The sequence below is a fragment of the Triticum aestivum genome, chromosome 4D, assembly GCF_018294505.1.
Source record: "Triticum aestivum cultivar Chinese Spring chromosome 4D, IWGSC CS RefSeq v2.1, whole genome shotgun sequence".
Classification (NCBI taxonomy): Eukaryota; Viridiplantae; Streptophyta; class Magnoliopsida; order Poales; family Poaceae; genus Triticum; species Triticum aestivum.
Genome location: NC_057805.1, coordinates 12,801,499 through 12,872,022, shown reverse-complemented (window position 1 = coordinate 12,872,022; position 70,524 = coordinate 12,801,499). Strand labels below are relative to the sequence as shown.

Here is a 70,524-nt window from a genome sequence, read left to right as displayed (position 1 = left end):
CGGCCAGGGGGAATACTTGCCCCCCAAGGCAAGTGGGGCGCCCCCCCACCCTAGGGTTTCCAACCCTAGGCGCAGGGGGAAGGCCCATGGGGGCGCCCCAGCCCACTAATGGCTGGTTCCCTTCCCACTTCAACCCATGGGGCCCTCCGGGATAGGTGGCCCCACCCGGTGGACCCCCGGGACCCTTCCGGTGGTCCCGGTACAATACCGGTGACCCCCGAAACTTTCCCGGTGGCCGAAACTTGACTTCCTATATATAATTCTTCACCTCCGGACCATTCCGGAACTCCTCGTGACGTCCGATATCTCATCCGGGACTCCGAACAACTTTCGGGTTTCCGCATACTCATATCTCTACAACCCTAGCGTCACCGAACCTTAAGTGTGTAGACCCTACGGGTTCGGGAGACATGCAGACATGACCGAGACGCCTCTCCGGTCAATAACCAACAGCGGGATCTGGATACCCATGTTGGCTCCCACATGTTCCACGATGATCTCATCGGATGAACCACGATGTCGAGGTATACAATTCCCTTTGTCAATCGGTATGTTACTTGCCCGAGATTCGATCGTCGGTATCCCAATACCTTGTTCAATCTCGTTACCGGCAAGTCTCTTTACTCGTACCGCAATGCATGATCCCGTGACTAACGCCTTAGTCACATTGAGCTCATTATGATGATGCATTACCGAGTGGGCCCAGAGATACCTCTCCGTCATACGGAGTGACAAATCCCAGTCTCGATCCGTGCCAACCCAACAGACACTTTCGGAGATACCCGTAGTGTACCTTTATAGTCACCCAGTTACGTTGTGACGTTTGGCACACCCAAAGCACTCCTACGGTATCCGGGAGTTGCACGATCTCATGGTCTAAGGAGAAGATACTTGACATTGGAAAATCTCTAGCAAACGAACTACACGATCTTTGAGCTATGCTTAGGATTGGGTCTTGTCCATCACATCATTCTCCTAATGATGTGATCCCGTTATCAATGACATCCAATGTCCATAGTCAGGAAACCATGACTATCTGTTGATCAACGAGCTAGTCAACTAGAGGCTTACTAGGGACACGTTGTGGTCTATGTATTCACACATGTATTACGATTTCCGGATAACACAATTATAGCATGAACAATAGACAATTATCATGAACAAAGAAATATAATAATAACCATTTATTATTGCCTCTAGGGCATATTTCCAACAGATTTGACGCAGGAAGTAACGCCCAAACGATTAGATACGTCCGTACATGTGATCCGACGGCCGAGGAGATCAACTCCCTGAGAGGGCTCGTAGGTGGCTCTGTTATACTGTTTTTTAATAATAACAAACAAAAGTACACCAATCCTAGGCTAAGCCTTTTAAAGGAATCATCGCACATGCGTCGATGGTGACTAGTCTAACCATATCTAGACTTGGATTTTCATCCCAAAAGCCAAGTTTCGATCTACCACCTTCAGCAAGGACATGATGTAGACGCGCGTTGACATAGCCTGATCAGAGATATTGGTTTCCATCGGAGTGCAAATACTCGTCATTGACCTCGCCTCTACCATCACCCCTTGTCCCGGTACCAATGCCTCAATAATTGGATACCTATGGAGGAGATTCCGGAAGACAAAGACGTCCCATACCACCTCACTTCCATTCACTGGCGCACCATCTTTGATCCGACAGCACCAGGCATGACTAGTCGCCTTCAATAGGAGCCACTTTGCATAGCAATTGCCGGCAGCAGGCATGACTTGGTGCCTCCGCATGAGTCATTGTGCGTAGCACCTGCTAGCGGCGGGCATGACATGGTGCATCCGCAAGAGTCGTTGTGCGTAGCACATTCGGAGCCAGATCGGACCCAATCCGAAGATGGAGGCGCCTTACCATATGCACCAGCCTCAGAGAAGGCCATCACCATTTTGAGATCCGACTGTTGTGTCGTCCACACAGTCGTGGTCTCGCCGTCGTCGGAGAATCAGGGCTGCCGCCCTACCCCCAAACTCATGCAACGCCATCCGGTCGCCATGCAGCTCATACGATAAAGACACACACCCGTCACCACTAGGGCACCGCAGCGAGACTGCCGCCAAAGACACCAATAGATTTGGGAGCACCCATTATCCACTGCAATCAATCCCCTTCCTCGTCTCCACCCATGGCCACGGGGGGGGGGGGGGGGTCATCACCCCTGACCGATTCGCCGCCACGGGAGTAGAAAGGGCACCCACATCCCTGCCCTCTTGCATCACCGCCCCCCATCGCGCCTTCCACAACAATCCAACTTCGGGAGATCAGGGCTGCCACCCTAACTCGCCGCATTGCAACCACCAATGAAGACACGAAGAAGATCCCCTGTCAATGGCCATGAGACCATTGGGGACCAGATCCCCGCCGCCCCCATCACAGGCGCCATGCGACCTTGTAGGCAGCGCCCTTCGGGAGCGCGAGGAGAGAGGAGGGTGGAAGTGGCGGTCGTCTAGGGTTCGCCCCCTTCTTTCTTTTCCGCCTCTAGAGGACAATATCATTTGCGATTTATGTACGTATGGTTGTTGTTCCAGCCGCATGTTGGCAAAAAAAATTGGGGTTGGGGGAGGGGGGTTGGGGGACCAGCACACTTTTTTGAACACAGTACAATTGCAAATGTTCACATACATGTGCGTACACTTACTCGTATGAAGGCATGAACGCACACCCTACTCGTATGAGCACCTTCGGGATACTGAGCTGTTGGGGAACGTAGTAATTTCAAAAAAATTCCTATGCACACGCAAGATCATGGTGATGCATAGCAACGAGAGGGGAGAGTGTTGTCCACGTACCCTCGTAGACCGACAGCGGAAGCGTTATCACAACGCGGTTGATGTAGTCATACGTCTTCACGATCCGACCGATCAAGTACCAAACGCACGGCACCTCCGAGTTCTACACACGTTCAGCTCGATGACGTCCCTCGAACTCCGATCCAGCCGAGTGTTGAGGGAGAGTTTCGTCAGCACGACGGCGTGGTGACGATGATGATGTTCTACCGATGCAGGGCTTCGCCTAAGCTCCGCAACGGTATTATCGAGGTGTAATATGGTGGAGGGGGGCACCGCACACGGCTAAGAGATCTCAAGGATCAATTGTTGTGTCCATGGGGTGCCCCCTGCCCCCGTATATAAAGGAGCAAGGGAGGAGGAGGCCGGCCCTAGGAGGGGACGCACCAAGTGTGGAGTCCTACTAGGACTCCCTAGTCCTAGTAGGATTCCACCTCCCATATGGAATAGGAAAAGAGGAAGGGAAAAAGAGAAGGAAGGAAGGGGGCGCCCCCCTTCCCTAGTCCAATTCGGACCAGACCAAGGGGAGGGGTGCGGCCACCCTTGAGGCCCTTTTCCTTCTTTCCCGTATGGCCCAATAAGGCTCAATACGTATTCCCGTAACTCTCCGGTACTCCGAAAAATACCCGAATCACTCGGAACCTTTCCGAAGTCCGAATATAGTCGTCCAATATATCGATCTTTACGTCTCGGCCATTTCGAGACTCCTCGTCATGTCCCCGATCTCATCCGGGACTCCGAACTCCTTCGGTACATCAACATACATAAACTCATAATAAAACTGTCATCGTAACGTTAAGCGTGCGGACCCTACGGGTTCGAGAACTATGTAGACATGACCGAGACACGTCTCCGGTCAATAACCAATAGCGGGACCTGGATGCCCATATTGGCTCCCACATATTCTACGAAGATCTTTATCGGTCAGACCGCATAACAACATACGTTGTTCCCTTTGTCACCGGTATGTTACTTGCCCGAGATTTGATCGTCGGTATCTCGATACCTAGTTCAATCTCGTTACCGGCAAGTCTCTTTACTCGTTCCGTAACACATCATCCCGCAACTAACTCATTAGTCACAATGCTTGCAAGGCTTATAGTGATGTGCATTACCGAGTGGGCCCAGAGATACCTCTCCGACAATTGGAGTGACAAATCCTAATCTCGAAATACGCCAACCCAACAAGTACCTTTGGAGACACCTGTAGAGCACCTTTATAATCACCCATTTACGTTGTGACGTTTGGTAGCACACAAAGTGTTCCTCCGGTAAACGGGAGTTGCATAATCTCATAGTCATAGGAACATGTATAAGTCATGAAGAAAGCAATAGCAACATACTAAACGATCGAGTGCTAAGCTAACGGAATGGGTCAAGTCAATCACGTCATTCTCCTAATGAGGTGATCTCGTTAATCAAATGACAACTTATGTCTATGGCTAGGAAACATAACCATCTTTGATTAACGAGCTAGTCAAGTAGAGGCATACTAGTGACACTCTGTTTGTCTATATATTCACACATGTATTATGTTTCCGGTTAATACAATTCTAGCATGAATAATAAACATTTATCATGATATAAGGAAATAAATAATAACTTTATTATTGCCTCTAGGGCATATTTCCTTCATGAGCCAGCACAACATCTTGAGGCATCTTGTAGTCGGCGAGAACGTCTCCTCCCACTGATGAACATCGCCAAAAATCCTGAAATAAATCCATGCAAATGTGAGAACTAATGGCAAATCCATGAATTGAACCCTGGTAGTCTTCCTGTTTGCTGCCTGTTTGTGATGTTGGTCCGAGTCGGGCTCTACGGGCGCTGCTGGGTTGTCCCTCTGATTCAGCGCCGATGACACGAACATGGTAGCGTTCGAGCATGCTCGGCGGTGGCCATCGATAGTCACTGTGTTATACCCGCCAGGTCCATCGGGACTGACGAGGGACGCAGGTGTAGGCACCGACCCATACTTGGTGGCCGATGCCGGGTTAGGAGTGAAATGAGGTGCCTTTCAGTCCTCCTACTGTGGCTGGGTAGCCGTGACGTTGATGGTCGACGATGCCTAGGGGTATGTGTTGGAAATATGCCCTAGAGGCAATAATAAATTGGTTATTATCATATTTTCCTTATTCATGATAAAGGTTTATTATTTATGCTAGAATTGTATTGACCGGAAACTTAAATACAAGTGTGAATACATAAACAAATACTATGTCTCTAGTGAGCCTCTACTAGACTAGCTCGTTGATCAAATATGGTTAAGGTTTCCTAACCATACACATGAGTTGTCATTTAATAACAGGATCATATCATTAGGAGAATGATGTGATGGACAAGACCCAACCGTAAGCTTAGCATTCGATCGTATCAGTTGAGTTTATTGCTGTAGCTTTCTTCATGTCAAGTATCTATTCCTAAGACCATGAGATCATGCAACTCCCGGATACCGGAGGAATACCTTTTGTGCTATCAAACGTCAGTTCGTAACTGGGTGATCATAAAGATGCTCTGTAGGTATCTCCGATGGTGTCTCTTGGGTTGGCATCGATCGAGACTGGGATTTGTCACTTCGTGTGACGGAGAGATATCTCTGGGCCCTCTCGGTAATACAACATCGTAAAGAGCTTGCAAGCAATGTGGCTAATGAGTTAGTCACGAGATATTTTATTACGGAACGAGTAAAGAGACTTGTCCCCAACGAGATTGAAATAGGTATGGAGATACCGACGATCGAATCTCGGGCAAGTAACATATCGCCAAACAAAGGAAATTACATACGGGATTAACCGAATCCTTGACACCGTGGTTCAACCGACAAAAGATCTTCGTGGAATATGTAGTAACCAATATGGGCATCTAGGTTCTGCAATTGGTTATTGACTGGAGAGGTGTCTCAGTCATGTCTACATGATTCTCGAACTCGTAGGGTACGCATGCTTAATGTTCGGTGATGCTAGAGTAATATTGGGACATGCATGTTGGTGACCGGATGTTGTTCGGAGTGCCGGATGAGATCCCGGATGTCACGAGGAGATCCGGAATGGTCTGGAGGTAAAGATTTATATATGGAAATTTGTTTTCAGAAACTTTTTTCGGTATTGTACTGGGAAGCTTCTAGAGGAGTCCGGAAGTCCACCAAGGGTTCCACCATGTCCCAAGGCCAGCATGGGCCGAGGGGAGGCGCCCTGGCCTTATTCGGCCAGGCGCACAAGTCCCACAAGGCCCATGAGGCTTGGGAGAGGTGGAAAGTCCACCTATGTATGGAAAAGGAGGGAATTGGACTAGGAGTCCAACTCCTCTCCCTTGGTGCGCCCCTAGGGCTTGGAGGGCTGACCACCATGCCCCTCCACCTATATATAGAGGGGAGGGGCGCCCCCAAGAGGACACACAAGCCCTTGGCCCCCCTCTCTCTCCTGTTATCGTAACTCCTCCGTTTTTGTTGTTTCAGGAGCGCTTGGCGTAGCCCTGCCGGAATCACTCCACCACCATCACCGTCACGCCGTCATGCTATCGGTGACCCCATATACTTCTCCTCCCTCGCTTGCTGGATCAAAGAGGAGGAGACGTCATTGAGCCGTACGTGTGCTGAACGCGGAGGTGTCGTCCGTTCGACACTTCATCGGTTTGGATCGCGATTGGATCGTAACGAGTATGACTACATGAATCACGTGATATACGCTTCCGCTTAACGGTCTATGAGGGTACGTAGACACACTCTCCCCTCTCGTTGCTATGCTTCTCCTAGATAGATCTTGGGTGTTCGTAGGATTTTTTTGATTTTCATGCAACATTCTCCAACAGTGGCATTATGAGCTAGGTCTATGCGTAGATGTATATGCACGAGTAGAACACAAAGAGGTGTGGGCGTTGATGCTCAAATTGCTTACCTCGGCAGCGACATCGCGCCACCGCCTCCGACGCCGTACGGGACAAGGGACATGGCCGCCGGCAGGATCTTCTCGAAGCTTTGTTGCCAAATGTTGGTGCTAGACCCTAAACCCTAGCTAGCCCTAGCTCGCCCTCTGTGTGTGTGTGTGTGTGTGTGTGCACCTCTCTTGTCTTATTTGGATTCAACGATATTGTGGGATGAAGCGGCTCGCACCAACTTTACATGTCCTCGACATGAGACTGGTTCCATCGACTAGCATGCAACTTGTTTTGCATAAGGTGGCTAGCGGGTGTCTGTCTCTCCTACTTTAATTGAATCTAATTTGACAAAGGCAGTTGAAAGATCGAGGATGTCGCCTAGAGGGGGGGGTGAATAGGCGCTTTAAAATAATTATGGTTTAGGCTTGAACAAATGCGGAATAAACCTAGCGGTTAATTTGCCAAGCACAAAACCTACAACAACTAGGCTCACCTATGTGCACCAACAACTTATGCTAAGCAAGATAAACAACTAATTGATAGCAAGATATATGACAAGAAACAATATGGCTATCACAAAGTAAAGTGCATAAGTAAAGGGCTCAGGTAAGAGATAACCGAGGCACGCGGAGACGGTGATGTATCCCGAAGTTCACACCCTTGTAGATGCTAATCTCCGTTTGGAGCGGTGTGGAGGCACAATGCTCCCTAAGAAGCCACTAGGGCCACTGTAATCTCCTCACGCCCTCGCACAATGCAAGATGTCGTGATTCGACTAAGGGACCCTTGAGGGCGGTCACCGAACCCGTACAAATGGCAACCCTTGGGGCGGTCACCGAACCCGTACACTTTGGCAACCCTTGGGGGCGGTCACCAGAACCCGTCAAATTGCTCGGGGCGATCTCCACAACCTAATTGCAGACCCCGATGCTTGCCCGGAGCTTTACACCACAATGATTGAGCTGCGCCCAAGCACCCAAGAGGAACAAGCTCAAGGGTACCAAGCACCCAAGAGTAATAAGATTCTCAACTTGTAACTTCCACGTATCACCGTGGATAACTCAAACTGATGCACCAAATGCAATGGCAAGGGCACACGGAGTGCCCAAGTCCTTCTCTCTCAAATCCCACCAAAGCAACTAATGCTAGGGAAGAAAATGAGAGGAAGAACGAAGAAGAGAACACGAAGAACTCCAAGATCTAGATCCAAAGGGTTCCCCTCACAAAGAGGAGAAAGTGATTGGTGGAAATGTGGATCTAGATCTCCTCTCTCTTTTCCCTCAAAAACTAACAAGAATCCATGGAGGGATTGAGAGTTAGCAAGCTCGAAGAAGGTCAACAATGGGGGAAGAACACGAGCTCAAAGGATAAGGCTCAATGGGAAAGAAGAACCCCTTTTATAGGTGGGGAAAAAATCCAACCGTTATCCCACATCTCAGCCTGCACAGAGCGGTACTACCGCTAGGCCCAGCGGTAGTACCGCTGGAGCTTTGCACAGAGGCTGGAAAGAAGGGGCAAGGAGGAGGAGGCCCCCGAGTGGTACTAGTAGCGGAGGTAGAGCGGTACTACCGCGCCTACTTCCGCTCCTACTACCGCCCAACCCACACGAGAGGCGACGCCCTCGAATTGAGGCGGTACCAGTGCAGAACATGAGCAGTACTACCACTAATGGCCACGAGCGGTACTACCGCTTGAGGCTGTCAGCGGTACTGCCGCTCCGGCCCGGCGGTACTGCCGCAGACTCCTCCCAAGTGCCACTTTCACGAAAACAAATATACTCCAAGGAAAACCAGAACTGCCACAACTTCTGCAAATGAGCTCCGAATTGAGCAAATTCAAGCTTGTTGGCTAGATGACGACGAGTAGCATCCAAACTCAAGCTTGTTGGAGGTATGCTTAACAAAAAGAGGAGTGAACCTCCAATAGAGAAGAACCGGCATAACCTCCAACATCGAAAACATCATAGAAGATGCATGTGAACTCCATTTTCGATGAACTCGAGCTTGTCATCAAAATGACCATAAGCTCTAAGACTCACAAAGAGAACCAAACAAGAACCAAGAAAGATGATGCAAGCATGCAATGGTTTGAGCTCTCTACGATGATATGATCAAGCTACCACATAGACAAACACTATGTCCCTAGTGAGCCTCTACTTGACTAGCTCGTTGATCAAAAGATGGTTAAGGTTTCCTAACCATGGACATGAGTTGTCATTTGATAACGGGATCACATAATTAGGAGAATGATGTGATGGACAAGACCCATCCATTAGCTTAGCATAACGATCGTTCAGTTTTATTGCTATTGCTTTCTTCATGTCAAATACATATTCCTTCGACTATGAGATTATGCAACTCCCGGATACCGGAGGAATGCCTTGTGTGCTATCAAACGTCACAACGTAACTGGGTGATTATAAAGATGCTCTACAGGTATCTCTGAAGGTGTCTGTTGAGTTGGCATAGATCGAGATTAGGATTTGTCACTCCGAGTATCGGAGAGGTATCTCTTGGCCCTCTCGGTAATACACATCATAAGAAGCCTTGCAAGCAAAGTGACTAATGAGTTAGTTCTAGGATGACATATTACGGAGCGAGTAAAGAGACTTGCCGATAACGAGATTGAACTAGGTATGAAGATACCGATGATCGAATCTCGGGCAAGTAACATACCAATAGACAAAGGGAATAACGTATGTTGTCATAATGGTTCGGCCGATAAATATCTTCGTAGAATATGTAGGATCCAATATGAGCATCCAGATTCCACTATTGATATTTGATCGAAGAGGTGTCTCGGACATGTCTACATAGTTCTCGAACCCGTAGGGTCCGCACGCTTAACGTTCGATGACGATTTAGTATTATATGAGCTATGTGATTTGGTGACCGAATGTTTTTAGGAGTCCCGATGAGATCACGGACATGACGAGGAGTCTCGAAATGGTTGAGAGGTAAAGATTGATATATAGGATGACAGTATTCGAACACTGGAAGTGTTCCGGAGTGTATCGGGTATTTATCGGAGTACCGGGGGGGTTACCGGAATCCCCGGGGGGGATATTGGGCCATATGGGCCATGAGAGGGGAGCACACCAGCCCACAAGGGGTGGCGCCCCCCCCCCCTATGGCAGGAGGCCGAATAGGAGAAGGAGAAGAGGGGGTTCGGCTCCCCTTCCTTCTCTTCTTCCCCCTTCCTTTCTTCTTCCGGCAATTATGGAAGGGGGAGGCCGAATTGGGGAAGACTCCAAGTAGGATTCCTCCTACTTGGGGCGCACCCTTGCTGCTCCCCTCCCCCTCCCACCTATATATATGTGGGGAGGGGCACCTAGAACACACAAGATCAATTGTTAGCCATGTGCGGTGCCCCCCCCCCCCCCCCTCCACGGTTTACATCTCTGGTCATATTTTCGTAGTCCTTAGGCGAAGCCCTGCGAGGATCACTTCGCCATCACCGTCACCACGCCGTCGTGCTGATGGAACTCATCTACTACCTCGACGCCTTGCTGGATCAAGAAGACGAGGGACGTCACCGAGCTGAACGTGTGCAGAACTCGAAGGTGTCGTACGTTCGATACTTGATCGGTCGGAGCTAGAAGAAGTTTGGCTACATCAACCGCGTTGTCAAACGCTTCCGCTTACGGTCTACAAAGGACTACCGCGATGCATCGACTGTTATGACTGTGGGGGGGGAGGGGGGGTCTGTCGGCTTACCTTCGGATTCTTCTTCAGTCTCACCCTTCTGCGTCGCTAACTTTGTGACTGCCGGGGGATGTTGAGTATAATGATTAGATTGAAAACATATGATAGACTAGAAATTATTCTAGTTTGTCTTGTACTCCAAGTAGATCATGTACTCCTGTATATATGCCCACGAAGCTCAAGCAATACAACAACGATTCCACAAAATCCTTCTCTATCCCTTCTAACACATCTCTCACTTTCTTCTTCGTTCGTTCCAAGATGAATGTGAACTTGCGAATATGGTGAGGTGGAGGAAACTTGAATCAAACATTTGAGGAATCGTCATCGAAACAATTTATGGCACAACTGATAGGTATTGTTATACTGTGGATATCTAAGCCTCTTGCATTCCAATATTTCTTCAGGATTTTCTCTTGCATTATCGATACATGTTGTTTTCAAATGCACGGGCACTTATTTTCTTCTCAAAATGGAGGTTAAAACCAATGTTGAGGATATCGCTTATCGTTATCGTCTCGGTCAGCTAGGAATTAGAGATTAATCGGAAATCGGCCGATTAATCGATTTTATCAATCGACTATTAATAGGTTTTTGTTGTTGCAAATATCAGGTTCCCAACACTAAAATATGCTATATTCAACACCAAAACAATATTTGACAGAAGTGTTACCTTAATTTCTAGCCTTTGAATCTTCGTATAATGGCAAACAAAATAGGACAATAGTACATATTCCGTAACAAGGTCCAAAAAACATAAATAAACATAGTTTTTGCAAACATCATGCTATGAATAGGTCTGATTTATCGATAGATTCCCGATAAATCGCTTGTTAGAACGATAAATCGGTCCAAAAGATAAACGACAAAGATAAGGCATGATCTTATTAATCACCCCTACGATTAGTGATAAATCGGAAGATTAATCGGTGAACCGGAAGATTTCTTAAACAGTGGTTAAAACCCCCAGTTGCAGAGGCAAGAGATAGGATAACTGTATTCCTTTACATGAAGCACAACGAACCAGCGACTGGAGAGCAACTGAGATGTAGTAACCGTTTTATTCCCACGATGTATCAGCAGTCAACTATATAAGAGGGGGCAAAAGCAACCTATCAAAAGTCTGTTATTCCTATGCAGCAAGGATATACTCTCTCTTCTACAGTAACATTAAGGATACTTGAACCTATCACACAGTGTAAGACTGCTGAATGGTGTCGATGTCGAGGCCCTTCAGCTTCACAACTGACTCCACATGCCCCTTGAGAGTGTGGAGCTCCCTGAGCCTGCCATGCACAATCAACAAGCACATAGTTAGATTCATACTCCCTCCACCCCATAATATAAGAGCGTTTTTTAAGCTAACATAGGGAGTAGTTGTCAAAAAATATGGAAGATGGGATTCTCTAATTTGCAAGTGCCTGCTGGGTATCTAGCCCTACATACCTTGCAATCTCGGCCCTCCGTTTCGCCTCCTCGGCCATCTGACAGAGCTCGTTGTAGCCCGCCTTCTCAGGGAACAGCTTGGCATTCGGTGGCTGCAGCCCATGGAGCGTCCTCTGTGCATGGGCCCACTTGAGCTCCCTCTCTTCCTTACCAAAGTGCTTCTTCCTTGTAAACGCGATCTATAAAGAAAATGGACAAATGAACCGTCATTTACAAGATGCATCGAATGTAGTGGGTTCTCAATAGCTAAAAAGAGAAGGAAAAATATGGTGGTGCAATTTGAATTACTCTTTGGTCAATGACAAGATCCCATGCTTTGCCGCTCAGAGCGTATCGGATGAAGAACTTGATGATGTCAAGCGGGAAGTAGAAGACGATGTTGTAGAGCCACACGATGCCAGCCCAGCCCCATCCGATGCCTTTGATCGAAGTGAATCCCCAGTCGGCGTATACAGCGATCAGTGTAGCTATCTGCATTTTTTGAAGGAGGTGGTGAAACTTGCTACTGGAACTTGACTTGTAAATTTACATACATGTAAAGCAAAGAGAGGAGGGCGAGGCCATGAGAAAAAAAAATACCAGCTGTGCGACCAAGAAAGCAAAGACCAGGAGAAAGCCGGGGCGCTCGATGAACGACCAGCTTCGAGACCTTGTAACGAAGATGAGAGCTTGGCTGATGGTGCTGACTTGAAGGTATACAGCAGAGGCAAGCATTTTGAAGTCATCTTGAGCGGTCTTCTCAAGACTTTTTACATGAAAGACCCTCTGAAAATTTATTGAACAACAAGTGTCAATGCATGTCTGAGGATCAGATCACAAACTAGTATAATGGTCCTAATAGTTGGTAGCTTGGTGAACAACATATCAAGCGATTTTCATTTAGGTACTCCTTACAGAAAAAAAAACAGAATTTAGTTTCATTTAGGTACTCCTTACAGGGAAAAAGTTAGTCTTGTATGCAGCCCAGAAGAAAATGACAGTCATCATTGCCAAGTATCCGCCAAGAACCACCCCAGTTGTAAAAATTTCAGCCAACTTCCAGCTGTCAGGTAGTGGAGAAGGCTTTACTCGATCCTTCGATATTGTCATTATGGTACCTGTTCATGCCACAAAATGGTTAAGGGTGAGCACTACAATATAATTTTGTACTTAATACGGTGATATTGTGAGGCGCGGGAAGCGCCGGAGGAATGGAAGGAAAAGAAAGTAATGTACCATCATTCAAAATTGCTATGATCAGGACCATAAATGGCGGGAAATCAAACTCCCATATGAGGGCAAGTAGCATAAATCCAAGCTGGTGGGGGGTAAAGAGGAATCAGATGCATAATCACAAAATAAAAAAAATGTTAGCTTCATGGACATAATTTCACAGATCAAGATGAAAACATCATATACTGGAACATCAGTGTTAAAAGAAAAAATTCATTAAACGAATAGTTATAATTGACACCTAAGAGAATCATCAACTATGTAAAACAGAGCATGAGCCAATGCACTTTGGCAAACTTATAGTGTCAATCAAACATACCACAATACGTATCGTAATTGAAACCGCATAGATCTGCAAGCATGAAGGTGGATTAGCATATGGGCTAAATGACACAAGCATAAATGTAGGAATAACTCTTCAAATAAATGGGGGCAAAGAAAATTCTCATCCACTGGGTTCAATCTGACATACAGTGTAGTTCTTCATCCGCTGGAAAATCGCTCGACTGGTAAGGACGGCACTAATGATCACACTTAGACCAGGTTCGGTGAGTACGATATCAGAAGCACTCCTCGCTGCATCTGTCGCATCGGCAACCGCTATACCAATATCAGCTTTCTTTAGGGCTGGTGCATCGTTTACGCCATCGCCAGTCATTCCACAAATGTGCTTCCGTGCTTGTAGGCGTTTCACAATCTCATATTTGTGTTCTGAGCAAAGAAAAAATGTTACCATTATATTATTATTGTTATGTTCCTTTTTCATTTCTTTGATTTTATTTTCTTCTAACTTGTTACAACACATACCTGGGAATACGCCAGCAAAACCATCGGCTTTCTCAATTAGATCATCGACTGGTAAATCAGCAATAGACTCATCCTTGTTCTGCCCCAGCAAAGCAGATGAAGGGTACATGTTTGTACCCATTCCTAGACGACGCCCTGTTTCCTTCCCAATCGCTAGCTGGTCGCCTAAGGAAAAACAAAACAAAAATGCACAATGAGATGTATTACCAAAATTATTGAAACTGAAATTATAAATAAAACAAGATAAGATACGGCATATGGTTCAACGTTCCAACTCTACTTATGGCACAGCTTTTTAAGGGATACTTACATGACATCACAAATCAAAAATAGTAAACATCAAAGACATGGTGCTCATAAAAATTGGGAGATTTAAGAATAGAGAGAAGAGAACAAAATAGAATTCAACCGGTAGTGCATTTACTTGTGATCATCTTCATCGAATTGAATATTTAAGAACAGAGCAGAAAGGTAGTAACAACCCAATTGGCAGTGTACCTGTGATCATCTTCACATTCACACCAAGGTTAAGTGCCCTTTGAATTGTTTCTGCGCTGTCGTGCCTCGGTGGATCAAAGAGTGGCAAGAGAGCAACAAAATGCCACGGGCTACCTGGGCTCTCTTTCCTTCCGTCTGGCACGTCCTACAAGGCAGAAAAGAATGGCCACCACTAAGTTCCTGCCTTGCAAGCTTCAACTGCATTGTGAAGGGGCACCCCAGAACCTTTCTCACCTGATATGCTACACCAAGTGACCGAAGTCCACGTTCCGCGAACTTGTCGATGACAGTGTGGACTTTTTGTGCGATCTCTGACTTGTTGTAGGCCAGGTTAAGAATCTGCAGGTCAATTTGTGAAATCAATTTACTCATTATGCAAATGTTTTTTAAGCTTTTTGCAGTAAAAAATATTATACCTGCTCTGGTGCACCTTTGCTAACTCGGTACATCTTTCCATCGCTATCAATGTATGTCAACGCAGTTCTTTTGTCGGTAGGATTGAACGGCAGAAAATGGATCTCTTGAATACCGGCCCGTGCCTATGGGAAGCGTTGATAGATGTCTATTTAGCAAATAAACATGACAGGTGTACATCTCACTATTCGACAAATCAATGTACCTCTTTTGGATCACCTAGCATGCCAACTATTGCCGTATCAATGGCATCTTGATTTTCTATCCGGGATGCTCTAGCAGCCATCAGAATCACCTGGTCCTGAGTCACTCCTTTTTCAAAAACCTGGACCAAAAAAAGTATGTAGGTGCTTTGAGGTAACATGTGGGATAATACAAAGCTAGTGTTCAAGTGAACCTCGATAAGGTTCTTGTCCACGCTGAGCTTATTTAGAGTCAGGGTTCCAGTCTTATCACTGCAAAGAACATCCATGCCGGCCATCTCTTCGATTGCAGTCATTCTCTTTGTTATAGCTCCCTGCAGGAAGAGAACTCAGGAATTGATTGCTTAGTGCAGAAGTTCAGGTCTAGTCACAATATGGTTAAGAGACACTGTCCCTGGAATGATGCATACCTGTTGAGACAAGCGATGAGACCCAATCGCCATGGTGACCGACAAGACTGTGGGCATCGCTATGGGAATGCCTCCAATGAGAAGCACCAAAAGGTTGTCGATCCCAGGGCGGTACGCCCTGTGCTGGATAGGATACATGACAATGATCTCTATGAACATCCCCACAGCAATCGAGCAAATGCAAAAGTTCCCGATGGCTGTCAACACCTGCATCAATCGCTTGATAATGAAAACATCAATGTAGCGATGATACAATTCGATAAAAGTATCCGAGGCTTGTCAAGCTTGCCTGTTGGAAATGGCCAACTTGGTTGGTGGAGTCGACGAGATGTGCAGCCTTTCCAAAGAAAGTGTGCACACCAGTTGCTATGACAACAGCCTCGATCTCGCCCTGCTTGACCGTCGAACCAGAGTAGACGCCGTCACCAGGACCTTTGGTGGCTGGCAGCGATTCTCCGGTCAGGGCAGACTATAAATAAGAGACCAAGTAGTGAGACGAGGAAATCTACATAAGTAAAAGCAAAGCTGAAGGTGACTTGAATGTGAAGGACAGAAAGAACCTGATCAATCTTCAAAGGATCGCCGTCTAGGAGGCGGGCGTCGGCAGGAATGATATCTCCAAGTTTGATACTGACGATGTCCCCAGGCACAAGGACGGCTGCCTCCTCCTCGGTCCAACGACCATCACGGAGGACCTACTTAGCAACATAAGAATTGAGTTTCACTGTTCAAATGGACTCCGACAAGGTGACACGTACATCCAGAAACAGGGGACAGAAAACCCCCACAAATTAAACTGAATATAGACCTTGGCTTTTGGTGCAAGACGGGCCATAAGCGCGGCGGCGGCATTTCCGGCATTGTTCTCCTCGATGAAACTGATGGTGGAGTTTATAAGCAGCAGCGTGATGATACCGACAAAGTCTTGCCAATCTGGTGGCTTCCCCTGATTACAGAACACACATCTTCTCACATGTTGAGAACAGAGCAAGACGTGCACTCCACTCAGCACCTAACTAAAACATCACCACAAATTCTGCTATATACGTGTTAGGTCTTACCCCTCCGTTCGCCAACGCGATGGCCATGATCGCCGCAGCCTCCATGACCCATGAGAGTGGATTCCACATGAACCCCAGAAACTTGAGGAACTTGCTCTCCTGCAGCCATCAAACGCTCCAACTTAATCAAGTGCATAACATCAATGAGAAGAACATTACTGCTCTCAAGAAGAGCAAGGACAAAATCTTCCCCGCAATCAAATGGGCCGAATGAACCTGACCTCCTTCTCCTCGAGCCTGTTCGGGCCGAAGATCTGCAGCCGCTGCTGCGCCTGCTCGGAAGTGAGCCCCTGGTGGCTGCACCGAAGGTTCTCGAACACTTCATCGATCGGGATGTGCTCCTGAAATTTTGTTGCGACGATCGCTTTTAGCAAACCAAACAAGTAGCATTACCATGAGCAAATCTGAACGTGCAAGCATGCTAGCTGCAGCCTACTACTCCAAGGAACCCAGAAGAGAGAACCAAGCTAAGAGGCCAAAAAACAATCAGAAGTTCTAGTGTGAGATTCTCAGGAACTAATGTGAGTAAACCAACGAGGCAGGGGATCCTCTGTTGGCAACAAAACAGAGCAGGCCTAGAAGATGGTGATCTAGAGTTGCGGGATTCGTAATAATTAGTAACAAAACAAAGGGCGATGCATGCCGAACAAGAATTGACCTAGACCTAGAAGAACACTGCTAAGCCCCGGTAAAAAAAGCCCAGCTGCGCGCAACGGCAACCCATCCACATCCAAGCACAGCGGCCACTAGAAACCACAGGAAGCGCCACCCCAAGAGCAGGGCGCTGGTTAATTACCAGGTCGACGGCCTCCTTGAGGACGGCGTCGAGGTTCCCCTCCTGCTTGCTGGCCATGGCCGTGGAGGCAGGCGGGCAGGCAGTGCGCAACCTCTGGATCTTCCCACCGCCAACTACCCTTCTGGACCCTCCTCCTCTGCTCTTCTTCTTCTTATTATACTTTTTAGGATTTAGTATTACTTATATGAATGTATGGTATTTGTTTTAGTGCGGGAGAGGGAGAGGAGAGGGCAGTGATGAATCGTCCGAACCTGAAATGGATAGAGAGGTGGTGGGGTGCAGGAGGGGGTGGCTTCCCACGTGTCGCGCAAGAGACAGCGGGAGGAGGGAAGGTGGTGGAAGAAACAAGAAACCAACAAGGAACGGAAACGGAAGGTTGAAGATGAGAGGAGTACGTAGCAATGAAAGAGTGTAGGTGGGTGGGTAAAAGGCCGGTGGCAGGCAGGGGATGAGCTTTTTACATTTTAGTACATGGTGAAAAGGAATAGCTAGATCCTCAAGGAAAAAAAAAAGGAATACCTGGGTCAGGGGGGGAAGTAAAGTGGATTATGTTGTGGCGTCAAGGTTCCGGCTCCAAACAATTTATTTTGGGGAAACTAGCACACGTTCTGCCATTCAATTAAAAAGAGCAGCAAAATGTACAAAAAGATTCAGATTATTTTGAAACCAGAATTTTTAATTTAAAATAAAAAAATCGGCCTCCATGGAGGCCAAGAGCCAAAACGCCGTTCTCGCCCAATTCCAGCTACTTTTCCTGCGTTGGAGCCCAAGCTCTATATTAATCAAACACCAGCATTACACGAAAACCCCTAAAAGAAAAGAAAAATCGATCCAAACTTGGAGGAATTTTCCACCCTTTCCATGTCGCACATGCTGAGAGCAGCCGCTGGTCTCAAATCCTTGGCTCTCCGCTGGTCGCCGATGCTGCCTCCATCACCGCCGGACCTGGACTGGCTTCATGATCGTCTATGCGGCTTCGGTTGTGTTTATTTATTCGGTTAGGGCTTGTTCAGCTGGTGCCCTCAGCAGAACCCATTTGTGTACCATGTTTTGTGTGCCTTGTTGTTTCGTGCGTTGTCTTGGACTTGTGTGTTGGTACTTTGATGTTTGTGGCGGTTTGCTTTATCTATAAAGCGGGGCGAAAACTATTTTTGGTATATCGCGCATGTTGATGGCGTGCCGATGTTGGTGTCGCTGGAACAAAAGAGTAGTATCCACACATTCGGTCGGGAAATACGAACGGCGTCAACTCCAAAGGATTCACGGCCCGACAAAGAAGATGATGCTTGGTTTATCATGCCTAGATATCTGTTTGACTCGATCGAATAACTAGATCAGTGATTTTTTCCCAAAGCAGCCCCTTCCCAACGAAGACACAAACCAAACCCCATGTTTCCACAGAGATTAAGGCAACCTTTTCCACCCGGCCAAGTTGCTAGATCCAATGGCGCATGCACTACTGAAGCGGAAGAAGGCCTTATTGAACACCACTGTCACCATCGCCGGAAGGGCCAAAGTTGTGGACAATGAAGGCCTACTTGTCGACCCCATCTCATCGATGGATCCGATGGCGCACACATACCACAGGGACGAGGACCCAATATTGAACACATCTGCCACCACCGTTGGAAGGGCTAGAGTGACGAACAAATGAAGGCATACGTAGTGCCCCAAGGTGGAGGAAACTACAACTCCCAATGGTAGATCGGGACCTCCTTGTCCACCGCCACCCGTGGAGCCGGCGGAGGAGAAGTGGGATGGCGATCTACCAGCGAAGGAGTGTGGCGGCGAAGGAGGAACCCTAGATCGCCCTTGGGGCTAGGGGACCAAGTCCTACTATAAATAACAAAGGGTGGTTGCCTCACTATTTGAAATGGACCTTCCTCACTTTAAGCTAAAGTAATCGTTGTCGTAATGTAACCGAGCAATTAGATTTTGAATTCATCTCATAATTTATTTTGAAATTTACTTTTACAATTAACAATGAAAAATCATAGTACTGCAACGATGTTGGTGGCGCCATAATTATCTTCTTAAAAAGGGAACACATCAGCGACGGGGGTACGTAGAGAATACAAATCATGTGAGGACTACCAACTTTTTCTAGTTGACATGAACCCATAGGCAACAGAAGGAGCACTACAATACTCTAGGTCACTGGACAGTGACAGCCATTTTGGCATGCTTTGTATGTTTGTAAGTACAGAATACTCTAGGCCGCATGATTGTGACGTCCATTTTGGCATAGATACAATATTGACCTACCAACCGGGAATGAGTTGCACTTTTGGTGTTTGGTCTAGACAACCATTTCATTTCATTTTGCTTTTGAAAATGAGACACCCCCTTCAAATCTAACCTCGTTCCGATATAAGAGTATGTTACCATAATTTAAACTTCTTGTTTGTTAGAAGTTGATCTCATGTATTGGAAAATATAATCCTACAAAGTGTTGCGCATATCACATCATGTTATGGAATGCAAATTTCGAAACGAATGGTGGGCAGCAATTCATATGGCTCCTAAGCTCGCGTGCTCCCGTATGGAAATAAAAATAGCATTTGCAAGTAAAAATAAAAATGAAAGGATGCGCGCATGTAAGTGTTTGGGTACTTTTTCCCGCAAAAGAAATATGTGTTTGGGTACTGTGTTTCTACGCGCATGTAAAACGTAGAAAAATAAATACTTAAACATTAGCACACATGATTTTATTTAAAACGTTTTTAAAAACTCAAGATCGTTTGCTTTCCGGTACACCTTTGAAATTATAGGCATGAGCATGAAGCAACAGTATGGCTCCAATCCAAAGCTCATATCAGTTCCACTCTTCCTTGGACAAGTGTAGCCTGGTTCTCCATTTTTCCTTTTGGTGCCATCACCGGAGAATCGCTTCTCTGCTCACGCTTGATCGACTGGTGGCCATACTAAAAGTTATACAGAAGCTTTCGGATTCGACTCTTGGTAGGAAGCGGCGAGCCTGGACACGTACGTGGTATTCGCACTGACCGAGTGGTCAAGATCATCGTTGGATTATGCGACACCCAAGCAAGTGATAAGCTCCAAAGATCCTCATGTAACAAAATGAACAAAATCATGTCTCCAAACAGAGAACACGGCAAATGCACGTACGTCTCAGGATTATGTGACACCCAAGCAAGCGACGCTGCAGTCTCTTTCTATCCATGGTTCAAACTTTTGTTTTATTTTATTTTGAAACCGAATCCATGGTTAAAACTAGACGCTCTAGTATTCTAGAAATGGGCTCTGGCCACCAAAATCGATGACGGTGTCGAGAACCAATTTGATGGTTAGCGGGATCAAACCCCTGGTTTCACACTTGTGTATGTTCACGTCAATAGTGAGTCGCTGCGGTAACTTGTCAACCTCAATATTTGCCGGCTCGGTCTTCTGAAGATGCTCATAGGGGTAGAGTGCACGCGCATGTGTTCATAGAGGTGAGAATGTGAATGTGTTATATAAGCGTCTGCGCCTGCGTTATGTCTCTGGAAAAAAAAAACAAAACAAGGTGAGAGGGCTTCGAGACCGCCCAGGTGGGCAAAGCGCACAAGGCTGCAGTAACTAGGCAATAAGTGAACGGTGAACATTCGCGCCATTGTGCACAAAACCAATTGAGTGTTAAAATGACGATTGCTCTGAGCAAGAGGGGCATGAAAGGCGCAGTTTGTTATTCTTGTTGAAAAGTCACAAAAAATAATAGTGCCCAAGATACACATAAGTCTATCACCATGAGAAGGCAGAAAGAGACCCCTTGCCCCGTGTGTCATTTTTTTTTTTTTGCGGGAACCTGTGCATCATATTTTATCTTGCTGGCCAAAAATACTCGGCATGAAGCACCAGATGCTTCCAGGCCAAAATGCAAGCAAGCAACTCCTGCTCTGCAACTTTAAGTGAAGTTGCCCTCCACTTCTCATACATATCCACTTTTTATGTTTAATTTTTAATTTCCAGAGAGCTGCTACGTGTGCAGACCACACATGTACTCTCTTGGTTCCTAAATGTAAGACATTTTAAAGATGTTAATGTTGGAAATATGAGCAATTTATCAAATGATTTTATTAACAGAAATACTAGATAAAGCATGACTAATATAGCCGCGATAAAGCAAGTAATGAAATCTGACGGAGAGAAAGTAAATAGCATCTGCATATATGAACTTGAACTAAACACATCTAGAACAGACACTAGATGAAGTTGCATATATGAAGTAGAACCTATCATATGTAGGGCAGAAACTAGAGCAAAGAACTGTGTCATGACATCTAACAGAAAGAGCAAGAACACGTACGGGACAGCAGCAGCAGAAGCACTGGACTTGGGGTCGACATCCTCTCCAGCCATGTCGTTGCTGAGGTAGTCGACGTCGGGGAAGTAGTCGTCGGAGTCCGTGATGAAGAAGCCAGTAGTCGCGCAGAGCGCTCCCCAAAAACCTTATCACCCTTCTCCCGTACAGGACTCAAAAGGTGCGGTTCCGGAGGCCTACTGTCCCGACCTGCGGTGCACGCTGCAAGCCGGGATGGGGAAGAACGTAGCAGCAGTGCAGTGCTCGGAACTTTGTGGCGAGAGGAAGAGGAGCTTCTGGTGTGTCTCTCTGGAGAGGAGCGACCTCTCCCTCTCTTATATAGGCACGGGAGAAGGACGCGCCCATGGAAGGCTCCGGCAATGAGGCGGACCCCATCAAGTGGGACACCTTGTTGTGCTAGGAGGAGGATAACGACGACCTCGCCCTCCGTGTCGCGCTCGAACGCTCGCATGTGGACTATAAATAAAGAGAAACAAAGTAAGTAGTGTTACCATTTGTTGAAAAGCATTGCAGACATCTCTTGCCATTTGTTTCTCCTTAGGGGTCAAAAGAACAGGGATAACATACCTGCAAATAATAACATACGAAAATAAAAGCAAAATAAGAAAATCAGTTGGAGAATAAAATTGGATTCATTTAAGAAGCTGAACAGAATGGGACACCAGGGTCCATTGGATGGAAGTAGATTATGTCAAAAAGGTCGGTTTTCGACAACCATGTGCATCTCCTGGTTTGTGTGCTGCTTAACAAATGTGATTTGTAGAACATAACCTCAGCACTATTAACCGATGTGCTGCTTAACAGATGGAGTGGACAGGGGACAGACGAGAGATCAGAATGGAACATCCACGGGAGAAAACAAACGATCGACGGCCGTCCATCTAGGATCGCACGTCACATCGTATAGGAGAATGAGAGGCCTCGGTCTTGGTTTCGGAGTAGCTACCCGGTGGACAGTTTGAACCAGAATGGTGAGCGTGAGTTTTGGCAACCTCCACACAAGCGCACCCTAAGATTCCTCAGACGTCTTAATCGCCCCAGGACCCCCCAAACAGTGAGCCATGTGAAACGTGACCGATCGTGAGCAATATCCGGACCAACAGCATAAGCGGGGTTGCCTCGATAGCAGTAAGCACATTACATGGCAGTGCTACAAGGCAACACGGCAAGCGCTATTTGATCGCAGCAGCACATCCACCATAAGGCAACAATTTTACGAAGCACCACTTCCCAAGGTTGGATACACGCAGGCACTTCCTAATCCAGCGAGTTTTGGCAACCTCCTCGCAAGCGCACACGAAGGTTCCCCAAACGAAGAAATCTTTTCGAGACCCCAAAAGGTAGTTAAGAGACCCGATCTTGCTGGCCAAAAATACTTGGCATGAAGCCCCAGATGCTTCCAGGCCAAAATGCAAACGTGCTTTCTCTTGCATATCCACCCTTTTTATTATACAAAAAAGGGGATAATATGTTACTTGAGAGAAAGCATCGTAGCACGTCAGCAATCAGGGCCTAAATACTTGTCCAAACTAGTTTGTAATGACAAGCAGAAAAAGAATTGAGCAGGTTTCACAAGTCACTATACCTTTGGCCCTCTTTTTACCACGTCAACTTTTTGTTTTTAAGATAAAATTGTTCTTTTATCAACGTTATACTTCATTCAGTTTGCATGTTCAAACAGCCAACTCTGCTATTAATGTTAGATTCCTCCTCTGAGAATTATCGCAATAGTATTACATTAGGAATGGTACTTTTTTTGGACGGGAAGCTTACTTCATGATCCTGGAAAGATGGCAGAAAACAAGATGCAAGTTCCTCATCATCACCTATCAGACAAATATCTTTGAAGATTTGCCTACAATCATGCTCAAGATAAAGATGCCCGGCAAAAGTACACATGAGATTCATCAGTTTCTAAAGACGTTACCAAAATTGCGCAAATGGTGTTGCCACCAAATGTTAACAAAGAGGAATGAATATTCACATGAAGTTATTTCTGGCAATTCGCAGCCTTTTCAGTTATTTTGCCGTTAGCTGCGCCCTTGTGAAAAGGCCAGAAACTAGCCAGCCGTTCAAGCACCCCAGCGCCCTTGGAGAAGTATCCTAAGGCTTGTGGAGTAGCCGGGGGAAAGTCCTCGGGGGGCATGGCGAATGGCCGCACCATCTTCTCAAACTTGTCCAGTGTCAGGCAAGAGCCAACTTCCTGCAGTCTCTCAGGCCCCATTATCGGCAGGGTGTGCTCCTGGAGCAATGAAGATGTTTCACTGGTTTTGTCCTGGACCAACCATACGCTCTGTTAGTAACCTCGAATGCGTGGAGTACGAAGCAAGCAGAGACTTCTGGATTGTGAATAGAGAGACGTGGGTGAGTACCTCGAGAGGGCTGAGATCAGCGCCACGACTGAATGTCATTTCGATTCGGAACCTTTTCTCATCTTCTAAAGGAACCTGTAAATAGTAGATTTGGTGAGCATCAGAAGTTTCAAAGTACACGGATAATACCAATATTGGCAAAGAGCACCTATATGGATATTCTGTGGAAATTACGACATAAAGTATGATGCACATATGTACATGCTACAAAATCCGATGAAAGTTACAACCAACTTTCCATGTATAGTAGTAACATTATGATAGGCATGCTGGACGTATAGCTAGAGGCAGTAGGGAAAAAAATACTCAAAAAGAAAGTGCACTTTTATTGCTTATCACTTTGTGAAGAATATAGTGAAACACTTGAGAGAACTGACACCAATACCATTTCAACTAACATTGATCTCCCTCACATCACACAATTCCATCCTTGCAGACACTACACATGACGTACAGGATAGGAATATTTGGATGGAAAGTAGGTTTGCCATCAATGCAAGATCAGATAAACAGCTGAGCTACCAGCAATCCTATTCTCAACTTCATTACACGAGCAATTGAATGGTTCTAGAGCGTCCATGCATCCATAAGTAGGCTAAGGCTTTTCCCGGCAAAAAGGGTCAGACTACAAGGATAGGCCACTGCTTAGTCACATACTCACATAACACCTTATTGATCGGAAATGACCCTATCATAAAGTATTATCAAATAACCATTTTCATGACATTTCAAAAATAACAAAATCCTAACTCATTTGGAAAAATGACTTGCCTACTATGCCATCCCTGGTAAATGGTAACCAGAAATACAGAAATACGAACAAAAACTAAGACACTTGGATACATACCCTGTAGAGAAGACAAACAAGTTCAAAGTACAAGATTCAGGAATCAGGACACACCAGTTCAGTGTGAGAAATAACAAATATTGAAGAGATTATGTCACTTGGCAAAATCAATAGATGATTTGATGCCCAATTTCATATAATGATGAAATACAGAGATCCCAACATAGCAAATGGAGATGGTATATTAGGTTGTAGTTTTTCCCATGACTGAGGAATGAAGAAATATCTAATTGCATTGGATGCTATATAAAATCACCCCTCAGTCCATCAGTGAAATGACACTGCACCAGACAATTGGCAAGCAACACTCCATACTGCATACATAACTAGCAATAGTGACAGCCCCCCCACACAACCGAGTTATTTTGACGGAAAGCAAAACAGCTAGTTTAGCACCAAAGTTCCCCTCAATTGTAATTAATACAGGTTTACATGAGTACTGCAAGTAGGGCATTTGAGCACTGAAGATAGCTTTCTGAAGAAAAAGGATCAACAATACTTCATTCCCACGAGAGTATTTGAGTAAGTAAGATAGCTTTTTCAAGAAAAGGATCAACAATACTTGATTCTAGTATAAGGTTAGCAAACTTTCAGCTCAAAATCTTTTGAAAATGCTAACAAATATAAATAGTAGAAATATGCAGGATTATTTATAATTATAATATAATAAAGGTGAAGACTGTTGATAGACATATTGAGAAATATCCTTACCTCTGTATTTTCGAACATTCTAAGCACGATATTGCTCATGTAATCAAGTTCCCTGGTTCTATGTAGTCGGTCCAAAGTACTTTGGCAGACAAGGCTATCCTCTCCATGTAGAGACTCATCCAAGTTGCAATACCGAAGGACATTCATCAATGAGTGTATATGGGATTCCTGGTGGAGAATTGCACATGTCAACACTTGGATTTCCAAAATGATGATAAGAACAAAGTACAGAAGTGCTCTGGTGTACCGATGTGAAATAAAGCCTTGTGCGGACATGTCGGTCTGGTGTCTTCACATTTGCATACCTGAAATGAAGTATATTGGAACAATAAAATTGTATGCAAATCAGTACAAACTTAATGTCGCAATAATCTGAAAAAACATGCACGCACTTAGGATCTAAGCGGTATTTAGTTTCTCTATCGTCTTCGTCTTCTTGGTCCATTGACTTTTCACTCGTGGTGCTAGATCTTCTTCCATCCTCATTTCTTACTTGAATCTTTTGCTGGTGCTCTACTTCTTTTGTTGGTAGGAACAAAGCTTCATCTTCAGTAAACTTCGGGTCAGCAACACAAATAGCTTCTTCACGAGTGTTCCGTAAATCAATTAGAACTTTTCCCATTAACCGGCGTGCTATCTAGGAAAGTCAATAAAAGTGAAGAACACATAAATAATTCATCAGCTGGAGATACCGCATGCATAGTATGCATACGATGTTCTACAACGACGAAAAAAGACAGTGCACGTCTAGCTTGACAACAAACCTTCGATCCAATTTTTAGTTTTTGCTTTGGGTTGATCCCGTACTCATTTGGAATAACACCATCAGCAAGTAGCTACAAAAATCAGTGTTAGATAAGGTTTGAAGAAAATGTAAAACACTTCAGAGAACTTATCAACGTCAATGAACTATCAGCAAGTTTGAAGCTACAATGGATCGTAGAGCCTGGGCAAATAATTAAGGCACTGAGCTAGCTTCCGTTTGCCCATTAAACTACCAACAAAATTTGCACGATTTGCTCAAATTCGTATGGAGCTTCCTTGGCTGAGCCCGGGCAGCTGCCCAGGGTCGCCGGGAGCTAGCTCCGCCACTGAAACTGAATGTCCTACAAAGGATCTAAGAAAGAGAAGGAATGTTAAAACACATATTTACGTAGTCTCCCTCACAGATCACTTCAACTTAAGAATTGTATAAAGGGCAGCCGGTGCATGTAGCTCCCGCTTGCGCTGGGTCCGGGGAAGGGTCCGACCACTTTGGGTCTATTGTACGCAGCCTTTCCCTACATTTCTGTAAAAGGCTGTTTCCAGGACTTGAACCCGTGACCTCATGGTCACAAGGCAGCAGCTTTTACCACTGCGCCAAGGCTCCCCTTCAACTTAAGAATTGTATAATCCGTTAAATTGAAATGAAATGGTCATAATAGTCCAATGATTATGGTTACTTTAAAGATTCAACATATGTGCCTCCAGTAAGCAGGCAAGGTTCTATCCAATACAATGATACAATAGGGTGCCTATCCAAACTTGTGGCTAAAAATCAATGAATTCACAGCTTTGGTGAAATGATATCCCCAAAGCTTTGCTTGTCATACGTACTCAGTTGCTTCCATCAAAATAATGTGGCTATATGAGGTAAATACAAAATATATGCTTAATCAATATAACTTCCATATAGAAACAAAAGAAATATCAAACAGAAGAGTACGAAATGTAAACTTGCTTACTTGAGCAACTTTGTAAAGCTCTTCCAAACCCTTAAGATTGAGATGAGCATTATGCACGAGGTCATATCTGCCATGGCATTCAGTAATTCAGTTGTAAGTCTTCGTGTTACGCCAATTACAGATTGTTGTATTACGATGATGGTGTAATTATTCTCAAGGTGAGCATATTATGTATAAGGTGAACAACTGCACACACATCAATTTCTAACTTTCTGAAGTTTGTTGAGCTAGTTTTGTTTCTATGTTTTGGAACTTTAAACCATGGATATCTTCATGTCATATTAAGCATTTATACACCGAAGGGGCATTGATTGTTTCAAATGGATGACAAGAATTAGGATGCAAGCTAGTATATGGGAAAAAGTTAATTTGCCCTCCTTCAATACGGAGATCACTTACTTGCACGAGTCATAGACATCTGGAATCTGTGTAATGTCAAATCGGCTGCACAGTGATTTAAAAAGCACCATGAGTGAAATAAGCTCAAAAGAAAACTCAAAAAATTGATTTACAACATCAAGAAAAATTCTGAAGGTGAAGCACTTTACTCACTCCTTTCTTTCATTATATAAATCTCTCTCAAGTTTTTTCCACCGAGCAAACATCAAGAGGAAGCTTTCACTACCACAAGGTAAACCAGCAGCAATACGAGCAGCGTCAATTGTTGTTTTCCCAAGAGCTTTTGCTTGGTCGTATCTAGAAAATGAGCTTGTCAGCGCAAGCTTCTCATCTTCGCCTTCAGCAAGCAGCTTGACTTGTGCAGTAACTTGTTTCGTCAACGTGGCCTAATCAATGTACAATAAGGAGACAGAATTATGTAGTCATTAGTTGCAACGTAAAATAAAAGTACGCAGCTTAGAAATTTTATCTAGGACTGACACCAAACATTTTTTGTACTGAAACCCTACAGGAATCGACTATAACAGACAAACACAAAGACAGGAACTAACAAATTTAATTATGTGCAAGAATTTTCGAAATAATTGTCTGATGTTGATGCAACTAAGGCAGAAGTTGTGTGTGCATCCCTAACTCCATATGACAGCACACCCTGCACTTAGGCAACAGACTCTGATAATAGACCTACATGCCAACTCACCAGCAGACAGCTGTTACATAGTGCACCGCCACAAATTCTCAACTTTCATTTGCTTAGCTTAGACTGGTTATCTTCATGATCCCACCAAAGAGTTGGCACATTGGGTGCGATGAATCTATAGTAGTGAGCTTTGGGTGTCACCAAACAAATTTTCTTAAAATTATTTGAATGGCAAAAGACCTACCCAGACTTCTTGATATCTTATTGAGGCAACTCATAAAAATATTGTTTGCATCATTATGACTTGAAGTACAATTAAAAAAGTGACAAAAATATTTTTCATCATGAATTATTCAAAACAGTAACTGCAAGTGCATCATTGATAAATATTGTGAATAATGCTAGATATGCTTAAAACAAAAGATTTATCTTAGATCCAATCAATATACTTTACCATCTTAGGAAGAAGTTCAGAAGCATTTGGAGGCAATCCTGCACCATCAACCATCCATGGAAACTCCACCGATCCATTGGTATTCTTTGCTTTAGCATTTGAAATGATGATTTCATGCAATCTAGCCTGAAAAGCAAATTAGTTTACTGAACACTAGCTAACAATAAACGATGAACTAAACTCACATGATATTTAAGACAAGTAAGAGGCAGCGGGAACTGGGAAGATGCTAGCTCTTCAAAGATATACGAGTTTAATATACAGTGGAATTTAGGATTTTCCTATAACTACTGACTGAATATCACATCACAAAGCTTCTGAAGATTGCCAAACGACAGTAAGAATTATTGAGGTAGTAGTTAGATTCAACATTCATGGGTGTGAAAATTTAACAGAACTGCTTGTGGACACAGCAGTTCATAGAAGCTACATACTTAAGAGGCAACATTATCATCTCCTATATGTTCCAAGGCCTAAACAATGTGGAAACTTTGGCATGGTGGGATCTGCCTTGAGCTAAAAACAAATAGTGACATAACTGTGCATGTGCTGCCTTTTCCCGGGAACTTTAGACACCCACTTGAACCCAAGTGAAAAATACAGTGTTTTTATCAAATTTTGAAAGCAAACCTTAGCTTCATCCATCTCAATGCTAGCATCTTCCAATCCATCTAGCATAGATGAGTCTTTACTTACTAGAGAGACCTGAAAAAGTTAATACAAAAGACAAATTTGTGAGAGAGGTGAAATTAAGGAACAAATGAATCTGCTAGAAAACAAGCAACAGACCAGTATGGGAGTTAGTTGTCCTTCCAAATCAAGAAGACCTTTCGCAAATGCTGCAGCAGACATCTGACATGTACACCATCAGAAACAAATGAATCAGGATTGACTATTAGCATATGAGAAAAAATTATGCATGCTGTATTTTGAAATGAGTTGCTCAAACCCCAGTCCTAGACAGAAGATACACTTAACATAAGCGAAAGAAAATAAGGACAAGATCGAAAGAGGAAAAGGAGCTGCTCGGCAGAAGGATCCATGACGGGATCTGCTCAGTCTTCCTCCTGCCCCGACACCCTAGCCTTCTTCACCAACATCGGCACCCCAAATAGCATAACATGCCTACTATTATCAGGGCATCTCATGCTGCCATGGATGTTACTGAAAATATCAGGAATAAGAAATAAAAAAATCAAGGTTTTCCCATGCTCTCTTCACTATTGTCACCAGTGAAAACATCAGCTTTGGCACACTCAACATTTTGCTCGAGGCAAACTTCCTCCAGGAGAGCAACCCAGGAGGCCCAAAGTTCCTTTTCTAGATACCTGACTGCTCAAGTCTCACCTTAAGATTTAAAACGAGACCACCCAGGGACCAGCCCCAAGTAGCATTTTATTACAGAACAAACTACAAAGACAACATCATGAACCCTGCTAAGGTCTCAACTGCGCGGGTGGACAGCAAGCGCACTCACACTGCTAGCCAGCCGAGCGATGCTCGGATCTCCATATTGTCCTACGCTTTTCGTAGTTTAAACATACACAGATATCGAGCTAGTTACCACAGCACAAAGTATTTGATTTCTCACTAATCACCATTACATAGCAAGAAGCATGAACTTTTGCAACCTAAGTTGAAAATATCTAAAAGGATTTCAAAGGTGTTATGGATTGAAAAGGACGACTAAAAGAATTACCTGAACACGTCCTTCATCTGAACTGTATATTTTCAAATCGTGTCTGTACGTGCTATGAAGGCGAAGCAAACCTGTTCCTTCCCCTGATTCAGGATTCCATGCTAGTCAGAATAACATTTTCAAGTGCAAGACAAAAGAAGTTTCATAAGTACTAAAACAAGTGGAAAATATAATAAGCCGAATGGAGTTTTATGATCGTTTATCCGTTTTACGTTCATTATAAGCTGCATGACATCTAATGACCCCAACAAAGCACTAACCACACTTAATTCCAAGTTCCCACCTTCGTCGCCTATATCTAACTTGCTTGGCATATTAGAATATTTTATAACTAAAATTGTTGGAGCTATAAAGGGGAGCCTTGGCGCAGCTGTAAAGCTGTTGCCTTATGACCATGAGGTCACGGGTTCGAGCCCTGGAAACAGCCTCTTGCAGAAATGCAGGGAAAGGCTGTGTACAAAAGACTGAAAGTGATCGGACCCTGCGCAAGCGGGAGCTACGTGCACTGAGCTGCCCTATTTAAAAAAAATGTTGGAGGCTTGGAGCTATCTAAGTGGCATGAAGTTAAAGGTTAGGGTTTGGTTGTTGATCCATTAATCAAATAAATTAGGTCGTAAGATCAAATCAAGAATTTCATTATATCCATTTCTTATACCTTCTATTTTATATGATATTTCATAAGAATAAACCATAGGGATAGGGTCTAGAATAGAAGTAATAAAGTGAATAAAAGGGGGGGGGATCTAAATATTGCTAATATATTAGGACCATCTTATTAATAATTCTAATGAGTTATCTTGGAATTTAGAATCAAATAAAAAAACCTATATTATATTATGCTCAAGGAAAGTAGATAGAGATGACCATCTTATGCCCTCAAAAACAATATTGCTAATATATTAGGACCATATTATGCCCTCAAAAACAATACACTAGTTTCTTAAATTTAAAATTAAAAAAAATCCTTACGTCGAGAAATATTTGTTTTTCAAGATAAACACATTATGGTGAATTGGTGATTTTTAAGTTTAGGGAGCAGACAGGAACACATTATTAGGAACACTCAGCTATCACCATCACTTCTCAAATTCCAGATCTTCAACGCAATTTTCTCTTGAGAACATCGTTAGAGATCACACAAAATTGAACCAAAATAAATATTTTCTCTCAAGAAATCCAATACTTTACTTTTTCATGAGATAATAGAAACAACAAGAATGTGAACAATAACCTGGATAAATGTTGTTTCTGAAAAATCTTCCGAGTTCTTCTGCCTGAACAAAAATCATTAAAAAAATGCCATTACAATAGATGTATGTTGATTACTAAATACTAATATAGATGCATGAAATTTGTTCTTCCATCATGTCAAAAATTGACAAGTAGCTTGCCTCACTGAACATAAGAATATTTGAAAATTGAAATGACAGAAATGGCGGTTGATAAGAGTAATATTATTTAAAGATCCTGGTCACATACACTATTGACTACTATAGTGATTGTGAAAGACAAAAAGTAGTCTTTGTGCTAGACTGGCAACAGTTTTTGCTGCCCTATCTACCAAACAAGAAGCTATGGACCAAAATGTACTACTACTTCAAGTAACAATGGAAAAGAACTTCTCTAACTCATAGATTACGTCAATCTACACAAAGATGATGACTATGCTTGCATATGCTAACATATGGCAGGTACTGAGAATGCTTTGAAGTTATTTCCTAGGCCCAGCATGCAGGAGGGCGTGGAACCATTACAATAGTTGCTCCTTTACTTTAAAGCAATCATGGATTTGCAGTTCTCAACACTAGAGCTTGTATTTACATAACGTGTATCCAAATATCATTGATTGTGGTTCTCTGCACTCTGCAGAGAAGAGACCCTGTGGTCAGTCACTTGGCTTGCATTGTGCCCAGGCTTTACAAAACATTTAGCTCTGCCACTGGTAACCGAGCATAGGAAAAGGCAAAAAAGTTGCCAATGTAGTATTCCTCTAAACATCTGCACTTCATGACTGGGTGTTACTATGCTAGTTATAATAAATTACATTTGGAAATGAATAGCTCGAACGAATTATCAGAAAAGGTTGACATAACAAAGTAAAAAATTAGAAGTACAAACCTGCTTTCTCCCAGCATGAGTGAGTACACCACCATATTTCAGAATCATCAGGGCTTCTATTGGCCGATCCTCTTCACCATCACCATTGTGCTCTGGAACTTTAATCCATTTAAGTGGCTTTAGCTGCACTTTCCGATAAATACCCGAGAAATGCCCACCCTAGAATTGCAAAAAATAGTACAAGTAATTAGTTCTGGCGTTCATTAAAAGATCAGTGCAACGTCTCAATGGCATATGTCAGCATCCATTAGAAGACTGAGTGGATACATATATATAGTACAAGCAGTTGTGTTCTTTTTCCAGTAAGCTTGTTATGGTACTAGATAAAGATATGCAAGACAATTTAAAAGGTTGTATTCATTCATTTACAACAGGGAAATAATAGGTGAACAGATTGGCACGTATAGTTCTTGCAACAGCATGCAAGTCATACGGAGAGACAGAAAGGAAGAAATGATCAAAACATTCGACAACTTTGTTGATTAAATGTTTAAAAGTAGCAGCAGTATACAGCATTCATGCCTGCCAGTATGAGTGAATATCCTGAATTGGCAGCAAAGACTACTAGTGCACTCCTGCAGTTAGCTAACAGGAAGCACACTGGATATATCCTGATATCCATTTGCTAATACCATAATAATGAAAACCGTCTAAAGGGGCATACCTAGTACAAAGCAACAGCTAGGAACAACAAACTACTTTGGATAAAAAAAATGTAACTTAAAACATAAGTTTGTCCAAGCACATAGGGAATTTGAACTTGAAACATTTTACTGATGTACTCCCTCCGTCCCAAAATTCTTGTCTTAGATTTGTCTACATACTGATGTATCTAATATTAAAACGTGACTTGATACATCCGTATCTAGACAAACCTAAGACAAGAATTTTGGGACGGAGGGAGTATATAAAATAAAGGGAATATCCTTTTATCAAATTTCCGGGTTTTTTTCTTATCTCATACCAAACTGAAGTGGTTTGTATGGTTGCACTAGCATAGATATCCAACATTTAACATGTCACATGACCATAGCAAATGTGATGGACAGGAAGATTTGAATAAACAGACATCACCTCCTCCAGTACTGCTTTGACTTGACGAAGCTTTTCAATATGCTCCAAATCTTCAGCATCACTATCACTCTCCTGACCTGACCTAAAAGATACACAAAACAATTCCAGATTTTGTCATGAAAGTGCAGTAGAACAAACAAAAAGATCGAACTTACGTTGGGAAGCATGTTAGATTTAAGTAATTTAGCCATTTAGTAAATACACAAATTATTTACTTCTTCCAGCACATGATACCTAGTTGGTGGAACAAGTTGTCTTGTGGCATCTAGCAAGTCTTGTAATTGTACTGCACTTTTCAGTTTTGTCTGCCAGGAAAGCACAAAACTGTCATACAATTTGAGCACCAACAGGTTAAGACTATTATTTTTCTAACATCACCAACAGGTTAAGATTTTTTTTTCTAACATCACCAACAGGTTAAATTAAAACTTGAGATTAAACAAAGAGGATACCTCAGCTCTTGGCTTTCCACCATTGTACTTCAACATCAAATTGAGAAGCTTTTCCTCTGTAACTTTCAGTTTCACCTTCTGCTTTGGTGTCCGATCACCACTAAACAGATATGTGATGTAAGGATATAGCACTAACTCGCTAACAGCAACCATTCATAACAGTAAAACAGCGGTAAAAGCCTTACTGGCGTATCACAACAACGACGCAGCGTAGTTCTTCTGACTGACCGAATGTACCAATGATCCCACTTCCCTGTCGTGTAAGGCCTTCTGGTGCTTTAGATTTCCAAGGAAGGGTTGGAGGAATGGTTGATGAAAGATGAGGAGCTTTTGCATCAAGAAATATTTTTCGCATGATGCATGCAGCATCGTCATAATACCTGAATCATAGAAAAGTTTGTCCAAACATTTCAGCGCACATTATCATACACATTCTTCAAAAGTAAAGAAAATGAGAATCAAGGAAATCACTTGTAAGAGTTTTTTACAAAGCTCCATCCATTAACATCACAAACGTATGATCTTCCATCGCACCTTAAGAGATCAAAACCACAAACCTATAGAAAACAACACAATAACTCAGCGGACAAATAATTAAGAACTAATATGACAATGAGAAACGGTTATCAGAAGAAGAAAACAGCATACATCATGCTTAGAAAACATCATCATATACTATATGAACATAATCTAATACTCCATATTGACTTTCCAAAAGATGGCATGTAAGGTTTGTATACGAGATTCAACCAACTTGCATCGCTATCTCAAAGTGTCGTATTTGGTTTGTTGTTTATTGTCAAAAGCTCCAAACATGAAACTGGTTATTTAGTTTAACCATGATTGCCTATTGCATAAGGGGAAAAGCCAAATTTCAATCATGAACTCTAGCAGAAGTTCACTTTTGAACCCTAAATCCTATAACTGTGTGAAAGCAACCATTAACTATTGAAACAGTCTATTTTTCAACCTCAAGTGGTTCCACAAGTGGTTTTCGCTGACGTGGATGCCGTGAGTCTACAAACTCATTGCCACATCACTGAAATGTCATGGCATTTTTTCTCAGTTTCCCCTTTTTCTTCCATCCCTGGTATTTTTTGTGAAAAGATTTTATCCTAATGCTGTAATTTTTTAGACTGCTTGTTCCATAGTGTTTGTTTTCATAACAACCGAGAAACCACAATCCCATGTTTCCAAGCACTCTCTCTCTCTCTCTCTCTCTCTCGGTCTCTCCCTATCAATGGCACTGACAAGGAGGACACGTGGCATCCACGTCACCAAAACTAGAACCACTTAAGGGTGAAAAGTGGACTACTTCAATAGTTCAAGGTTGCAGTTCAAACGGTTTTAGAGTTTAGGACTGATGAAAAGTGAACTTGTGCTAGAATTTAGGGGGAAGTAGATTTTTTCCTTTCCTAAATGGCCTACAGTTGACAAGATCAGTTGATCAGGAAAAAATATAGCCATTTTTGAAATAAGAGAGAACCACAAAAAAGATGAAACAAAATGCTTTCTGACAGTCCAATGCCCAGCAACATGTCAGGCAAAAAGGATAACAGATGATAAAATTAGTGGGAATAAGAAAGGAAATGCTAAAGGTACAACCAACAAGAATGAAAAATGAAAACAGGAGATAAGAGACACCTACTTAAGTAGGAAATGTATAGAATGGTATGAACAAGCATTAAAACTCTCAAAACAACGTACGGCACACATGTACATTTAAAAAACAGTACTCCCGCCGATCCAAAATAAGTGTCATGGTCTTAGTTCAAATTTAAACTAAAACCACGACACTTATTTTGGATTGGAGGGAGTATTAGATTAAGAGCACAATATTTGGCACCATTAATTAGTTGTTGAATTATTATAAAATTGAAGTATTATGAAACTGAAATCAAGTATAAGACTTTAGGTGGAGTAGATGGTTTTTCTTTTCTGTAGAAAGTGAAAAGTACAAGTCAAGTTATATAGCCATGTATTTTGATTGTCGAGTTATAAACAACTGGAGAAATATTGTACAAAAAATATTAGGAAACTAATAAGATTATAAGCCCATTACCGCATGATTTCAATAATTCACTATCAGACAAAATAAAATAATAATTGAGGTTAAACTATTCATTCCAGGGACAACTATAAATAAAGAGAAACAAAGTAAGCGGTGTTACCATCTGTCTAAAAGCATTGCAGACATCTCTTGCCATTTGTTTCTCCATAGGGGTTAAAAGAACAGGATAGCGTACCTTCAAATAATAACATAGGAAAATAAAAACAAAAAAGATCAGTTGGAAAGTGAAAATTGGATCATTTAAGAAGCTGTACGGAATGGGACCAGGGTCCATGGGATGGAAGAAGTAGATTATGTCAAAAAGGTCGACCTAATGGTTAAGAAATAGCATCCAATAAACACACACAAAAATACAGTTTTCAACAACCATGTGCCACAAAACGCAGGCCAGGCTGGATAATCTTTTTTTGGAAGATAACTGTAAGAGAAACCCTGACAGTGTAAATAGGACCTAAGTTCGCATCCGTGAGGACTTGAACCTGAGTTGTGGGATTGTACATCCACTCTCCCCATGCAGTGAGCTAGGCTTACTTCCTGACATATGTACATCTCAGCAAAGACCTATTAGTTTGAACTTTACATGTGTTATATTATCCACTGTTTGTAAAGCGTCACTTAAGCGTCAGAGCGCCCTCCAGGCTCAAAGCGTCCAACTCGCTTTAGACATGTGTCTAAGGCATCCTCCTTAGACATTAAAGCGTCTGAAGCGCCCGCTTAGGCGTCCTGATTGGCGCTTTAGTGCAGAGAGGACACCTTAGACTTGCCAGGCAGGGGAACAGAGATTTCTGGCGGGGGAAAAGGGCTGGGCGGGAACACAAGGGCGGGAAAACTGGGCTCACAGTGGAACAGTACAGGAGGGGGAAGAAAGAGAGAGAACCAAAACCAGTGTGTGCAAATCTCCAGGCTTTCAGCTCTCTCCTCCCTCCTCTTTCCTCTGGCAGCAGCTTCCTCAGATCTGCACCAGCTTCTTCCTCTCCGGCCACAGATCCTCCCCCTCCTCCTATCCGGCTGTAGCTCCTCCCCCCTCCTCTTGCGCAACCACAATGTATGGCGCCTGCCCTCTCTTCTCCACCTTCCCCTCCCTTTGCTCTTTCTTCCATGCTCAGATCTGCACCAGCTTGTCATGCCTTTCCTGCTCTGTTATGTGTTATGCTCTATGTTTTTAAGGCGTCCATAAGGCGACGCCTACCCCCCCCCCCCCCAGCGCCTTAAAGCGAAGCGTCGCCTTAAAAACATAGGTTATGCTATGCACAGCTCCTCTGCTGTTAGGTGCTGCTACTGCCTCTCTTATAGTAGTTGGCTAGTTGCTTACAGCTTAGTGAATGGATTAGAATAATGGCTACTAATGCATATGTGCTCACTGGTGGATTAGAATCAATGTACTGTATGTCTCACTAAATGGTACTCTATTCTACTGCCCATCAGGTTCAGAGTCTGTCTAAAGAGCCGCCTCGGTTTACGCTGTAGCGCTTAAGCAGTAAGCCCCCCCCCCCCCCCCCCAGCGCCTCGCTTCGTTTTACCGCTTTAAAAACATTTATATTATCATTCACTGGGCTAAGTGGCAAACATAGCAACATCTATGGGAAAGTTTCCATACAGAAATGTACATTAAATTGGAGTTTTACATCAGTATTCACATATAATCATATAAAGAAACATTCCATGGATAGTCAAAAGATAAACTAGGGAGTATCTGAATCGTTGTTGAAAACAAGAGTATCTGAATCTGGACTATGCAAAGAATATGGAAGAGTGTAATATCCAGACTATATGAAGGATATGGAAGTGTAATGTATTACTTCTTTCCCGTCAGGATTCCTCATAACAACACCATCAACAACTGGTGATTTGCGTGCCTCGGCATGCGCATATCCTGGGCCAACTGTGTAAACCTGAAAAGGCGCGTTTTAATACTTCTAGCTAGATAAAGAACAATTTGTAGAGTAAATATTGCATGACACAATTTACGTCATGAAAGACTGTCTAGCAACTAGACAAAGCATACCATGCAAGGATTAAGCAGTGACAGCGTGCATGTCATTGAAGTATACATTAATAAGCACAAGAACCAAGTAGTGACAGCGAGCATGTCTTTAAAATATACGTAAATAAACACAAGAACTTCAGAAAGGCATCTTACTTTCACATCTGTCCCACCGGTAGGCATGAATTCCTCGTAAATGTAAGATCCCTCACGCCTAACTCTCCTGACATCAGGATGAAATTCACTAGATCGGTTACCAACCTACATTTATTCAGCAATATAAAGAAGTTTAGATTTGCATCCCAATAAAAGAAATGTTTATAAAAAAATACATAAGGCATAAGGAATTTTCTCAGTTTCCTGTTCTGCTTTGTTAAGTACTTAAAATGACAAAAGATGAGCTAACACTTCAGTTCTACACAGGGAAATTGCTTATCTATATAGAAATATTTTCGTCAAGGAGGGAGTGTCAAGAGGATTGTGTTTAAGCCCTTTACTGACCAAACACTTCGACTTTCTACCTATTTCGCATAAATTTAAATTGCAGTACTTATGAATGGTAACCGACCAGACAATGGCTCTGATACCCAAATAGATAATTTTTAAAACCAGTAATCTAGCTCACTCATTCACTCAAATCCTCCAAAATTCATGTGTTTATTTGCTGTGCACCATCCAAAGGCATCACCTGCAAAGCCCCTATGTTTTGAAATCATGTATCCGTTTCAAAAACAAAACATGTAGGAATCTACAGTGACATCTCAACCCCTGCATTTTTCATATTCCAAAGGACCCAAATTTTGATATGCTCCCAACTCCCATCACATAGATAAATTGGGTAAATAAAGGTCCCAAGTGTCCCAAATTAAAGAAAACCAAAGCCCAAACCAACAACTTCAAGATTGAAGTCCAAAGTATTATTGTCTTATTACGTTATTTTATTTCCATAGTTCAAAGCATCTAAAACATGGATAGACAGCCCTGGGAAACAGATTATCGTAATAAGCAACCTACGTCCAAATGACATGCTGATTTAAAAGTTTACCTTACGGAATAGTTCTTTCATTCCACCACCAGCAGAATTAGGATAATAAATCATTATTCTATGATCATCGCCTGGATTAAAAACAAAAACAAACGAAATCAGTGGCATATAAGTATATAACTAGTCATTTCAAGTGAATATAACCTCATAATATGTGTATAATCAAGAGGCTAATAAATTGTAGTCCTACGGACAGACCCTGAATAAAAACACAATAATAAAAGAATCACATGGCATATAACTCTACAACTGAACTTGTTATAAGAAAATGATAACCTCATAATGTGTATTATAATAAAGAGACTGAATATAGTTCTTTGTTCACTCTCAAACTTCTTCTGGCATGCAGCAAAATCAGCACACTACTACACCAGTACCATTAAGAACTAATTCAGGACAAAGAGGCAAATATCAGTGTAGAGAATGAAATTGATTTGATAAATATTGAAACATTACCATTAGCAGGTTTCTCCACAAAGGGCTTAAGAAATCGCTTTCCATGGATCTCCACAAAATCTTCTTGCTCAATGAAGTGGTCTAGCTCTTGGTATGGATACTCTCTATTGACAAGAGCATAATTCGGTACAGGAATTCCATACTTCTCAAGATGCTTATGCATAAAAGTGATGGCAGTTAGGTCAGTTTTTCCACAGAAAAAGACACAAGAGTAAATAAGAAAACATGAATAATATTCAGCAGACTGTTAAAAATCGGTTACCGAATGAAAGGGGTAACATGCAATATAACAGTGGCTATCAATATTTAGAATGTTATGGTATGTGATAGCCATATAACATACAATATTTAGGCGTTAAAAAGAAACATACAATATTTAGAATGCTATGGTAAGGTCAGTGGCTATCAAAATTAAACAGCTGTTACATAGCCAAGCTGAAACTGATTTAGGTCAAAACTCAACAGAAACAACTGTCAGTATTCTTGACGCTTCAACACAAGCATGTTCATGTGCTTCAAATGTACAAAGAACATGTTCGCTAATAATATACTATTGCTGACTTTCAGATGAATATCTGACATATCACAACCACAGGGCACACAAACAAATGATAAGGCTTTGTTGCATGTTGTCAAATACTACTTGAATCCAGAAAACAGAGTTTTCATGTCGCTGACACATGGAGACAGTGAAGGTCAGAAGGCTCTTTACAGGACAATTGTGCAAACTGAAGATGAGGGTTTCCAGAAAGTTTATATCCTAAAGGAAATATAGCCATAAGTTGGAAAAAAATACAGTTATTTCCCAAACTATAGTAAATAGCTGATTTGATAACATGCAGAAAAATATCTCCATTGAACACAAGGCATATACAGAAAAAATACAAAAGTTGTGCTGGAGTGTATTTGATCACAGAATGAAGACTCTGATCTACTGTGTGCCAAAGAAGGTATTGAATGAATTCTCCAGTGGGAATAGTACCTCGTATACTTTTCTACGGTCATGAAGGAGGTATTGCGGCTCAAGTTCATTCACTAAAAATGGTCTAGCAATCAAACAAAACAAAATTGGTGTTAGAGAATACAAGTTAACTGGAAGATATGAACAAACTAACCTTAAGAATATTAAACAGAGAAGGTAACCTCTGTCCACTTCAGAGATAAGGTTTTGCCATTTACAACGTGAGGTAGTACTTATTCAAGTTCTATTTTCATAACTTAGTAGCAAAAATATTGCAGTGATTGCACGAATAAGTGAAAGTCCCACTTTCTCGTTGCTTTCTTTTGATCAACTCACATTCACTGAGCATGGCTCCTACAGGATCAATAATGTAATTGTTTGTTGTGTGTTTTGACTGACAGTGTCAAGATATATACAGAAATTTTAAAAAGACATTAGAAGCCACAACATTCTTGAAGATTGATTAGCAAAACTTTGAACATAAGCCCTTCACTTAAGCATGTATGTATGTATGTATAAACATTAATCAGAACATAAGGTTAAGAACTGAAAAATGAGCGAAATACCAAATAGTTTGAATATGCTCTGCTCTTATGTTCCTAGTGCTAGATGTTCAAACCAGCATAAATATTTGCGAGAACAACATTAAGACAAGATACATTAAGATTAACATGAGACACTAGCCTTCAGACACGTTATCCCTTGAAACAAAGGTGTTTGATAAAACATGAAGATATGCCTGGACCTACAGAACAAGCGTGGAGAGAAAGTCCAACCATACCTTCGTAAAGCTGCATAAGCCTGAGCTTTCTGAAGAGGAAACCCAGACGAACAGAAGGCAATCAAGCAGTCACATTTTGGCCAACTGAAAATCAATTGTAGCTAAGTGAGATGTTGCTAGTAAACATACAGGCTCACATGCATTAGGTTTTATGGCCTTCAGTTAAAAGGTGTACTGAAGTAATATGGATAGACCTCTACTAAAAATGAACAATGATTAAGCTATCAATAACCTGAGTTCTCATTACATACATCTCAATAGGATCCTCGAGAATAACCTTATCTCCAAATATTATGATCTGCAAAATAGTTAAATGAAATGCAGAGTGATAACTGGTCTGATCTCTGAAAGGCTCCAGCAACAGGCAAGGTTACCCTTACCCCTGAAGTAGAACCAGAACTTTAAATTTGGCAAAAAAAATGATAAATTAATTAAAAGTGAAGTTCGTTAAAACTAATACGTTAGACAGTACAGTGATACTGAGATAGCACTAGATGAAATTAATTAGAAGACCAAAATAATACAGTGTGGATGTGTCAACAAGTTTCATAAAATTATTTAAGATTTCTGTTAAAAAAAATAGCACTAACAAGTTTCATAAAATCTTCACAATACAGGAGAAGCATCAAAGAGGAATAGTTCGATATTTCTGTTAAAAAAAGAGTTCGACAGCAGTGTCACGGAGGTGCTAGTAAGTAGTAACCATGCACCTTCCATAGATGGACATGAGAATATGAGACATATCGATGGACGGATCAAAGCAAGAAAGAATGAGTGAAGCATGTGCTGCTGCTTGAATTATTATACTACTAGTAACAAAGCATAAAACATGACGAACTATTCCTACTAGTACTAGGCCAGGGCCAGCCTTGGAATAAAGTGGATGGTCAATGACGTGGTCCCCCCCTAGGAAGTTGAGATACCAATGCATCAAATGAACTAATATAACGTGGTAGTAGACCAGATCTGACCAAAAGTTGAAATTCCCATTGCATTCTAGGCATTATTTATTGGCAAGGAATCCTGAGGAGCCATATCCAGCCATCACTGCGTAGCTTATAGTACGCCCGTACCATGAGTCAACATTTGGTGCAAAAATTATAAGAATGTCGAGCACTGAAGCGCGAATATTCAGTTTTGCCGACTACGGTGCTTAAAGTAATAGTCCAAATAAAGCACTCCACCACACAAGAAAATTTGTCAAGATTCATCATGTCCTGCAGTGATCAATTATATCAAGTGCGTGTTCAGGGGCCTATTTGCCATAACCCGGAAATTCGGGGACAGACCGCAAAAGCAACGACCACCACATATGACATGATGGGGACCGCGTGTATATTATTCAAACAAAAGATGCAGAATAAATTGGTATCCACAGAGATTCACGGATGTCTCGCAATAAGATATTTCGGAAAATCTGAGAAAAAGAAACCACATCACATGCGATTCTCCGCCGTCCACTCAATCTCCGTGGCTGGCTGGCTAACTTGCTTCAATCGCAGTACACTCGTTTCCGCTTTTTTCGCAAACTGATGGCGCTGAGAAAGAGAGGGGGGAATGCGGGCGTGGGGAAGGGGAATCACTCGGACGTACCTCGAATTCTCCAAACGCGCGGAGCCGCTCGAGAATCTGCTCCATCGGGGAGCAGAACACCTGGGGGTAGGTAAATCGGAACGGCGGTCAGAACAAAAACTGTGGAGCTTCGCGTGGGAACATCGAGAACACGGAGCGATTTAACGGCGGATCGGAGGGGCGGAGCGACGGGGGGGTGGAGAGACGGTGGAACGCCGAGAAGGGAAGAGAGAGGGGAGATCCTGACCTTCTTCTCCATGACGCAGACGCCAATGGCGACCCTGTCGGCGGCCCCAGGCGCCATTGCCGCCGCCTCCAACCCGATCTGCCCACGGGGCGTGCGCGCGCGCGAGCCCGGAGGGCTCCGCGGGGTCCGAGGTCGGGGCGGGGAGGCGTGCGTGCGTGTCCCGGCGAGATTTGAATTCGCCTCGCGGGGTCTGGGGTGTTGGGGGCTCGTCGCAGGCGGCGGTGGCGGCTTCGAGTCAGAGGGGGGTGGTCGGGCAAGGCGGGCGGCTCTTATCTATCGGTTGCGCACACAGTGGGGTTGGGGTGGTGGTGGTGGTGCCCAGCCGAATTGGGTAATTGGGTATTGTTCATGCTGTGGGCACCCCGTTATATCCACACAAGGGCACCTCTTCGGTTTCGGTTTTTTTAAAGAAAGTTTTCAGGGGTTTTTTTGTTACCTAACTGAAAATTAATAATGTAATTATGACACACAACAATGATTACAAAGTGTAATCCAATCACACACTACAATTGATGAGGAGTGGTGGCGATACTCTAATTGCGGAAGCTGAAATCGACGGAAGCGTTACCGCCTCCTCAGAGAAAGGGGTGGCGCCGAGATTAAGATAAGTGATCGATGGACCTGGAAACAACACAACGCACATGTTTTCGAAGGGAGGAAGCCGGAAATCCGAAGTCTCTTCGCTTTCATCTGGTCGAAGGCACGTTTTTAGATCTCTACCGAACATATCCTGCTCCGGCTGGTGGTGCCACAAGCCTGGTTTTCTATTTCGTGCGTTGTGAGATGAGGTGCTGATGAAACCATCTTTAAGTCATGTGCACATTTCTCAAAAAAAAATGAGTATCACTAAATTAAAGCATTTTGATTTCCAAAGAGATGTTGCATGCACTTTGGCGACAGGGAGCATAATTTGTTTTATCCAGAAAAATGCAAAAAAAAAATACTACTTTGCCATCATGAAACATTCTGGTGACACAAATAAAAATATGAATTTTACTATATTAGTTTAAATAAAATATGTATGCACAAACACTGGCTAGTGCATGCCTAGGTAGCAAAAGTTGGAGAAGTTTTCTAGATGCTCACCAAAACATTGTCCAATTATCATGAAAACATTAACAATAAATATACTTTTTTACCGGGTGTTAACAATAAATGTTGAAGTAATACCTATCTGAGGCCATGCATTTGGCAGGACTTATCTATAATGTAATGTGAAGCCATTGTGTCGATGCAAAGCAAGTACATACACCACGCATGACCCGTGTCAAACATAATGCGGTGACACCAAGTGTACAACAGCCAGGATGCCGCCATCTAAAAAAACTTGGTATTTCAAACTTGTGGCTTTAACTGGCTTAGGCCAACCAATTGAAGTAACCCTGATCTACGGTCTAGACTATCAGAAGAAGAGACCACTAGTACTATAATAAGGTAACCGCAATATTCCTAACTAAGCTTGTTTGTTTGGACACGACATAGCGGAAAAGACTAATCACAATCTAGTCAATCTGACTGAAGTACTCATCCTTAGCCATTGCTTACAATAAGGCAACCACGGTATGCTTTAATTGACTAGATTAGTCTAACCAATCTTATTCGCAACTCAGCATCCTTAGCTGACGAAACCGTAACCTATCAAAGCAACAATGCTTCTGAACCACTAGAGATAAAAACATTGAGCCTAGCCAACAAAAATGGGAAATTTTGTGAACAAGGTTTGGAGAGAACATAAAAGAGAAAATGTAGGTAATCTATTCAATTCACACCGCAAAAGTTAGTGAAACAGTTAACATGTGAACATTTTATCTTTTTCTTTTTAAAGTTTGTATTGTATGGATTAAATGGATTCCGTATGGCCATTCATGACCAAAGGAACCAACACAAATATGGACAATAAATGAGTAACCCTATAGGCAAGCCGATTTGCCTTTACAACTTTTTCCTCGAGTGCATATTTTTCCAAATCTTTATTTTTAATAATACATCTTTAACATTTGTCAATATCCTAAACTTTTAATTATAATTTTTACTTTTAAAATTTTACGTTAAAACCCAGGCTTAGGTAAGTAAGCAGAATCAATATCAAACGTGCAATGCACACATATTATGTCGTAATATTTGTTCAACAGTGTGTATGCTTATCTTTTGTTTTCAATTAATTAATAAGAAAAAATATAATACATCTTTTTTTCTTGAAAGAAAGAACCCCGATCTCTACATTGATTGATATGCATTGCGATATTTTAACAAATAAATAAATAAAAGCAATGCCAAACAAACCAGCTTAGAAAAATTAACATGTTATCACCAAATCGTTCATTGAAAGAATCAAGAGAACTTTTGAAATTTTGAGCTAAAGATGGATCAAGAAAAGTATTTAAGTTTTTATTTGAGTATTATATTGTGATAATTGAACATCTAATTAAATTATTGCTATTTTTGGGTATATTTAAAGATAATACTATGATATCTAGTAGTTGCACACGTTGTAACTTTATGTAAATAGACATACACTGCTATGGAATTAACATGTGGCGCTAGTTATGATGTGGAGTCCACATTTTCCTCGCGCATGGCTATGATGATATGCACCCATTATTTGTCATAAGTATCATGACAAATTTAATGTTCAATGACATTGAACTATCATTGCATACTTTTTTTTTCTTTACGAATGACCATCTTTCCATTAATTTTGTTGAAGTGCTATGCCTGCACAGATAAGGGCATCTTCAACGGTGTACCTCAAATCAGTTAAGGGCATCACTAATGAGAGCGAAGTTTTGGTGGACAGGGCATCGGAGGACTTTGTTTCAAACGATTAAAAAATAATGTTTCCAAAAAAATAAAAATCGAAAAAAATCTGTGAATACTTATACATATTCACGACTAATTTGTAAAATTTTGTTTAAAAATATTATGATTTGCAAGATGCACAAAAGACAAAATCCCAACCCAACAACAAAAAATGGCCATTTTCATGTATGAATTTGTTTGTTTTTTGTCTACGCCACGTATGAAAGTATATTGTTATGAAAATTTACATGAACGTGTTATATATGTATTTGTGTATGTATACAATTTTTTTGAATTTTTTGGTGATGTAACGATGTTTTTTTAAGTCCTCCAATGGCCTATTTTTTCACATCTCCAACGGCTTATCTCAAATCAGACACATTAAACGTCTGCTAACATGGACACGTCCGTGAACACGGATATGAGACATGGTCATCCAACTTGGTGCATCAAATAAAATCACAGAAGACATTTCCATTAATATAGGAAAAAAATTACATAGGAAAAGATACCCTAGTCTAAATCTTCGCCGTCCGTGGGCACGTCATTGTCCCACGTCCTGCGCGGTTTTTACCGTGTGTAGTTGTACTTACATATCAGGTGCCGGTTGCAGGCGTCCGGGTGGGTTTCTTATCCGCAGCGCCTGTTCAATGCAGGGCAGACGGAAGCACGGGCAGCCGACTTCAATATAGTAGGAATCCACCCCACGCTCAGTCTAGTCATGTCCCTCTGAGTTGGCACTAACGCGGGGTATCGCTCTTAGCCGACACATGTCGTGGCACAAGTCTGGAGGAGCGCAAATCTCCCCCGATTTGATGCCGGTTTGCGGGATTTTGGACGCCGGGACACGTCCGTCAACATTCGACGTTGGGTGCCAAAAAAAATCTAGACACCACGGTCAGGACGCCTAGAGACGATTTGCGGTATAGCGTTTGAGATGCCATGGCATCAAGGATTGTGACCACCACTCTTTTATTCGCAAAAAAATAAAAAGGATTGTGAGCGAAATTTGATCTTTGGGGTCCCCTAGCAATTCAACCCAGACCATACGAGATTGTACTCCCTCCGTCCGGGTTTATTAGGCCTCTCAACATCACAAGCATGTCCCTTTTTATAAGGCCTCTCTCCGGAAAGGTGCATGCATGCAATCATTTCATTGGATGGTTGCATTGAAAGCCATTGTTGGTGGTGTCATGGCTGAAAAATTTATACACTTCATGCGTGCTTTTTTATTGATTGCATGCATGTGAGAGAGTGCATTGGAAGTGGAATGGAAGAATTAATGTGAGCAAATTACTATGTGTTTTGGTCCAAGAGAAGTTGTCTTTAGGCCTAATAGCCGGACCGAGGAAGTACTATATTATTGGACGGCAACCAGGGGGGCCACGTGAAGGCAAGATTCAGGAATCCGACCCTAGTCCATGGCCATGTGGACCCTGAGATTCCGTCCGACAGGCGGGCCCACCACCCAGAAGCAGCGGCACCGTCGCCTCCCTCCTTGCAAACTGTTCACCACCAGTGGTAATCCACTATGGTTCACTCGTGATTAAAGCTGGGAAACACCATCATGTGCCTGCCATGCCGTGGTTCTGCTAGGATAAACAGCCATGGTTTTGAAATGTCGTCTGTCGATCTCCGTGATCCAACACCGAGAACCTGCCTTGCACGAGACAAACCCCAAGTTGTGCTCCCCCGACGCCTAGCTTATCTTATCTATCCATCCGGTAGTGTGTTCTGTGTTGTACATCTGCGCATGGCGACGCTGACGTGACGTGATGCTGGCGGCGTGCGGCGAGGTGGGCTCCAGCGTTTGGCTCCTCCGGCGCGTCCGCGTCTGCGTGCGTGCGCGCGCAGCTCTCGGTCGGCAGAAAAGATCATGGAACGCATTAAAACAATTGGCAACAAGGAATGTATTGTTAACGAAACCGCCGAAAAGACCAAAGCTATGACAACATATGGTATTGTTGAGAATTGGCACACACTTACCATCTAAGAACGCATTTGTTTCGTCCATAAAAATGCACGAGTATTTACCTAGTTTAGCATCATGAAATATTCTCATGGCACAAATAAAAAATATGAATTTACTATATTAGTTTAAATAATGTATGCATACACAAAAAATTAGCCGGTACATGCCTAGGTAGCAAATTTTAGAGAAGTTTTCTACATGCTCACGAAACAATGTCCAATTATCATGGAAACATTAACAATACATGTCGAAGTAATAGCTATCTGGGGCCATGAATTTGGCTGGACTTACCAATAATGTAATGTGACACATACGCCACGCCTGACCTTGAGTCAAAGATAATGTGATGATGCCAAGTGTGCAGCAACTAGATGTTATCTAAGAAAACTTGATAATGACTTGCTAAAGCTAATTCTAGCTTGTGGCTTCACACGGTTTTGTTTGACTATTTCTAGCTTGTGGCTTCAAATGGTCGTAAGTTGTAAAGCATCACTACACGAGTCTAGACTATCATAAGAGACTACTAGCATTATTATAAGTTTACAACTAAAATCCTAACTAAGCTTGTTCATTTGGACACGACATTAGCGAAAAAGACTAATCACAACCTCTCTACTCAATCTAACTTACTCGTCCTTAGCCAACCATCTGCCTTTTTTGAATCCAGGGCCAACCATCTGCTTACATTAAGCTAGGGATGTAATGCTTTAATTGACTGGATTAGTCTTATCGATTACACGTCATCCGCAGCCGGCCAAACCATAACCTAGCAAAGCAGCAATGCATCTGGATCACGGGAAAGAAAAAAAATTGAAAATAATTCCTTGCCAAAAATGAGAAAAATTGAGGAATGGGTTCTAGAAATAAAATCAGAGAAAAAATATGGTAATATATTCATTCTGTATCACAAAAGTTAGTGAGAATGGTTAACCTGTAAGCATTTTTCCTTGCTTTCGAAAGCCTATATTATGAATTAAATATATTTCATGCGGCCATCCATGACCAATTTTTTTTGATACAAAAGAAGCAAGACACCCACAGTAGTCACGCCATGACAAAGAGTAAGCCCTTAAGCAAGGCGCTTTGCTTTTTTCCCCGCAAAAAAAAGGTGTTTTGCTTTTATAAGTTTTACACTGGGTACGTATTTTTTTTCTCCAAGCCTTCATTTTTAATAATTCATCTTGAATAAATACCAACACCCTAAACTTTTGTTATCATGGCACCAGTAAAAAAATGAAATTACTATTATTTATACACAAGCACCAGTCAGCTAGTATATCTCTATTTGTGATGAGGAGTAAACATAAAAAAGAAACCATATTTGATCCTGAAGAGCCAGTTAACATGAAGACTGCCCCCTGCAAAAGTAAGTAAAAGAACATCAAGACTGTCACCAGCGTTGGGGCGCAAAGGGAAATCTGGAGCCGCCCATCGTGATCTCCGGGGCCCCATAGCATAGCAGTTCATACGTGAGGACGGCACGGAGGGGGCCACGTGAAGGCGAGATTCAGGAATCCGACCCTGGTCTATGCCCGCCCATGTGGACCCTTGGATTCTGTCCCACCGGCGGGGCCCACCACCCAGAAGCAGCGCACCGTCCCCTCCAGCTCCATCCCTCGCAAACCGATTTTTTAACCACTAATCCACTGTGGTTCACTCGTGATTAAAGATGAGAACACATCATCAGCCGTGATTTAGAAAAACGCCCTATCGATATCTAAGAGAATTTCAATGGGGCGACCCAAACGAACGCGCGTTTTCTTTGCTTTTTGTCCGTTTGAATCGGCCAGGCGGACGTGCGCGTCCGCATTTTAAAATGGGTCGGCTTGACCGCCCAATAGGGAGGCCGACCCAAATGTGCCGCCGTGGAAAAAAAATAACATGTTGCACGAAATAAACATAAATGTGCCACCGGTGGGCCGCCTCCTCCTCTGGCGTCGCGGCGAAGTGGACGGGAGGCGCGCTCACCCACTCGCGGTACTGGCCCGTCCACGAGTAGGCCTCCTCCGGCCAAGTGGGTGGAGGCGGGGAGCGCTTACGCGTCGGCTTCGGCTCCAGCTCCGGCTTGGGCTGGACGGGCGGCGACGGTGACGGTGGCGGCATGAAGAGCGGGGTGTGGACGGAGTCCCCCGCCGCCGACAGGGCAAGGGCTTGCTCCAGCCTATCCCAGTGCGCGTCCTCCTCGAGGCGGCTAGCCTCCAACGCGTGCTGCAGGGCCTCCTCGAGGGCGGCTTGGTACTCCGCCTCCGCCTCCATGTCCTCCAGCTCTACCTGCGGGGGCGGCGGTGGGCCACGTGAAGTTTGGACGGCACAGAGGTGAAGTTTGCGGTGGCGGAACTGACTGTGCCGCTTCAAAAAAAAAAAACTAGCCGCCGCCGGGGCCGCAGGGCGGAGGAGGTCCCTCTCTGGCGATGTTTCCTTCATTGTGAAATATTTGTGTTCATATCTTGAGCTGGCGGATCTCGACTGTGCCGCGCTCCCTATGGCTCTCCAGGGGCGCCTCTGCTCACACCTTGCTGCTTCTCTGCTGCCGGCACCTCTGGAAGCAGCGCAATGCGGAGGTGTTCGAGAGTCTTCCGCCCGTCCCTATGGAAGCGCCGCCTCCCCCTTCTTCACCGCGCCGCGCCGACGCCCGATGCATATGGCTGCACTGTATTCTCCAGCTCCGCTCGTAACTCTGTAACACACTCTCTCTGTCCCCTGTTTGTATTGCTGAACAATCTGGCTTTAGGCCAAATTTCAATGAAAATTCAGTTGGGGAAGCAGTCAGTTCCGCCACCGCAAATTTCAATCGCGATCTCCGGGGTCCCGTAGCAGTCAGTTCATACATGAGGCCGAGGGAAGCGAGATGTTATTGGACGGCACAGAGGGGGCCACGTGAAGGCGAGATTCAGGAATCTGCCCCCAGTCTATGCCCATGTGGGCCCTGAGATCCTGTCCCACCGGCGGGCCCGCCACCCCACCCAGAAGCAGCGGCAGCGCTCCCTCCAGCTCCGTCCGACGTCCTTGCAAACGGTGAACCACTCCATGATCCACTCGTGATTAAAGGTAAGAAAGCACCATCATCCATGATTATTACTCCGTAGAAAATTGTCCCATCGATCGGTCTCTATCCACCAACACACAGAACCTGCTTAAGTAAATGAACAAACTTAAAGATGGGGTTGTGTTGTTTGCACAAGACAAATTAAACCGGAAGTTGTGCTCCCGTATCTTATAAGCCCCGATGTCTGACGCGAATCAATTCTGTGATTAGATGATTAAAAGGACACTAACAAAATGGCATGTGCGTTGCAAGACTTCAATAGATCCATGTCCTTTATTTCAACACATGGCGTTCCATCTCAGTTGCCATTTATCGTCCTTCCCAACCATGCAGATGGCGGCCTCAGTGTGGACACAATCACAACGCGTTTGAATATTGTTAATCCTAAGACATCTCGCTCGTCATAAGATGAGAAATCTGCTCTCTTTTTTCCCGTGAGATTTTGACAAGGCATGCATGTGTGGCTATAGATGGTTTGTTTGTCCCCAATCCTGGTTTGCTAAGGTGTTCATTTCTAATTCGGATCGGCACCGGTATGAAAGAAAGACAGATCATGCGCTGTTGATTAAGATTGCATCCTAAATAACATTCTTAAAATGGCTAACAGGTAAAAATGACATCATATCCAGATTATACACACTTTTCTAATCAAATTTCATACTCCCTCCGTCCCAAAATAAGTGCAAACTTGAGTCAGTTATTTTGGGACGGAGGAAGTATATAATAACATGTTAAATTTGAGATCTGCACTGTGGGTTGATTAACCCAAACATCAGAGGGTTTTATGCAATAAAAAAAATCTGACTTAAAATTGGCCCATGGCTAGATGAAGAGAAAAAGCAAAAAAGTAATAATTGCAAAAGCGAAAATCTGACTGAAATATGGACTTGGGTTGCTAGAAACATCGGGGGATTTTCTGTAAAAAAATATCATGACGAACCAATAACACATATTTCCTTTATTAGTAAGGTACGGATTGATATCCACAACACTTCAGGGTTTAAGTCCTAAATTTGGCATGATGCGCATTTTCCCGAATATTATTGGAGTTCAGAAAATTAATGCCTTCTTATTTTTTTTTGGGGGAAAACACCATCACAAGAGTAGTCACTCACGGTTCGCTTTGATGATCATCTTTGTGCTATTCGATTGTTGTGATGGCTATATAAAACATACCATGCGTGGGTTCCGTCATCATCATGATGTTTTAGAAATGGCATGCTCCGCCGAGGTATATCCGACTCCACTGTGTACCACCGAGAAGCACCTTGCGCCTGCGCTGCACAAGACAAAGCTGAAGTTGTACTCCTGTTTCTTATCTTTTCGTGGAGCTGGCAGTGTGTGGCGAGCTGGACTGCTGGCTCCTCCAGCGTGCAGCTTGGGGGTGAAGTCTGTTTTAAACCTTAAACTCGTATATCTCGTCGGAACCGAACCTCCATCTTTGAATCCTTGAAATCGGTACCCTAACCTCTATGATCCCGGTCAATATCAACCCTCGTCCTGTTTGGTGCACCGGGAAAACATCCATCCCGCTCGGGATTACAGCCTACACTCGCTGACATAACTACCCCACATGTCATTTCCATCTTCTATCCCAATCCCCTTCGCTGTCCCTCCTGAAATCATAAGAACCTGCGGCTGTACCGCCCGAAGGCGCGGATGGAGGGCTCCCGGTTCTGGCACTTTCTTGGTTCGCAAGGCCTTCACGGGCCACGGGGGCATCCATGGTGGTCCGCTCCACACAGAGGATGATGTGGTCGGCGCTAGCGTTGGCGATGAGACGTGGGAGGAAGAACCGAAGCTGCGAGGTGAAGGCCCGCGATGGTCGCACATGGCGTGAAGGTCCGCGATGGTCGCACATGGCAATGGTCCACGTAGAAGCTGGCTTTGAAGCAGCAAGCAGGGGATGGATTTTTCATGAGCTAGCTCACACGTACAGTACGTAGCAACTTGCACGCCACTAGCTTGATCGATCTGTGCCAGCAAGAGTGCACAACGCACATAAGAGATGCTGGGGCATGCCGTTGATTTTGCCACACACCGCAGTGTCGGTTGCTTCAGGTGCTGGTGCTCACAACGAGGCAAGCATCATCGCTCGGGCAGCTTGAAAAAACAGTAACAAGGAAGAAGATGGATATGACGTGTAGGGCCGCTGAGTCAGTGAGAGAAACTAGAATCCCGTCCGGGATTATCTCTTTTCAATGCCACAAACAGGGCTAAGGTGGATGTAGGGTTGATATTGACCGGGATCTGAGAGTTCGGGGTACCGATTTAAGGAATTTAGACGTGAGGGTTTGATTCCGACGAGCTCTTTGACTTTAATATTTAAAACAGACATCACTCCAACTTGGGTTCCGGTCGGTCGGTCGGCCGGCAGAAAAGAACATGAAATTTGCTAACTATAAACCATGAAAATAACCAAAGCTATGACGACGGCGCGCGACGTGCATGGCAGCATGGGCGTTATTCTGGCCAAGCACGGCGCAGGAGATTGGGTGCGTGATGTCAGAGAAAGAAGATGAAAATAGTGTGAACTCCGAAGAGGAGGAAGCGGCACATCAGTCCGGCCGCCGAGCACACATCCTTTCGGAAGCGTCTGTGCTTGAAATATTTCTGGCATCATCGCTGTCACCTGTTGGAGGCTGCCAAACACGTAGGGCTAAACGGCGGAATCTCTGCCCTGTTACTTCACGATTTGTCACGTTCCGCGGCGAAAGCAACCGGCGCTGGATTCCAGAAGTATCTGCGTCAGTGACTGTGCTGGACAATAACCGGATCTGGATAAACATAATCATAATGGCGCCATGTAAATCCGAAATGCCACGCACATGAACGCGATGGAATTGTTTGGTTGCATGTAGTGTGTCTGGTAGTACGTACCGTGGGCGCAATTCCCAGACACTCTATTTTTTGCGGGGTCTCTACACTTATTTCTGATGCCATGTGGAGCGACCCGACCCGACTGGCTTCAGGCTGTTGCCCAGAGTCTTCAGCTGCTCGGTACACTGCCACAGCGCCTTCCTGCAGCCGTTCCCAGATCTCACCATCCTGCATTGCCATCGGCAACCACGGATTCATCACAACTTGAGAACGCATGGAGTACAACAATCTGCCGCACAAGGCCCTTGGTGCCGGCGGATATCCACCGTGCCGTCCAAGGATTGAATGCGCCGCACCCCGCGCCGTCTCTGCAATCGATCTCAAACCATGCCCTGATGAGAAAGGTGAATGCAAACTAGTTAGTAGTACGAACTACGGACCCAACAATCTTGCAGTACAAAGCTTCGCAAGTACCTGGCCAGGTGAATGAAGAAACAGTTCATCATCTTCCCGACTTCCCGCCAAAACGCACCAGTTCTCCGCAGCTCAACAGGGGTTCCCGGAATCTCGGATCTGGAGGACAGGTATTGTTTGATATCAAAGAGAGACAATGCAATGCAAACCAGATCCCCATACAAGTAAGCACAAATGCTATGAGCCAGATTGATAAAACCACTGCAGAAAGCGTTCCGTGTCACACCATATTCAAGCCTGACAACACAATACATATGTGCCAATCCACCCAAATGTACGAAAACATGATTATAGAATATATTTTACTTTGGGTATTCCTCCTAAATTGGTAATAAATAGATAACTGTACCTCACAAGATCGTGAATGTGATCGGTATAATGTTATCTTCTCACTGATGGTAACTCGTGAACTGCACCCTTAGCGGCACTTGATTTATTACTTTGTGCAGCTGACGTTGCAAATAAGCCATATTGATGGTGCTCCATGTAAAAGGAAAAAGGCCTTACAAATGTATTCATGGCTGGATGCAAGTGAAATTTTGTAGAGCTGATTAAAGAAACTGTCAAACCTCTTTGCTTTGGCCGGAAGATCATGAGGATCGCATTGTTCAATGCATGAAAACGTCAACCAGATGGGACGGTATACAATCAGATCTTGGTGGCTCCATAAAAGCCAAAAGATATTGCGAAACGAATAATCTGGCAATCTACGTCGTATAGTGTAGCTTGGAACCAAATGCTCATATAATTGTCCTGCAGTGTTAACCTGTAAACAATGGAAAAGGTAAGAACAAAAGATCACTTGGATCTTCTTAAGTCGCAAGAGAAAAGTTATAGACATTTGCTCTCCCATCACAACTAAGTTTCTATTTGAAGAGTATGCTTACACCAAATTCCGTGAGTTCCAATAATTATTACACACTCTGGGATCCAAAAGCATACAACAACAAATGTGAATCAAACAAAATGATACAAACCTACATTCCTGAACTTTAACTTCGGACAATACATTCCCAATCTTAGGTGATAATATTTTCATCTAAAAGTAAGTATCTCTTAAACATCAAATATGCAGCTTTGATGTATGTATCCTAAATTTAGTGAGCTTCAATATTCACACCTGGTTAACTTTTCAAAACTTCAGCACTAACCAGGAAAACAAATTGAAGGTGTCATTCTACTGCCCGTTGAGATGTACAATGGTGTTCAGTTCGCTGATCCATTTCAGGATACCCAAGAAAATCGTCGATAAAGGCAGTATCCGCAGTTTGCCAACTAAATCCCTGTCCTCAGGAGAAAGATGAAATGTTCTAACCTCTTTTGATATCATAGCCAAAACAACCCTCTCTCTTTAATCTTCATTGACAATGACAAGGCAATTTCATGATCAGAGGGTTTCACAAGAAACCACACAAAACATGATGTTTTCTGTATCCTTCGATGTACCATTCTGGAGAGGGCTGTCAGGTTTAATCAGGGATGAGGCACGCCATTCGGCTCGTGCAGGTGCTCTGCAGTTGCGTGTTCTAATCCCAGTTGATTGGGATGCGCACTAATCTTTCTCCCTCTCTCTTTTTCTACTGTGCGTTTATGTTGCCCTCCTGCGCTTTACTATCCTTTCTACCTTTTCAATACATCGAGACGGAAGCCTTTTGCATTTTCTCTAAAGGAACACATTCTGGCGAAGGTGCATATACATCACAATGAGATATGTTCATGAAAAAAACGTTGGATCTATTGCATGTTTACCTTTGCCAAGTCCAATCAAGCAAGCATTTTTTTGGTTTTGCAAACTACCCTGCTGATTGATGCCAACCTAGCACATTAAAGTAGAATTGATGAACACAAATGTCACTGAGAGATCAATTCAGAATTAGAGTTCACAAAGTGTACCTGGTACATGATTCGGCTGAACGAAGAGTGCCTTTTATGTCCAGCGAATGGCGTCCTTACCCACGATGCCATCAAACAGGTGCCTTGCGTCACCGACAGCCCCGCACATGGAGTAGGCGTCGACCAGCGAAGGCGTTCCGGTCATGGCCCAGCCTGCACGCGCAGGCGAGCCCCAGAGCGTCGTCCATGGCGACGACGGGCTTGAGCACCGAGGTGAGCACGAACTGGTTCACCTCGTGCCCCTCCCGCCGCAGCCTCCGGAACAGCGCCGCGGCGGCCTCGAGCTCCCCGCGCAGCGCGTGGGCCTGGAGGAGCGTGACGAAGGACGCCGTGTTCCGCTCGGGCAAGGCGTCGAACACCCTGCGCGCGCCGGCCAAGGGCCCCAGCTTGGCGTACAGGTTGATCAGGACGTTGGCGCAGAAGAGGTCGAGGTCCAGGCCGCCGCCCCGTAGGACGTGGACGTGGCCCCGTAGGGACGGCCGGGAGGAGGCGGCGGCTCGCTCGCCGGATCATCGGCCGTGGCCGTCGAAAGCTGCGAATTTGCCGCTTGCCCAAATACAGTACAGTATACGTAGTAAATAAAAGTGTACCCAGTTTTGTCGCTGTTATTACAGGCCAAATGCCACTCCATTGCTATTTCTATTTTGATTCCAATTTGGTACTTCAGTACACTTCTGGTCTACTACCATCATTATGCTATTTCTAAATTATAATTAGGTAACTCATGTCACTTAAGCGCACCCATAATGTGTGTTCCAAATATACGAGTTTTTGTTTCGTCTGTTTGCCATGTCCTTTTGTATTTCCTGAAAACAGCACGAAACTTAAATCGTCAAAGACAGTGAACCTTGTAACTCTAACCACCTTCTCAGAGCTTTGGAGGTGTTCCACCTGCCGCAACTTGCGATCATCATGTGCTGAATGGTAATGTTAATTATAGTATTCTAAAGTCTAATACTACTTGTACTATGCTTTTGTGGTCATTAATTGGAACAGTGTACCTGATGTGCAGAACAAGTACTGCCTGATCCTGGACATGTTCAGACCTCAACTGACTCTGGCTATAGCACATTATCTGGCTGCCATCTAACCAAAGCACAAGATGAGAAAGTATGTGAAATAGCTTGCACCGTGAGATCTCAAGTTCCCCTTTATGTGGCAGTCATGAACAAAAGCAATGTCAACTTGAAGGGTTGCTCTGTTGTAAGTTGGATCTTTTCCCTAACAATTTCTTGGTTATGTTATTAACCCCATTAATAGGACCCATTCCTACTGCTACTGGTCAAGATTCCATCGTTGCACTAATGTCTTTTTATTTGGGTTACTGCAGAACCTACCGTTAAAGCTTGTGGAACATTTCAAGGAGGACACATCTAAAGCTACTATTCAACTAGAAGCCCCTAATGACAATATATATGGTGTTGAAGCTTGCAAGCACGGTGATGACCAAACAGTCCTCCAATATGGGTGGAATAATCTTGTAGATGCTAATCGCATACAAGAGAATGACCTCCTTATTTTTATAACCAAGGGTAAGAAACGCCTTGAAGTTCGTATTCTTGGCACAAGTGTTCATCAGAGAACCTCTTCATGCTTTGACACGGGAAATATTTCTAGTACTCAAGAAATTCGTGAAGATTCTCTTGAAATAACTGATCCACCCCCTCATACAGACTACTATGTGAGTAGTTCTGATGATGATCACATTATGGAAGAAGGATACTATGTGAGTAGTTCTGATGATGATCGCATTGCGGAAGAAGACTATGTGAGTAGTTCTGATGGTGATCACATTGTGGAAGAAGGCACTAGAAAATCATGTAGGCGGCAGAAGCAGGCACCTAGTTGCCATGCAAAAGCTCAAAAGGTGGCTTCAACGTCCTCCCCATCTGCTGCTAAATCAGGTTATAGTGCTATATATACGTGTGTGTTTTCCTTTTATCAACTTTCAAATTGCTTCTGGTTATGCTATGCTTATCTTATGAGGGTTGTGCAAGCTTTTCAGGATATGAAGCTCACAAGCTGAATGAGCGAGCATCTGTGGAGTTTGGGGTCAATTTGGAACCTCATAGCTCCACCAGCAATCTCGAGGGGCCTTCCCAGTATCCCTACATTCTATCTGAAGGAAGGGCAAGTCTAAGTAGTGCGGAGAAGAAGAAAGTTGAGGAGAAAGTTCAAGCAATTCAATCTGAACTTCCTATCTATGTGGTAGTAATGACCAAAAGCCGGATTAATGCCGATCAATTGGTGAGCTCAATTACATACTCTTTGACCTGTTGTTTGTAGATAGATTGCGTTAATTTGTCAAGGAAATCTTGAGCCCACTTGTGCAATTACTACATTACAAAACCCTGTGCATATATAACCAATTAATTTCTCATCTAAAAACGCATCAAAATCCATCTATTATTAATACGTAGACACCGACTGTACTGTACGTGTGAATCATTCATTCCACTGAAGTAGCAGACATTGATCTGACATTTTGATTTCTCATGCAACGCTCGTGCATGTCTGATCAGGGCATCCGCATGGAATACGGTGCAAGACATATTCCACACATAAACAGAAAAACGGATCTCATGCTTCAGGCAGAGGGAAGTACCGAGCAGCACACCTGCAGATTGGTAATAGATCAGAGCGGAAAGAGGTGGATTCGTCGTGGCTGGAAGGATTTCGTCACCGAGAATAAAGTGCGGGAGGGGGATATCTGCCTCTTTGAACGGGGAGAGAGCACGAAAAAGCTCAGGATGATGGTCTATTTCATCCGCAGGTCAAGTCAGACATAGAGATCGATGTAGCTCAAGGCCTAGTATTCTATGTACTGCTAGTTAATGCGTTGTCCGTATGGTTCTAACCATGGTGCCCTGCCATGACATGACAGTGAATGAACTTGTCTCTAATTTGGGATAGGTTGGAGTCTAGTTTGTCTCTAGTTAGCAGTACTGTCTGATGCTCATATGTACTTATATTATTTCTGGTTAGGAGGATGTCTCCAGGTGATGTGATAACCTGTTCTCCCATGAGACATGATGTAAACTTTAAACACCACTATGCTACGTACGTGTTAGTGTGTTACCTACTGTACTTGCATGCTCTGTTGATGACAGTTGGAATCCCAGATTTGAAAACTTTACAAATAGATGTCAATTCAGATGCCTGCTACCAATCCCGGATACCCAATCCACCGAAATCTCTGGGCAAGATCAGCTAGAGTCCCAAGCAATCAGGCAGTGACTGCCATGTACCCCGCCAGAGTTTTTCCAGAAGAAAGCACTTTGCCTAATTTTATTTTGTCAATTTTCGTCTGGCAGAAACACACAGGACATGAGGTATGCTGGTATGACTGAGATAACTGCATTTACCATCTGCACTATAACAAGTAGTATCTTCTGTCAATTTTCTGGATAATATAGGCTGTAAAAGGTTCTCCGACAACTTGTGCACGGACAAACATCTAAGCCAGTTCTCATGAAAATTCCCCTGATGAAGAATGTCCAATAAACATGGGGCGTGCTACGTATTCGTTGTCTGATCTTTCTAAAAGATCGGCCGGGTCGCGAACCCTTAGATCCGGCTTCCATCATTGCAATGATGGCTTTGTTGCAGAACTTTTTTGCAACAGTGGACTTTTGCTGGAGGTAAGCTGACCATTGCATGCTGCAGAGAATGAGATGGTAAGTTTTGCTTTCTCTTGCTCAACTTTTTGATTGTTTCGTTCACTCAATGTTAGTGTACACATTACGTAGCCCGCACCCGCTGCCATGATGTACCGCAGGACAAAGGGACGGCCATTTACGTACACACACTGTTGGATGAAACTGAATGGGGAGTATGTGTGGGAGGGCATGATCCTTTAATGAAAGCTTGTAGGACATCCAGTTAATCTAGTCGAATTTGAGACATTGTTGTACTAGACTTAATTTACATGCTATGTATGAATGATTTGTGCTATTTTCTATCTGAACTTTAATGAATATTGGCCGACTTGCATTAATTTCATCCGATTGGTTCATAAAGTATTTGAAATGTATGCAGACAGTGTTGGATGGTGGCCTCCCGCATCTGTATCCGTAGATTGGTCTCTTTGTCCGTGGATCGGATGTGATAGAAAATTTGCGTTCGCCGTTCAAGATGCCCTAACGTATAACTAATTGATGGATCATGGATGCATGCCACACATCGAGGGACGTAGCTAGTCACGGGAGGACGCATCAAATAGCTTCTTTTTTTTGAGGATAGGACGCATCAAATAGCTACTCCCTACGTTCGGAATTACTTGTCTTGAAAATGAATGTATCTAGAACTAAAATACGTGTAGATACATCCATTTCTGCAACAAGTAATTCCGAACGGAGGGAGTACTATGGAAAGGAGGGAGTATTATAATTCACGCGCGTGTAGTTAAAAAAAAATCACGCGCGTGTCCTCGCCGACGCGTTGATCGGGGGCGCAGCCGAGCCACCTCGCAACCCACCCAGGTCAGTACAATCTATCTCAAAACTAGCCTTTTGCCCCGACCCCATCGATCTGTCTCGCTCCTTGGATCCTTCCCTTTGAGAGATCGATCTCTTTCTCTCTCATGCCTCCGCCTCGCTAGGGTTCGGCTCCACTCCGACCTGCCTTCTTCGTCCTCCGTCCCGTGTTGCCACGGCCACGCCATCCGCCGCCTTCCACGATCCACATCTCCATCGGCGCCGTCCCTCTCCTCCGTCTCCCGTCATGCCAGCAGACAACCCTTCCTCTCCCTGCGATCGCCGCCACCCCCACATCCTCTTGGACAAGAAGTGCCTAATCGGCTTTTCGGAAAATTCCACCGCTGCAAAAACCAAGAACAGCCAAGGGCTCGACGTCGAGGTCTCTCTGAAAACAGCCGATCCCCCGGCCATCTCACTGTGCTTTGCCCGCTGCGTCGATCATCAGGCCACCGGGAACAATCGCTTGGCCGGAGAGCCTTTTATACATGGTATAGCTGGAGGGTTCATACTGCTGGCTATCGCTTTCTTGGACAGTGTCAACCATTATTTGCGGTACATCGACTACTTCGTTTACAAAGCAGGAGGGCCACGTCCCGCCTCTCTCCATCTTCTCCCAAGGCCCTATCCGTCTTCTTTTTCACGAAATTTGGTTGCAGTCTTGCCTATCAGTGACGACGACAGCGAAGAAGACTTTGCTCTCGTTTTCCCTCGTGTTGAATATCTCGTGCTCGAGTCTCGCAGGCATTACACACTACTCGTCTATCGCTCCGACACGAATGCTTGGCGCTCTCAGGTGGCTTACATCGCCGACGAGGATAGTGAAACAATGAATGCTAAGCATAAGATATCGGTTCATCGTGCCATGAGCGTGGCGTATGCAGAAAAGGGTGTCATAGGCTGGATCGATCTTTGGTGGGGAATTCTCTTGTGCAATGTTTTGGACAGCAAGCCTATCATCCGTTTTGTTCCGTTGCCAATATCGGAACCGTGTGATCCCTCTGAGTTCCACCTGACGTTTGAGGATCTCACCCCGAGACCGCACCGTCATGTCACGATATGCAATGGTTTGATCAAATTTGTTGGATTAAATTTCCATGCAGACAATGCCATTCGCAGCATGAAGCAAGCACGAGATCATGGTTGGACGGCTAGAACATGGACCAGATCAATCTATTCAGATGATGTTTGGCATGATGGCATGACGATTGATACGTCTGAGATATATTTCACTGACCCGAGTTTGCCGAGTCTCTTGCCTGGGATGTTTGATGAGGAAAACAATTTGACATGGGGGAAGTTCACCACTGCAGGCCCTACATTAAGCTTGCTCGATGACGATATTATTTACATCATGGCGAAGGAGAGCGTGTGCCATCGGACAGCATATGTACTCGCTGTCAACACTAAAAGTTCAAAGCTCGAATCTGGTGCGCAATGTTCTGCTCAAAAGATGAGGTGGTTCGAACCCACCTATGAGCCGTGTCTTCTTTTTAGCTCTTTCGGCACAACTTCAGGTACTCGTCCCTAATAAATTTATGTAGCTAACAAAACATTGTAATAATAACCTGAAAAGCACTAGTTAATATGGTAGTCTGATAACACATGTAGTAGTTAGCTGCTTTTGTATTGTTGAACGATTTTATTACTGTTGATATACTTTATGCTTTGCAATTATTATTTTTTGTAGAGTTGGTTAAAGAATTTGAAACCAAAGCGGCAGTTATGGAAATCAAGGAGGGACCGATCCTCTCTGTGTTGTCGGAGCGTCTCCACGCGCTGCGGAAGCAGCAGAATCGCGTCGCGCGGACGGAAGAGTCCGTCGCCGCCGGCAAGACGCTTAGCCAGGAGCAGAAAGAGGCGATGCGCTCCAAGCCTATCCTCGCCGCCGTCATCGACGAGCTCGAGCGCCTCCGCGCGCCGCTCGCCGCCGCCCTCGCCGAGGAGCTCTCCACTATCTCCGCCCCTGCTGCCGGTTCCTCGTCCATCTAGGACCTCCTCGTTCTTCAGCTGCACTATTTCCATTCTGTCTTTCACTAGAATCCTTGTGAGTTTTTCTATGCTAGGTGCTGGGAGTCACTGGAGCAGATGACGTAGAGTTGCGGCTAGGTTGGCAGCTTAAAAAAATAAGCCACCTTCTCCTCAGCTTATCCCATAAGACATCTCTCTTATTGATTGGGGCTTCTAAATTAGTTATGAGATAACTAATTTAGAAGTCTCAACAAATTTGAAGAACGGCTTATTTTTTTAGCTGAAGAGAGGCAGCTTATTTTTTAAGCCGCCCAAAAGAACTGGCCCCTAATAAAATGTTTCTCCTTGCGCGTGATCTACTTGCCTGGTTTGTTTAGCGTTGGGAAGGTTCTGCTGGTAGGATTTGGTCAGACAACTGACATAGAGAACAATTCTGGTTTCTTGTGTTCCCAGACGAAGACTTGTCCAGCTCGATCCTCCGCTCGTTTGATTGATTCAAAAGGGTATGATAGCATACGTAGCAACCAGCAAGCCCTATGGGTGGCTTCATATATTTCCGGTTGTTTTGTTAGCTCCGGTAGTTCTTTCCGGACTCGTTGGATATATGGTCGCTTTACATTGTTCATGTTTCCTTTGCTTGTTTAGTGTTAGGAAAAGATTCTGGTAGGACTTTGTCAAACGGCTGACCTGAAGAATAATTCTGGTTTCTTGTGTTCTGAGAACTCTCCAGCGCCGTGTTAATGCATTTGCTTCTTTGATGCTAGGGTGTGAGAATTTGATTAATAATAATAAACCTAGTAGCAATGGGCCGGGCTCTTGCTTTGGAATGGAAGGGAATCATGGATGGCTGGATGCATCCTTTTGCCATGCTGCACGGCGCCTCATGTCTTAATCATGTTTGACCGCTGCTTTCCCCGTTGTTTAATCGATCATTATTTTTCACGGAATAAATCCTACAAGCTGATGTGGCAATGCTCTGATAGGAAATGGGGTGGCCCCACAGCTGAATCACAGCAGCCGTAGTCCTGGCCATGGGCAGCCCGGCCTGAACGCCCTGGCCCGACGCTGCACCCGGGCCGGGCCCAGGCCCGTCCTTTTCATGATTTACTAAAGGGGCCCAGCCCGAGGCCTGTCGGGCTTTCACACATGCGGGCTGGGCTTGGGCCTGAATTTCTAGGCCCGACTCCCGGGCCGGGCCGGGCCTGGGTTTTCTTCGTCGGGCTTGGCTAGGCCCGGCCCGAGGGATGGCCAGGTATAATCACAGGGAAAGGGAGCGATTTATCAGAGGACACCTCTGCCCGTAGACGGTTCGCACAGTCCGTAGGTGTAGGATTTTTGTTATTTTTCTCTTAAGCACGCACCCCCAAAGCGGAAACGGGAAAGAGCAAAAGCCCTCTGCTTTAGATGTCTGTCCCCATCCTTTGTTGCTCATTCTATCATTTGGCTACTTTAGATGTCTCTTCTAGCACACATAATTAAAGGCATGATCTAGCGCCCGACCAAAAACATTTCCGCATCAATTTTGCGGATGATTCAAACAGTCTACGACAAACATATGAACAAACAACGGGATCGGGAATAAATCGGATACTACAATTCAGTTGATGTATGCATACAAAACCACGCATCACAACGATCATCCTATGTATGTGTGATGGATGATCAGCGCGCCATGGAGATGGAGCCGTCCTTGATGAGGCTGTTGCTGAGGGACTTGAAGCGCTGCTTGGAGTACTGGCGCGATGCTTTCCGCCAGTCCGTCCCGGCTTTCATCATCGCCACGAACTCCACGAAGCTGACCCGGCCATCCTGCATTCCATTGGCGACGACCATGGATTCAGAATGAACATGGAAATGCATGCATGGCCATAACAATTTGTGAGATTCGGAGCGAACGTACCTTGTCGGTGTCGACCTCCTGCAGGACGTGGTCGACGACGGCGTCGTCGGCTCTACCGGAGTCGTCGGCGAGCGCGTCGGCGAGCTCGGCGCGCTCGATGTAGCCGCTGCTGTCACGGTCGAAGAAGAGGAAGGCCTTGCGGAGGTGCTGGTCATTGGAGAGGCGCTGGAGGTGGATGGTGATGGCGACGAACTCGGCGTAGTCGAGGTAGCCGTCGCCGTCCACGTCGGCGGCCTCCATGAGCAGCTCCATCTCAGGCTCGGCGAGCTTGGAGCCCACCCGGGCAAGGCCAGCCTTGAGCTCCTCCAGCGTGACCCGGCCGTTGTTGTCTGTGTCCATGAGAGCGAACATCTCCTTGATCACCTCCACCTCCTCCGCGGACAGGTGCTCCGCGATGACCCGCATCGCCTTCTTCTTGAAGCGGTTCATGACAGAGAACTGCTTCAGCCGCGCCCGCACCACGTCCCCCAGCGGCACGTTCGGCGCCTTCTTCGCATCCTGCAGCCACGGGTGCGCTGCATGCATGCATACGTAGATAGATCACCAGCCGCCATTGATGATGCATGTTTGAGTGGAGATCGAGCAGGTAGTTACCGACCGAGGACTTGGCGGGCGGTGAGGCGCTTGCGGGGGTCCATCTCGAGCATCTGGCGCACGAGGCTCTTGGCGCTGTCGGAGATCCGCGGCCAAGGCTCCCGGTCGAAGTCAAGCACGCCGCGGAGGATGGAGCGCGCCACGCCCTGCTCCGTCTCGGCCCAGAAGGGAGGGACGCCGCAGAGGAGGATGTAGAGGATGACGCCGGCGCTCCAGACGTCCACCTCCGGGCCGTAGCTGCGGCGGAGCACCTCCGGCGCCATGTAGTACGGGCTGCCCACGATCTCCGAGAACCGCTCGCCTACACCACAGCAGATTTTACCCAGTCAACATCGTACTAGCAGCATTTACCATTGACTGATTAGTGTCATTAGCTTTTCAGGTGAAAAAAAAATATGAAAACAGAAATTCCAGATTTTGCAAGTGCAGAACAGGCGTGCAAAATTATGGATTTTTTTTCAAAGGGTCAGTCGGTTTCTCTTCTTCTATCTCAACCGTCGGATGGTGCTTCATCTTCAGCGACGTTCACCCACCACCGATCTCCTATGTGCTGGCGTAAGCCCCGGTGATCCCTCTAAATAAGCGCACCACCAGATTTTTCGGTGAGCCTAAACCATCAACCTTCTAGTTCCTAGCCGAGGCCTTGCCGGCATACCCAGACCTCGCTTCGCTACGCTCGCCCCACCGTCGGTGGCCTCGGTGCTTAGACTCATTTCCTCCTTCCTTTTTTTTTGAACAAACATTTCCTCCTTCCTTCTCCCATGAATTGACTGGTCCAAATTTAAAAATTAGGCAGCTCGATCACCTTTAGCCATGCCGGCAAAATCAACGGGGCCTTTCGTTGGGGTGCGCATGTATGTGAGGTGAGCTGGACCGTGTCAAGAAGTGTGGACGCAATTATGTGAAGCAGAAAGAGGTTGTCTTTAGAAAAAAAAAGTTTATTCAGAACTGTTCATCCCCTATTATGTCTTTTGACTTTGGACGTGGCACGCAGTCCATTGATACAAATGCACTCAACCACCACGTACAGCGGAGCAAGGAGGCGGAAACGTTCACTAAGATGTAAGCTTGGTTGACCAAGTTTACTCACTACGCAAGAGGTGGGCCGCAAGAGGCGGAAACGTTCACTAAGATAAAATTAGGCAGCTCGATCACCTTGGAGTCTAATGTCTTTAAATTTCTTTCGTGCAAAGATTGCAAAACTCTTGATGCCACTCCGGCAAACTACTACTCCCTTGGTTTCATAATGCAGTGCATATAGATTTTCTGAAAAGTCAAATTTTACAAATTACTACTAGTATTTATATAAAAATCAGTTTGTAAAAATGGCATAAACATTATACACCCACTAACCACAACATGAAAAACCAAAATGTACTATGTAAGCCTACAACAGCTACGCCTTGGTTTGGCATTGCTTTAATTAGTTCATACTAATCCTCTGTTTTATTTTACTTGCACGAGATTTTTTCTGTAAACAGCTTGGTACTACAACGAATTGAAAAATGGAAGGAGGAAGAATTGTGCAAGCAGACCTCTTTATCAAAAAATAATAATTACAGCAGGAAGGCAGACCTGGCCGGAAGAAGACGGAGAGGCCGAAGTCGATGGCCTTGAGCTGCGCGTCCTCTTCCTTGCCGGCGTAGAGGAAGTTCTCGGGCTTGAGGTCCCGGTGCATCACCCCGTGCGCGTGGCACGCCCGCACCACCTCCGCCACCGTCCTGGCCGCCGCCGCCGCGGCGCGCTCCGTGTACCGCCCGCGCGCCACGATCCGGTCGAACAGCTCGCCGCCGTCGCAGAGCTCCATGACCAGGTGCACGGCCTCGTCGTCCTCGTAGGCGGCGCGCAGCCGCACCAGCGCCGGGTGGTCCGGCAGCGACGCCATGATGGCCACCTCGCGGCGCACGTCGGCCACGTCCACCGCCGTCCGCAGCCGCGCCTTGGGGATGGACTTGCACGCCAGCCGCTCCCGCGCCGCGCCGCGGTCCGTGGCCAGCCGCGTGACGCCGAACTCGCCGCGGCCCAGCTCGCGCCCCAGGTGGTACTTGTCCGTCACGCGCAGCCGCGGGTGGTGCGGCACCACGCCGTCCAGCACGCGCGCCAGCGCCGCCGAGCCGCCGCCGCGGTGGGCGTACGGGTTGGGCTTGGCCTTGGCCCGGGGCCGGGGCCGGGGTTTGGGGCTCGCCCTGGCGGCGGCGGGGTTCGGCTCGCTGCTGCCGCTCGGTCTCGGGGGCGTCGCCGGCCTCTTCCGGTGCTGCGGCCGTGCTCCCGCCGCGTCGAGCTCTGGCTGAGACGAGGCGGCGCAGCAGGACAAGCAGGCGTTGCCCATCGCATCACCCTCCTCGCCTTGTAGAAGCTACCGGATGCTTCCGCACCGCTGTCTTCTTCGTCTACCTAGTGCACGGATGGCGCAGACGACATGCGGCAGAGTAGACGCGGCTAGCTAGCTGTGTGTCTCTCGGGGCTCCGATCGACGACCGAGCCGGCCTCTATTCTCTCTAGTCTCTATCTATCTACAGACTAGAGCTAGTGCACGCGCGGCATTTCTCGAGAGAAGGCGCGGGGAGAGGGTGGAAGGGGTCCATGCATACCACGCGTGCATGCACTCCACACAGAGCACGGGGGAAGCTAGGCATCAGCTGGCGATCATATTCAATTATGGAGCTGTCCGCTTCTACTTCTACAGCTCGCTCGCTCGATGGATTAACAAAGCCGGGGGTGTCGAGAGGAAAGTGGGAGCTTTGCTTGGTGCCGACGTCCTCTCGATCGATTGGGCCGGCGTATAGGGAAGAAGAAGAAGAAGAAGAAGAAGGGACCGGACAGCTTTCCGAGGATCCGTTACTGCAGCTTGCTGGGTCGATCGACGCAATGAGTCGGTCGGTGTGCGTCGCTGGATCCATGCAATGGCTTGTCCCCTCGATCTGGGGCCGTTGAGCTGCAGGATCTCTTCTCAGCTGCCGCCGTCATGTGGGAAAGCTGGCGAGCATAAGAGGAGAGAGTGACCCGGCGTGAAGGCGTGAGGGTGAAGGCAGGACGTTGACGGGGAAATAATGGCGCAGGTAGAATGATGGATTAACAAAGTCGGAGGTGTCAACGATCGCCCTCCATAGCTTGCAAAGTATAGTACTCTCTCCACTGCATAATGTAGCGCGTCCGTGCTTCACGAGATTCAACTTTAACCGTAAATTTAGCTGTGGAGACCGATTGCGACGGGGCAAAAATTATACCACTGAATTCGTATTTTCAATATGAATTCAGTGATATAATTTTTGTTCCCGAGCAATCGGTCTTGTTGGTTAAATTTACGATTAAATTTGGATCTCGGGAAATGAGGCGTGCTATATTGTGAAATGGAGGGAGTAGCGGATAAGCAGACGCCACCATGAGTATCTGTATCTTCATTGGACAAGGACATCGCGGACTGGCAATAATGGTATTTCTGAGCAAGATAATGATAGAATGGGCACCAAAGGAAGGGGACAGAGATGGAAAGGAGGGCGCTTTTGCCCTTTCCCGTTTCCGCTTTGGGGGTGCTCAAGGTTAAGATAATGGATTAAACAACGGGGAAAGCAGTGGTCAAACAGCCTAAACACACATGATTAGGGCATGAGGCACCATGCAGCAGGGCAATATGATGCATCCAGCCATCCATGATTCCCCTTCCATTCCATTCAAAACCAAGAAAGAGGCCGGCCCATTGCTACTAGCTTTATTATTAGTATTATTTTTCAAATTCTCACACCCTAGCATCAAAGAAACAAATGTGTTAACACGGCATTAGAGAGTTCTTAGAACACAAGAAACCAGAATTGTTCTCTAGATCAGCTGTCTGACAAAGTCATACCGGTATCTTCTTCCTAACACTAAACAAACCAGATGCCACGCCTAAAGATAAACATTTTATTGGTCCAGTTACGCTCATGGGCATAGAAAACTTAGCCGCATCTCTTCATTATCGGCTACAGCGACACCCAACACGTCACACAGAACTAAGGCCCTGTTTGGTTCATAAGTCCTAGGACTTTTTCTAGTCCCAACTAAAAAGTCCCTAGTCCTTAAAAAGTCCCTCCCTGTTTGTTTGCAGAGACTAAAAAGTCCCTAGTCCCTCCCGAGAGGTTATTAAATGACCATGTTACCCCTAGTATACAGAAAAATAACAACCAAATAACACGTCCCTAGTCCCTAAAAAGTCCCTCCCTGTTTGTTTCCAGAGACTAAAAAGTCCCTAGTCCCTCCCGAAAGGTTATTAAATGACCATGTTACCCCTAGTATACAGAAAAATAACAACCAAATAACACCATGGGGCGGCGGGCCAATGGATGCATGGAGGGGCAGTGTTGGAAAAGTCCCAAAAAGTCCTAAAAAAGACTCTCCTTGAGAGTCTTCTTCATTTAGTCCCAAAAAGCAACTTTTAGTCCTTAGTAGTCCCTCCTGTTTGGTTAAAAAGTCTCTAAGAGGGACTTTTTCTAGTCCCTACACCAAAAAGTCCCTGAAAACAAACACTCCGCTAATTCACCTGTGAAAGAGAAAGCCAGCATTCGTCGAAACAAACAGAAAAATAGAAGTACAAAAATATTTGGAAGTGACGATGACGACCAAAACAAACAAACAAACAACCCAAATACTTATTAGTGCAGCTGCATTAATTGGGCTTCCCGAACGCACGCGCTATGCGACAAAAAAACTCACATGGGTTTCATCTGAGGAGACCTGCCATAAAGGATCTGTGTCATCATTACAGTATAATAAAGATAGTGCCTGGTCCTCATGCCATCCGAACACAACTCAAGAAAGGAAAAATATGTGCATTTATTTAGGTTTTACAAAATTTAAAAATCCATAACTTTTGATTCGGGTATCGAAATTTAGATTCGTTTCACCATTGGGTTTTTCACGGCGAGATCTTCAAAAATAGATCCCATATTGGTATATTTCGACGAACATTTTTTGAGCAACTTTGGGTGGTGTAGAGGCGAATTTAGTGCTATATGAAAGCAACTTCTTCTTAGTTTCATACTATAATTGCCTATCAAGGATAAGTCCTTATAAGTTGCCTCCCATGACCATCGTATTCACTAAATTCACATATAAGTTGTCTACCACACTATCAGGTTGTTAACACTATGTTTCAGAGTACATGCAGCATGAGATACACCAACAGACAACTTGTACTAGTATCGTAGCCAACTAATTAGCGATGACATGTAACCGGGCATTATTGTTAGGCAACTAATTATCATTGTCAAGTTCTCATGATTTGTTGGGGCAGTTGCTTGGATTCGTTTTGAATAGGTTTTTGCATTTGTGTTTTTTGTAATATAGTTGCTTGGTTTTGCTAGACAGTTACTTGGATTTTTTTGCTAGAATAGTTGCCTCCATCACGTATCCCGCTAAGTCGTGCGGGTG

At 44.5% G+C, this 70,524-nt stretch overlaps 4 protein-coding genes and 1 long non-coding RNA gene across 7 annotated transcripts; 1 reads left to right on the top strand and 4 right to left on the bottom strand.

Annotated features, from left to right (window-relative positions):
- Positions 1–11,441: 11,441 nt before the first annotated feature.
- Positions 11,442–17,501, bottom strand: LOC123095732 (plasma membrane ATPase 1). 2 transcript variants are annotated; one of them, XM_044517291.1, is made up of 21 exons: positions 17,247–17,500; positions 16,672–16,791; positions 16,451–16,549; positions 16,198–16,335; positions 15,950–16,084; positions 15,679–15,858; positions 15,390–15,596; positions 15,174–15,293; positions 14,982–15,101; positions 14,779–14,901; positions 14,597–14,701; positions 14,363–14,507; positions 13,865–14,029; positions 13,530–13,768; positions 13,377–13,409; positions 13,061–13,142; positions 12,782–12,942; positions 12,425–12,610; positions 12,134–12,316; positions 11,846–12,024; positions 11,442–11,685 (listed from the first exon to the last, which is right to left on the bottom strand). In XM_044517291.1, exons 1-21 carry the CDS (start codon positions 17,301–17,303, stop codon positions 11,589–11,591), a joined length of 2,874 nt encoding a protein of 957 aa, XP_044373226.1. In that variant the 5' UTR covers positions 17,304–17,500; the 3' UTR covers positions 11,442–11,588. The 2 variants fall into 2 exon arrangements, with proteins under 2 accessions (XP_044373226.1, XP_044373225.1); XM_044517290.1 differs by having other exon boundaries at positions 13,530–14,029; positions 17,247–17,501.
- A 5,855-nt stretch (positions 17,502–23,356) lies between these two features.
- Positions 23,357–43,481, bottom strand: LOC123095731 (inositol hexakisphosphate and diphosphoinositol-pentakisphosphate kinase VIP2). 2 transcript variants are annotated; one of them, XM_044517288.1, is made up of 30 exons: positions 43,175–43,481; positions 42,949–43,008; positions 41,607–41,653; positions 41,356–41,439; positions 40,596–40,659; positions 39,614–39,767; positions 39,158–39,228; positions 38,269–38,373; positions 37,928–38,020; positions 36,229–36,303; positions 34,529–34,614; positions 34,243–34,437; positions 34,058–34,157; positions 33,840–33,910; positions 33,606–33,687; positions 32,532–32,690; positions 31,645–31,687; positions 30,414–30,496; positions 29,504–29,566; positions 29,345–29,419; positions 28,715–28,840; positions 27,774–28,006; positions 27,621–27,665; positions 27,222–27,288; positions 26,262–26,333; positions 25,890–26,134; positions 25,745–25,802; positions 25,498–25,665; positions 23,940–24,014; positions 23,357–23,842 (listed from the first exon to the last, which is right to left on the bottom strand). In XM_044517288.1, exons 1-30 carry the CDS (start codon positions 43,229–43,231, stop codon positions 23,558–23,560), a joined length of 3,141 nt encoding a protein of 1,046 aa, XP_044373223.1. In that variant the 5' UTR covers positions 43,232–43,481; the 3' UTR covers positions 23,357–23,557. The 2 variants fall into 2 exon arrangements, with proteins under 2 accessions (XP_044373223.1, XP_044373224.1); XM_044517289.1 differs by having other exon boundaries at positions 41,588–41,653; positions 43,175–43,444.
- A 9,790-nt stretch (positions 43,482–53,271) lies between these two features.
- On the bottom strand, positions 53,272–56,745 carry LOC123099405 (uncharacterized). Its single transcript, XR_006448153.1, has 6 exons — positions 56,179–56,745; positions 56,035–56,101; positions 54,635–55,051; positions 54,286–54,384; positions 53,872–54,203; positions 53,272–53,768 (listed from the first exon to the last, which is right to left on the bottom strand). It is a non-coding gene; the product is annotated as an uncharacterized lncRNA (long non-coding RNA).
- A 3,962-nt stretch (positions 56,746–60,707) lies between these two features.
- On the top strand, positions 60,708–63,104 carry LOC123099404 (uncharacterized). The gene is made up of 2 exons (XM_044521571.1): positions 60,708–62,170; positions 62,344–63,104. Exons 1-2 carry the CDS (start codon positions 60,901–60,903, stop codon positions 62,643–62,645), a joined length of 1,572 nt encoding a protein of 523 aa, XP_044377506.1. The 5' UTR covers positions 60,708–60,900; the 3' UTR covers positions 62,646–63,104.
- A 797-nt stretch (positions 63,105–63,901) lies between these two features.
- On the bottom strand, positions 63,902–67,987 carry LOC123095730 (calcium-dependent protein kinase 9). The gene is made up of 4 exons (XM_044517287.1): positions 66,694–67,987; positions 65,123–65,419; positions 64,525–65,039; positions 63,902–64,433 (listed from the first exon to the last, which is right to left on the bottom strand). Exons 1-4 carry the CDS (start codon positions 67,445–67,447, stop codon positions 64,287–64,289), a joined length of 1,713 nt encoding a protein of 570 aa, XP_044373222.1. The 5' UTR covers positions 67,448–67,987; the 3' UTR covers positions 63,902–64,286.
- Between the last annotated feature and the right edge of the window lie 2,537 nt (positions 67,988–70,524).

What these genes read in the sequence shown, in the direction of transcription:
- LOC123095732 (XM_044517290.1), bottom strand. Translation starts at nt 17,303, where the DNA reads ATGGCCAGCAAGCAGGAGGGGAACCTCGACGCCGTCCTCAAGGAGGCC. An exon ending in CACTTGGTGTAGCATATCAG is followed by an intron (nt 14,508 to 14,596) that starts GTGAGAAAGGTT and finishes TCTGCCTTGTAG; the next exon opens with GACGTGCCAGACGGAAGGAA. An exon ending in CTTTCTTGGTCGCACAGCTG is followed by an intron (nt 12,317 to 12,424) that starts GTATTTTTTTTT and finishes CAAAAAATGCAG; the next exon opens with ATAGCTACACTGATCGCTGT.
- LOC123095731 (XM_044517288.1), bottom strand. Translation starts at nt 43,231, where the DNA reads ATGGCGCCTGGGGCCGCCGACAGGGTCGCCATTGGCGTCTGCGTCATG. An exon ending in CTCATGCTGGGAGAAAGCAG is followed by an intron (nt 31,688 to 32,531) that starts GTTTGTACTTCT and finishes ATTTTTGTTCAG; the next exon opens with GCAGAAGAACTCGGAAGATT. An exon ending in CAGAAACAACATTTATCCAG is followed by an intron (nt 30,497 to 31,644) that starts GTTATTGTTCAC and finishes ATCCTGAATCAG; the next exon opens with GGGAAGGAACAGGTTTGCTT.
- LOC123099404 (XM_044521571.1), top strand. Translation starts at nt 60,901, where the DNA reads ATGCCAGCAGACAACCCTTCCTCTCCCTGCGATCGCCGCCACCCCCAC. An exon ending in CTCTTTCGGCACAACTTCAG is followed by an intron (nt 62,171 to 62,343) that starts GTACTCGTCCCT and finishes TATTTTTTGTAG; the next exon opens with AGTTGGTTAAAGAATTTGAA.
- LOC123095730 (XM_044517287.1), bottom strand. Translation starts at nt 67,447, where the DNA reads ATGGGCAACGCCTGCTTGTCCTGCTGCGCCGCCTCGTCTCAGCCAGAG. An exon ending in CTCCGTCTTCTTCCGGCCAG is followed by an intron (nt 65,420 to 66,693) that starts GTCTGCCTTCCT and finishes GCTGTGGTGTAG; the next exon opens with GCGAGCGGTTCTCGGAGATC. An exon ending in AGGAGGTCGACACCGACAAG is followed by an intron (nt 64,434 to 64,524) that starts GTACGTTCGCTC and finishes AATGGAATGCAG; the next exon opens with GATGGCCGGGTCAGCTTCGT.